This window comes from Meriones unguiculatus, chromosome 16, assembly GCF_030254825.1.
Source record: "Meriones unguiculatus strain TT.TT164.6M chromosome 16, Bangor_MerUng_6.1, whole genome shotgun sequence".
Classification (NCBI taxonomy): domain Eukaryota; kingdom Metazoa; phylum Chordata; class Mammalia; order Rodentia; family Muridae; genus Meriones; species Meriones unguiculatus.
This window is the reverse complement of record NC_083363.1, coordinates 26,851,577-26,912,524: the sequence shown is the minus strand read 5'-3', so window position 1 is coordinate 26,912,524 and position 60,948 is coordinate 26,851,577. Positions and strand designations below refer to the sequence as shown.

The following is a 60,948-nucleotide window of genomic DNA, read 5'->3' as shown; positions in this document are numbered from 1 at the left end:
AGAAACTGTGGCCAGATTTTCTTTTAGACACCTGAGCCTGACTGGCTTAGTAACACGAGAGTTTTCATCTTTTTTCCAGCCCGGTGAAAGACCCTGGAGCCCATCTTTGCTGTCTACCCTTTGAATAGACAGCAGGGACAGCTCAGGGTTTTGCTTCCTTGGATTGCAACTCCTGAGAGATGGGCTGGCTTGCGCAGCCCTGCGCTGCGGCTTCGCTGACTTGGCTGCCCTGATCCAGCGCTCTGCTTTGCAATCTACCTCCTCTGTTTTTTTTTTTTTAAAGCCAGGTATGATGATGTCAAACGTGATGCTGATGCTACAGTTACCGACTCAGCCCCCGCTGGCGCAGCCTCTCTGATTCTCTCTCCCTCCGCGTCCAGCGCTGGGCTTTTTCTGACATGTGCATCTGTTAACCAGGTCACATTTCATTTCAGCCACGACCCAGTCTCCGTCAGTCACTGGAGTCAGACAGCAGGAGGAGGGCTGAGGAGGATCGCAGCCTTCGCCAGCAGCGCGGCGCGGTGGAGGGAAGGACATCAAATCCTGCAGAAGTCGAGACTCCCAACCCCCACCCAGGTCCAAGCACACACCACGATGAACGCTCCGGGCTACGGGCGGCTGGCGCTGCTGCTGCTGCTGCTCGCTATGGTCGCCTTGGCTGAGGGCGACGCCAAGGGGCTCAAGGAGGGCGAGACCCCCGGCAATTTCATGGAGGACGAGCAATGGCTGTCGTCCATCTCGCAGTACAGCGGCAAGATTAAGCATTGGAACCGCTTCCGAGACGTGAGCAGCGGGCAGGGCCGGGCGTGGGTTCTGGGAAGGGAGGCAGGGAGTAGAAACCCCTTGTGCACTGGGAGCCGCCGCCGCGTGTTGGGGCCAGAGCCTCTCGGGCCTGCCAGGCTAACTGCGCCAAGAGTAAACAACACCGAGAGTCCGAGCCCCGCGCCCCTCCGGTGTTCCGGTAGCCACTGGCATTGGGACCTTCAATTCCGCAGCCTCCGGGGGAGTCCCAGGCGAGGACATGCTGCGGGGGCGCACGCTCACGACGGGATCTGCCCGCTGGCGTGGTGCGGAGCAGGGGTGCGGGATGTTGGGACCCAGGCCCGGGCTGCTCCTGGCCCCTCCTTGCCATCAGTCCAGGCGCTAGGCCCCTGCGGGGTGGATGCTACAGACTGCACACACTGGCTTTGGCAGAGGGAGCAGGTCTGGGTGGGGCCGGCAGGGAAGGTAGCGGCTGCACGGGTGTCCTTCTCCACCTTGGGCTTCGGAAGAAGGGGACGGAAGGCTCAAGGACTGAGCGGTAGCCAGGACTTTGAGTTTGGGGAAGGGTTTCCCCAACCTTCATAAGAGATAGTGGAAGGCGTGTCCATTATTGGGGTGGAGGGAGAGAATGGCACAGTTAAAATGCCCGAAGCTCTCCCAGGGTGGTCGCCAGAGCCATATGTGCAACATTTTCCTGGACCAAGCTTGGCGGTGGAGTATGGCTAGCAACCCAGGAGACCCATCCTTAGTTTGGTGGGCGTGAGAAGCAGAAGCGAGAGCCCTAGGAGCTGGATTGGGGGTCCCTGGCGGACGCCTGCCACAACCAGATTCACTTGGGCCGAGCTTTGCGGGTGGGGGTGGGGATGAGGCTGCGGACTGGCCGGCGCTGCAGCTCTGTTTACCAGCACCTGTAGATCAGCAAGGGAATAGGAGGCCGGTGCCCTCCCGCAGGGCGGCGGTGCGCAGATGGTGGCGTGGGCAGGGGTGAGGAAGGGAGGGCGTGGCTGCGCCCCGAGTGCCTCGGAAGGCGATGGGGGTGGAGGAGAATGGGCCCGGAGATGTAGAGCGCTCCTCGATCTGGCGCTAGCTGACGCCCTGACCTCGGAGAGCCTCTTCTACATTTGCCTTTTTATTCCTCATTCCCCAGATTCTCTCTTAGAATGCTCAAACTTCGAGCATTCTCAGGTTTTTAGATTTTTTTTCTATTCAACAGTTTTATTCTGTTTCAGAATAAACAAAGCTTGTTTCAATATTGTAAGGTGCACTGCTGGTACAGTGCACTGCTGGTACAATGCACCTTGTTACTTAGAGAACAGATGCCAGTCAGTGACCCAGAGGGCTGGGGAAAAGCATGAACGCAAAACGCATGCTGTCAGAGCATGTATGTACAGTTTTTCTTTTTGAAACCGGCCTGGGGTAACTGTCTAGACATTTTTTTTTTTTAAACACACATTAGGCAACCAGCCACACTATGGGAAGAGGCAGATGTTCGGGTGTTTGGGAGGGGGGTTAGTTTTGTTCTTTCTTTTCAAAATCAAACTGACATGATTTCATTCGTAAAGGGAAGGAACAACCACTGGCATTCAGGTCCTGGGACCATGTAGTGGGTGCTTGATCTCCACTTTTCCCCACCAAAAGCCTTTCTTCCCCAGGCACCTGCAGGCCCAGCCCAGATTAGCGCAGACTCCAGGCACTATCTGCAGTCCAGCAAATGAGGGGGCAGCAGCAAGCTGGTCTTTCCGGAAGGAATCCATGTGTCACTCGTCCAGGCCTCCCTCTGATTCTCTGTTTGGTCTGCCGGGGACTGGTGAAGGTCAGAGGGAAAAAGTGACGCTTAATCAGAACAGTGAGGGTTTAAAAAGAAAAGGTTCTTTTCCCTTCTATTCATCCACCTGCTTCCAGCAGCCAACACAGTGGATACCAATAAATACTTGACTGAATTGACCCCCATCTCAGGGCTGCCCACATATCTTCTTGTGTTGGTGCAGTCGCCACCCCGTCAGAAGAAAGGCACCGCATTAAAACTGCAGAGCCAGCCCCTGCTCGATTCGTAGAGAACATGTAAAACATACATTGGTGGTGGATGCGGGGGAGTGATTTGTGCTTTGAAAATGTCGGTTTTCCCTAAAGCCCCATTTTGGGGAGCCCTTGCTGCAGGAGGATGGGGTCAGAGAGAGAAGTAGGACAAAGACTGGAAGGCTTGGCCTTGGGGAATCCTCTGGCAGCTTCTATTGAAGGGCAGAATGGAAACTTCTGTCTCAGACACCCTGCCTTGCTTAGCGATGCCACAATGAGAATGGTGCCTCCTGGAGTGGTATGGTGCACAGAATCAATCTAAGGATTCTGCCAGTGTTGCACACATTTCCCATCTCACCCTAAGAGCTGTGGGCCTCCGGTCAGACACAGTAGCACTTATATTCATCTCTGTTGAATATACATCTTCTGAAAAATATGAAAACATGAAAAAGGAAGGTTTTTTTTTTTTTTGAGTCCCTAAGGGACCGCCAGGTTGAGCTTGACTCTGGTTCATAGGTGATCACAGATGGCACAGGGCCACCAGTCTGTAGGAGAGAGAGAGGCAAGCAAGAGGGTAGGCTGTGCTCAGGGAGCAGATTCCAGGGTAACATGGATGAGGGGCTGTGTCATCAAACTGTTGGTAGATGAGTGGGGAAGATGGAGGAGATCACGTCAGAGGGGTCAGAGAAGGGAGAGGCTCTAGGTACATGGGATGTGGGATTGGCTGGGTGAGGTCCACCTTCAGTTTACCATTCTCTCTAGGATTATCAGAGGCAAGCTTTGCCAGCAGAGAAGTCCTCCCCTATAGTGGGTGCAAGGCTCTCACATCCTGGGCCTGTAGGTCTTCTCTAATGCCTGCTACTGTTGTCCCAGGGAAGAACAGATTCATGATGGAGTGGCTAGGAGTCTAGTGGGCTATGCCTGGCTCCAGGGCTCCCAAGTTCCCTGCCTCGGGCAGTGAGTTCTGCTCTTCACTGATCTTATATCTAGATTTATTCCCTGCCAAGCTGTGTCAGACTTGTCTATGGGCCTTGCTTGAGAAGAAAAAGCCATTACACTGCATCTTTAGAGTGGGCTCCAAAGAGCTTGTCTGGGAAGAACTGACTGTTTTCTTTCTTCTTGGCTCTTCTCTGCTTTGCACTCCACTTGTATTAAATTTTAATTATGTTTGTGAGAGGAGGCACCCAGAGACACACTGTTAACCCATGTGGAGTTGGTGATGGCAGTGAACCTTCCCAGGATGCATTGTGTCTTGTATGGTCAAAGAAACCAAGACACAGAGACCTTATTTGGGGATCCACATTTAGGAAGGGGCAGGGCTGGGATTTCGTTGTCATTTTGTTCCTTTGAGACAGGCTCATGCATCCCAGATGAGGATCACAAGCATGTATTACTGTGCGCTGTTTCTCCAGTGCTGAGAACTGAACACCAGGCAAGCACTCTACCAACCAAGCTGCATCCCCAGCCCCAGAACTTGGACTTGAATCTAGATCATGTAATTCAGCTTTGTTTTCAGGATATCTGACATTCCTCATCTTTACTGAATCAGGGAGGAATGGTCAACTCTAACAAAACCAGTGTCCTCTGGCTAGTGTCGGATCAGCTTCCGAGACTGTCCTGGGAAGGAGGAGCATTTCCTTGGAAGGATGACAAAGACCCAGTATCTTCAGCAGCCTGCCACCAGCCTATTTTCTACCCTAGCCTAGTAATATCCAAAGAGGTATAGGGAGTACAGAGTTCTAGGACAGCCTGGCCTGGGTTCAAGTTCTTTCCACAGCATATAGCAAGCATGGCTCATCAGCCCTTTGAGCTTCAGCTTCTGATTGAAAAGCTACTTCGGATTGCCCAGGAAGAAGGCTATCCCCTGCAGCCTTCCTCTTCCATAAGGAACACATCAGATGGAATATTGTCTTTAGTGCTGGCCTACAACGTGCCTCATTCTTCATGGCAAGGATGGTACAGTGGCTTGATTAAATCCATCATCTGCTGTAGATCTGGGTATGTGCACCCAGGCCTTCATGGTGATCCCAGAGGTTACAGCACAGGGGGTGGGGTTGCTACTGCTGGCTGTGTGCTAGTCTTTTGTCTTTGTGCATGCCAATAGGCTGGTAACATGGAAAAGTGGCAGAGGGGTTCCCAGATGACTGTCCTCTACTACTCTCAACCTCTAAGCCATCGTGAGTGTAGGGACAATCAGTGCATGTGTTGTGAGGGGGTGTGGGTTTGTGAGGATCCAAAAGTGGGTCAGCTGGGATTCTACAATTTTGAGTTGGGAGCAGGCCAGGTCCTTCATTGGCCTTCTCCTCCACACTGGTTTCTGACTCTTCTTCCACCAGAGGATTAGCATCTCCAGACAGGTTAGTATGGTGATGGATGTGAGGAGCCTGGAAGGGAGGGATTGTAAGAGGCTTGCTGCTCAATGGAGCTACAGATGCTTCTCTTGTCTCCCAGCAGTTCTCAGAGGACAGACAGCCCATGTTACCGTACTCTCCATTAGGTCAGAACTGTCTGAGGAATGGGAGAGCTCTGTCCTGCCTTAGGTCCCAAGGGCCCAGGCAGAGTGCTTTGTTTTTCTTCCTATTGGGAAGACAGATTAGCTGTGTGAGCCTGAGGCAACTCTGTTGCCTTTCTCAACCTTGCTCCTTCTCATTGGTTTAATGTACAGACATTAATGAAAATGACCCAATAAATCCTGAGCATTCTGAGACCCTAGAAAAGGGGAACAAGAGCATTCCCTGCCCCACCCCCTCCCTGACTGGATGGAAAGTCTTCCAGTTCAAGGAAAGGCTTTTCTTTTCCTCCCCAGGAAGGCTCTATGACAGAACAGTAGGTTTTCTGGCACCTCAGCCCACAGCAGCTATCTCCATTATTTCTCTCTATGCAGTTCTGGCTGTCCTGGAACTCACTATGTAGACCAGGCTGCCCTTGAACTCACAGAGATCCTCCTGCTTCTGCCTTCTGAGTTCTGTGATTAAAGGTGTGTGCCACCACCGCCCGGCTCCCTTTGTTATTTCTTATCTGCTGCAGGTGCCGTAGATGGGTGGACTTTACACAACAGGGCTTTACCTCTTATAGACAAGAAGCCAGAAAGTCGATGTTCAAGATGCAGGTCCGTACTGTCTGACAAGGGCTTCCCTACTTTGGTTCCGGCCTTCTGGCTGTGTCCTCATGAAACTGAGCACCAGTGTTTTCCTCTTCTTTAAACATTGTTCATGTTATCTTATGTGTACAGTTGGTTTTGCCTGCATGTATGTACCATGTGTGTGCCTGGAACTGGAGTTACAGACAACCATGAGCTCTCATGGAGGTGTTGGAAAAGGAATCTTGGTCCTCTAGAATTACAGCTAGTGTGCTCTCCCTCTCTCTGAACCCTTTTCTTCTTTTCTTATATGGACTCTGGCCTTATCATAAGTGTTCTAGCCTAATGATCTCATCTAAGCTTAGTTACTTCCTAAGGTTGTCACCACCTAATACCACCCTCACACTGGAGTTTAGGACCTCTGTATTGAGTTTGGGGTGGGGCGGAACCCAGGCATGCAGCCTGTAACAATATCTTCCTGTCTCTTCTGGGGGCCATGTGGATGGTATTACGGCTGTGGATAGGGGAGACCTCTAGGTGTTGGCCTAGGCCTGGATATAAAGCTTAGGTAAAATTTTTTTTTTTTTTAAGTCAGGCTGTCATATATTCTAGGTTGGATCCAGGCTCATCAAAGTTGAACTGGTGCTCCTGCCCCACACTTCTCAAGGGCCCTCCTGCTGAAGCAGCTAATGTATTTGTCACTTTTCTCCTGTAATCATAAGCCCATTTGGGGCATGATCTGGAGATAGATTGTCTTATGTGATTCACCCCCAGTACTGTTCAGAGTGTCATGGGTGCTCCACAGAAATGTTCATACAGTGGAAAGTGACAACGAGGATGGGTCTCACCACTTCCCACAATCCTTTAAACCCTTGCTGGACATAGTACCATGAGTTCAGGCCATGAAGGGAAAGGGTTCTTGGGGAGGAGGGCATCATGTTCTGGCCTTGTCTAAAGCACTGGCAGGGGCATTGGTACAGACATACTTTAACCCTGGGCCAGACTCTTGGCATGTAGGGAGCAATGAGAAGCATATTTTTACCTTTGGAGGAAATTCTTGAGATTGCGGGGGGGTCAGCATCTCCCAGATGCCTGTCTCCATCTGTTTGCCCAGGCCTCACACAGTGGACACAGCCCTATGAGAGAGAAGCAGGTGTTTAATGATGCCCCTGTCCCAGCCAGCCCTCCCTTTCACTGAGACAGAGTTTGTGCCAGGCAGCCTCACCTCTCCCTTCCTCAACCCTTTTTCTGGCTGTGGTTGTTTCTTGGAAGAGAGAGAAGTTACCCTATAAGGCACCCCCAACTCCGGGCTTTCCCCAAGGGTGAGGCACATTCTAGCACCAGTTACATGGGTTCTGGAACAAGGTGAAATGATTGTCAGACACCAGGCCTGTTGGAGCTTAGGTGAGACCTGGCTCACTGACATTTTTAGAGATTCTTAGCTGGGTGGTGGTGGTGAGCACCTTTGATCTCAGCATTCAGGAGGCAGAGGAAGGTGAATCTCTGTGAGTTTGTGGCCAGCCTGGTCTTTGTAGAGTTCAGAACAGCCAAGGCTACACAGAGAAATCCTGTCTTGAAAAATCCAAAATTAGAGATTCTTGATCTATTAAGAAAAAAAAAAAAAAAACAGCCAACAGAATTACAGAAGCCAAGTCTCATGATGGATGTCCGTCCTGTAAATGTGCTGTGACAGTTTCCTCACTGAGCAATGATGGCAGAAGTCTATATTTGTGGCCTCTTGTCGCCACACTGTCCCCATGCTGTCAGGAGCACACAGAGAAGCTGGGCTAGTTTCTGTCCCACATGTTCCCAAGCCTTCCATTACAGTTCTGAGTATTGCAGAGAATAGTGAGGGATCATCCCTGGTTTTACAGATAAGGAAGTAGAGTTTGTGCAGGGTAGGGGACTCTTGCCTGGCATCCAGTGGTAAGGCCAAGCAGGAGTGCAGCACCCTGACTCCATGATGGTCATGGGGTAAGGGGTCAGTTTCCTCATCACACTGTTGCAGAGAGAGGGTGGGTCTCACATCTCACCTAAAGTCAGCAGTTCTGTTGGGCTCCCTGCCTCCTCCCCTGCCCCCAGCAAATGGAAGTGATTGGGTTAACTCAAGCTGTGAAGTGAGCTGGTGATTTGGGTGCTAATTAAACCGTCAGGAGGTAAACAGCCTCCAAAATACCCAGCATGTGCCCCTAAGCCCACTAAGCCTGCACACATCATGGCTTCCCCAGCTTGGTGCAGTGGGCCTGTCTCCATGGCAACTGAGCTGAGCTGCAGAGATCAAAGCAGGAGATGGGTAAACTCCAAACCTGCAGACCAAGGGGTGGGTGAAGTGGAGGGATTTCTGGAAAGAGACTGGAGAAGGGAGCCCTCCCCCCACCCCACAAAAAATCTTCCTCTGCAATGCCAGACCCTCTCTTTTGACTTCAGGACTCCCTGAAGTATGTTGACATGGTAGGAAAAACTACTGTATCCTGGATTTCCCGATTCCACTGAACCTAGGACTCTTTTTTTTTATCAGTTAACATTTATGGTGTGCTGGTTGGGGACTCGGGTTATTGGGGGGGGCAGTATTCTGTCATACAATTACTGTGGGATCCTTTATTAGTCACTTAATAGCACTGAGCTTCAGTGGAGAAATGAAGATAGCAACAGTAAGTTTAGTGAGTAGACTGCACTTAGCATAATGTTTCCCCAGTGGTACTTGCTGCAAAGGCGTTAGCTGTTGTATCTGGCATTATTCCTGTGCACTGGGTGCTGGGCAATGAAGTTGAATTTCATATGGCATCTTCCCTTGAGGAATTGGCTGTGTAAATACGGCAGAGGGAAGCAGAAACAGTGACATTGCTGGGTGTCACCAGAGCGACACTAGAGTCTCCAAGGTGGGATAAACAGGCAAGGGTGAGGCTGGGGGGAGATAACTCGTGATCATGTGTGCTAAGTGGAGAAGGCAGCCATTCAAAGCTGTGGCCTGCTGAGAGATCCCCGTGTGGACATTGGACTAGGTGCCCAGGCACAGATGAAAAGATGAACCTTTTTCTGGGGGGTATCGTGGAACCAAGAGAGTATTTCTAAATGTAACATTTACAGTGATTCCCTCTCCCCCTTTCCTGTAAAAGCAATATATGTTCATTGCAAGGAAATTTGAATAGGAGAGGAGAGCAAAAAGATGTCAAATGCTTTCTGCATCTCTACCCTGCAGTGGAAATACTTTGTTAACACTGATAGAAATATTTTTTTCTCTTATCTTATCTGGTCTGTCTGTCTGTCTGTCTATATATCTACCCATCTACCCTTCTAAATAAATGAGTGCAAACTGCTCAAGTAGTAAATAGGGCACATGATCAGAAAAAAGGGCCACTAAGTACTGGCCTAGGGAAAATGAATGTAAAGCCAACAGGGAGTTATGCAGGGATTTAAGGCCTGCTGTCTAGAAGGACTGGTGTGGACCAGAGAGGGTGGTAGGGGAGGCAGAGGAGGTGGGGAAGGACATTCTTGGCCTTAAGCTTTAAGCAGCCATTTTGTACTGAGTCCCAAGGGTTCTAAAGTGGGTTTCAACTGAAGTATATGAGTGGGCTCCAAAGCACTCAGTGTGTACTCCAGAGTGGGAAGATCATAGAAGATTATAGATCACCTCAGGCCCTGCCCACTCCAGTGGTGCAGTGGGTGGGTGTTGGGGGCAAAGATCTTGATGACCAAGGGCAGCCAATTCACACCTGCTCCCCAAATCCCAGGCAACCTCAGCATCCTCTGTGCTTGAAATGGGGTCTCAATACATAGCCCAGGCTGGTCTTGAGCTGGATATCCTCTTCCTCATTTCCTGAGTGCTAGAATTGTAGGCATGCAACACCATGTGTTCTCTCTCCTACTTCACAACTATATCCCCTCCCTCTTCCCAGGAAACGATGGGAGGCAGCAGAAGACTCCCCCCGCAACCCCCAAAGGCTGGTACCTATTTCTACCCCAGCTCTGATAATGCTGGCAGGCCTTAGCTTTTTGGCGATTCTCAGCCTACTTCCTATCCTTGGTAAAGGAGGCTCTGGGCAGAGGACACCTTCACCCTGAGGTGCTGCTGGAGAAGGACTAGAACTGAGCTGCCATCCTTTGCCCTCTCCCACAAACAAAAAGAAAAGAAAAGAAAGAAAGAAAGAAAGAAAGAAAGAAAGAAAGAAAGAAAAAAGAAAAAAAAAGAAAAGAGGCAAAGTGGTAGGAGTGGGATTTATCCTATGACCTCCAGAGCAAGCCTTGTGCATTTGGGTTCTGTTGCCCTTTCTCCTGTCTGATCCTGAGCCCAAGGGCTGGGAGATACTTAGCTGCTTGGGTATGTTGTGGTGTCCAGGGTGAGGAGAGCCAAGCATTAGCAGAGAGGCCAGATGGGAGAGACAGAGAGCAAGTGAGGCAGGCAGAGGTATCCTAAGAGCTAGACCCTCCCTCCCAGGAAGTCTGTCTATCTCTGGGCTCTCTCTCCTCTTTTACCCATCTCTTAATACCTTCCCTATCTATGGAAGAGACAGAAAGGCTGCACTGAGTGTGAAAACTGGAGGATGTTCACAGAAATGGGGTCTGCTACTTCATTTCTGGATACTATCTGGCACTGGCAGATGATGGCCTTAACTGCCCCTGGGCTCATGTGTTGCATATCTGTATGCTTATGTACATGTCAATACAAGTGAGGAGGATGTATATGCATACATGGCTGCACAAATACTACACACACACACACAAACACAAAATACATGCCAGTAGCATACAGGTATGCACCTAGGTAGGCCTGAATGCATGGCCCATTTATTTTAACCATTACCTACTTGGCTTTGACCTGGAAGCCTTCATCCCTGATGTCTCATTGCCTGCCAGTTTCCAGATGAGGCCTCCAGTGCCCTCATGGGCTTCATTGTGTGCCCTTGTTGTTCCCCCTGGGGCACCCTCTAATACCAGCACCCCATGCCTTCTCCTGGGCATAACAGCTAAACACCAGGCCCATGCTACCCTGACTCTTTCACATCTCTGACTCGGGTATGGCAAAGGTCAGGATGGGTTGCAGGTAGCTATGTGTGGTTTCTCCTCAGTGTCCCATGCAGAAAAGGCTGGTGGCAAGTTCTCAGGAATAATTATCCCAGAAGCTGTTCCTACCCACCTGGCAGAGTTTCTTCCAGGTATCCTGGAAACTGATGACCTCAAAGGGCAAAGGGAGGAAGCTAAGAGTATTGGCACTTTTGTGCAAGAGAGGTGGGCCTATGGGAAGGTTTCTCCCTCTGGCCAGGTTAGGGTCCATGGGCCATGGAATGGAAGAGTGGGGAGGTTTCCAAGGGCTTCCAGTCTCAGAGACCCTGTGCTGTAGTGGGAAGACTGAGCTATCCTGGACATCAGAGATCTGGTTCAGTGAAGGTGTGATCTGAATCAAGTAATTGTCCATCCCTGAGTGTTCTAGCTTCTTCTACTCATGAAGGGCTAGCTCACATGACCCATAAGGTCCAGGTTCCCTGGACCATGATAATCAGGGACTTCATTACCATTGGCACTGCTGTCTCCTTCCCAGTGTGAATGAATGGTCTGAGTTCTGTCGACAGGAAGGAATCCCACTTTCTTACAGCTTGAGAGAGAGGGCTCTTCCTCACACCTCCCTCACAGGGTGGGCAGCAGGGTGACAGCGGGGTGCCTGCCAAAGAAGGGACTGCATCAGGAGAAACTGGTGCTGTTTCCCAGATACCCAGGGCAGAGGCATGAGAGACACAGTTTCTAGGAAGTACAGTCATCTGCTTTGGTGGTGGGGCTAGGGTTGGGCTAGGGTTTGTTGCCCTTTCAAAACCATGGGAATTTCTTACAGCTTCTGGATTTCCTGTGCAGAAGACATGGTAGTAGCCTCCAATTGGTGTTGCTGGGGATTGGGCCTATAGACTTGTGTCACAGCTAAAGAAGGCCAGGGATGCCCTAGGACTCATGGTATGAGGGTGGGCCTCACAGCCAACTCCTGTCTTTCTCCTTTTTTTTCCTGCTCATTTCCTGCGGATTCCATGGTGGCCTGTCTCCAGGAAGTAGAAGTGAGTACAATTCAGGCCACATCCTGTTTTATCCTCTTTTGCCAGTACCAGTATGGGATGGGGAGAGGTCCTGTGTGGGAGAGACTGGAAAGAGTTCTAGGATATCAAGAGTGGGGAGGCTATGGGCAGTGCCTGGATGGGCAGCTGTCGTTGCCATGTAGAAATAGTGGCTCAGGCCTCTCCCATCCTGTTCCCTGTAGTAGTTGAGCCCTAGCCCTGAGACGTAACCAGGACCTTTCCTTTCTCCCACTCCTCTGTCCCTTCCTAGGATGACTACATCAAGAGCTGGGAGGACAATCAGCAAGGAGATGAAGGTAACTTGTCCCTCCCAGGTGTGTGAGGGAGGAGACTGACACCCATGAGAACAGAAGAGAAATGGCTCTGCTGTAAGGCTCTTTAAACAGCCAGGCACCTTGAGCACAGGACTTGAAATATTACCAAGGGCTGCCGGAGAGAGGGACCTTTGAGGTATGCAGTTGGGATGTGGATCCTGGGTCTTCCTAGGTGATCAGTGTCCCCACCTTCTGTCCCCACAGCCCTGGACACCACCAAGGACCCCTGCCAGAAGATGAAATGCAGTCGTCACAAGGTGTGCATTGCCCAAGGCTACCAGCAGGCTATGTGCATCAGCCGCAAGAAACTAGAGCACAGGTGAGTAACAGGAGCCAGGAGCCTCAGAAAGGGCTATTTTCATCAGGAGGTGGGGCTCCATGATCCCCTCCTTTCATACTAGGCACCTCCTGTTGCAAAACACACTTTAGTGGCTCAGAACAAGAACACATGATCACACTGTTTCAGAGCAGTAGCTCTTAACCTTCCTAACACTGTGAATCTTTAATACAATTTCTCCTGTTGTGGTAACTGGACCCCCACCATAAAATTATTTTTGTTGCTTCTTTGTAACTGTAATTTTTCTACTGTAATGAATCATGATTGTAAATATCTGTATTTTCCAATGGTTTTAAGCGACTCCTGTGAAAAAGGTCATTTGACTCAAAAGGGGCCAGGACCCACAGCTCGAGAACTGATGTTTCAGAAGGTCAGGACTTCAGGATTGGTTCTATTGGTTTGGTTGGGTCTGGCTCAGAGTCTGTGGTAATAGAGGATGACACAGAGGACTCCCTCTGAGGTCTTTATGTTCACCAGCAAGCAGGGGTTTAGGTGGACAAGAAGATATGGCCTCCATGAGAAAAAGAATCAGGGATGAAATCCTGCCTTGAGAGAGATTTTTTTTTTTGTGTGTGTGTGTGTGTGGATTGATTGATGTCTGAGGATAAAGGAAATGATATTTGTGAAGACTCAAACTTCAGAATTATGTGGAAATACAGGAAAAGCTAGGGTTGGAGTGTCCTTGTTCCCACTTGTTCCCTGGCTGTTGGAGATGTGAGTTCCTAGTCACCAGAAGGCCCCATAGGGACATTTGGGGACTCTCAGTCTTACCTCATAGCAACTGGCTTTCCATAAATAAGTAGAAACAGGGATAGTAGGAGGGGGAGAGGGAGAAAGGGAGACAGACAGACAGAGACAGCCTCATCTTATCAAATACTCTTGAGACCTAGGGAACTACAGCTCCTCTCCGACCTGGGTGCCCTGTGTGTCTAAGACAGATAGGTTAGACCACACAACCAGAGCCTCCTGTTCTGATATGTGGCGATTTCACAAAATTTGAAGACTGTAGTTTCTGAGGCCTGTGGAGGAGGAGGCATTGACATTTGAGGTTTTTATGCCACCTCTCCCATTTTGCAAATGTTAATGAATAACTAACTCTATTGAAAAACATGCTACTACCTGGGTGGTTGATCCCTCTTACAAACAGACCTGACTTTGCTCCTAGGAAAAGGCCAAGGGAGGGCCCATGTCCTGCCCAGTTTGTCCATTCTTAGGAGCTGGGTTTGATGCGGCAGTGGGAGAGTTGGGGGGTTGGTGAGAATGGGTAGCATGGGTGAGTAATCTACTGTAGACCAATGGACCTTTCTTGTCAGAAAGGGTCTCCTGGACCTTCTGCCAGCTCTCTTATTTTTACCTCTAACTTCACATCTTCCCCCATCCATTCTCATAGGATCAAGCAGCCTTCTCTGAAACTTCATGGAAGCAAAGACTCCATCTGCAAGCCTTGTCATATGGCCCAGCTCATTTCAGTCTGTGGCTCTGATGGCCACACCTACAGCTCAGTGGTGAGGAGCCTTGGTCCTTTGTGAGGTGGAGGTGGGGTGTACCCAAATGCCACAGGGAACAGAGGGACCACTGACTGACAACACCCTGAAGAGTTCCTAGGATTGATGAGTTCAGTCAGTGTGTTCAATGCAGCCCTTCAGCCCTGGCAGGGCAATCTGACCATGGACAGGTGGAACGCTGGGAAGACACACACACACACACACAAAAACGTAGCTAATGCAGGTAATTCAAATGCAGTCAGTAAGGGTAAGTCTCACAAAAGTATTAAGAGCCCTGGAGGAAGCACATGAGGTCAGTTGCCTGAGAGAAGAAAGGACTTCTATGTTCCTGTCTTGTTGCTCACCAGCCAGCAGAGGGTGATGTGGGCAGCACCCTTGCAACCCCATTAGAAGATGTAGGGAAGAAGTCTTGGGAGGGAACAGATTTCTACCTTGTGAAATTTTGAGAGGACAGATGATATTTGTGAGAGCATTTTGCAAACTTAAGAGTTCTAGAGAAGAATAGGTAATGGTTAGTAACATTTCTAGAAGTAAGAAGCTGGGGCTGCTTGGCTAGGGTTGAGTTGAGTAGACCTCATTTTTTGTTTGTTTTTGTTTTTGGGTCAGGTTGGTGTTAGAACTCATTCTCCATACTTCTTTTTTTGTCATTGAATTAGGGATTCTCAGTTAAACTGAAAGTCCAGTGATATTAGTGATAGGGCTAGTTTTCTTAAGTAGCCAGATTTTTCTGGAGGAATTTCCTATTTCTGCCTTCCGAGGCTAGAGTTACAGATGGAGGCCCATGCCTACCTGGTATTGACGTGATTTCTGAGGATCCAAACTCAGGTCCCCATGTTTGTCCAGCAAGCACTTTAACCACTGGCTATCTCCCCAGCCCTGGGGAGACCTTTTTGGTTGGCATAAGATGTGGATATAAGAGTTCCTTGCTGAGGTTGAAGTTGCTGAGTGGACGTGGTCACAGGGTGGGGTTGGGAAGAAAGTGAGGCGAGAATGAACAATGAGTATGCTGAGAGTACATGTATGAACCAGGGAGCTTACAAAGAAGATAGAAAGAGACAGGAGTGAGGAAGAAGAGGGAAACAAGAAAAAAGAAGGAGTAGATGGGGAGGAGGGGAGAAGATGTGTCCCACATGAGAGGACAAGGTATCTTGTGGGCAGGAAGCTGTCAGTAAAGGTCCAGGCTGTTTGGCTTCCACCTCAAGCCTTGATGTTCTCCAACAAGTATAAAAACCCATGATTGTTCTTTCCGGAGTGACAGAAATTCTCAGGGCCCCTGGCTGCAGGACCTATAGCTAACCCCCCATCACCTAGCCTGAGCTCTCTCCTGCAGTGTAAGCTGGAGCAGCAGGCGTGCCTGAGCAGCAAGCAGCTGGCAGTGAGGTGTGAGGGCCCCTGTCCTTGTCCTACGGAACAGGCTACTACGTCTACCACTGATGGCAAGTCAGGTAACCATAGTGTCTAACCATAGCTAGGCCCAGGATGTTGGGCCTAGTCAGGAAACCTGGACACCCTTCAGGACAGTAGGATAGTTTGCAGAGTGGGAAGGCACTGCTGGCCCTAACAGGAGAAGGAATTGGACCCATTGTGGTTTGGGATCCTGGTAGCTTATAACAGGAAGCTGGGGTTTCATCCCTTTTCTCTTCCCTGGGTGTTGGGGAAGTGGGAGAGAAGAGGGTATTCCTTTACAAGGAGCCTGGCTAGACTCTGCCCTATAGGAAAATAGGGCAAGAACAAGGGGTGGGGGTAGGAGAGTAGAAGAGAGAAAGCCCTTCCCCCTTCCTGCTTCTGCTTCCCTTAACATTGCCCAGTCTCCAGGTCTGCTGCTTTACCTTAACCATCCTCAAAAATCTGTTCTGTTCTGCACTACAGAGACCTGCACAGGGCAAGACCTGGCTGACCTGGGAGATAGGCTCCGAGACTGGTTCCAGCTCCTTCGTGAGAACTCCAAGCAGAATGGCTCAGCCAGCAGTGCAGCCAGCCCTGCAGGTAGCATGGGGGAACCAATGCTTTGCCTGGGGTGGTTGGGATTGGGAGAAAGGTGTCACAGGGCCAGCCTACCCCTGCCAGATCCTGAGCCTATGATGTGAACCCCCAACGAGATGTGAACCTGGAAAAAGGGAGGTCGGTTGGTTTCAGCCATGATATGATAGAACTTAGGGCCTCCAGGGAGTAGCCAAGGAAAAGAGAAGAAACGCTGTTTTCTGGGCCTGAGAATATAGCTAGGGAGAGTATCGCCAAGCATGCTTGCAAGCCCTGGGTCTGATCCCCAGTACCAAGGAAACTTACTCAGAAGGGCTTATAAAATGGGCTTTATGTGGTTCAGGTCCAACACTGGAAGTGGGTGGGTAGAGGCAAAGGCTGTTCTTTATTTTCTGTGCCTCAAGTTTAGGCTTCAGGTTAATCTGACTCTGGACAGAAGCCTGGCTGGGGCTGAGAAATATGTAAAGAGATGGATGAACAGACAACAGAGCATACTTGAATTCCAGTCTCCTCTCTAGGGTTAGACAAGAGCCTGGGGACCAGTTGCAAGGATTCCATTGGTTGGATGTTCTCTAAGCTGGACACCAGTGGAGACCTCTTCCTGGACCAGACAGAACTGGCTGCCATCAACCTGGACAAATACGAGGTCTGCATCCGCCCCTTCTTCAACTCCTGCGATACCTACAAAGATGGTCGCGTCTCAACTGCTGAGTGGTGTTTCTGCTTCTGGAGGGAAAGTGAGTATTACCCATGGCTCTCTGGCACTGGCTTCCTTCCTGCGGGGCTCAGTTTCTCTTCAGGAGTCATAATATTTGCCTTTTGGTCACAAGCTTAGAGCCATCCCATCCCACCTCCTTGCTCTATCTATCTGGCTTCTCTCATCAATTAGAACCCAGGGCTGCCAACACTTAGCTCTCTCCTTGGGCAGGCTTCCAGGTGGATTGGACTGTGTGGATTCTGAAGCTTGTGTGTTTTGGGTACCTTTACATAAGAGGATGAAAAAATAAATAAGTATGGGGGCTAGGGAGCTTGTTCTGTGGTAAAGCATTTGCCCTGATGACCTGAGTTTTAGCCCCAGAACTTTACATAAAGGTAGAAGGAGAGAACTGTCTCCACAAAGGTGTCCTCTGACCTTCACATGCTTGATGTGGTATGGTGGCTCATGCCTGCCTTCATGAATACATAAACACACACAAACATATATACACATATGTCATACACACATGATAAACACACATACACACACAATATGAGAATCTGAGAGGGGATGGTGCAAGAGATTGTACAATGAGAGTCTTGGAGTTGAAGACAAATTAGCTTTTCAGTGGTTCCCCTTCTGATGGACACATCTTTGCCCCAAACAAGTGATTATGTAACTTATTATTAGCCCTCCACACATGAAGACTTTTTTTTTTTTTTTTTTTGAGACAGGATTTTATACATCCCAGGCTGTTCTGGAACTCACCATGTAGCTGAAACTGACCTTTCCTATAATTCCCACTGCTGGGATTACAGGCATGCAACACCACACCCATGTTTTACTTTTGTTTGTATTTCTTTCATCTTTTTGAGATGGGGTATCATTTAGGCCAAGGTGGCTTATAAGCCACTCTGTATCCCAGGGTGGCCTTGGGCTTGTGATCTTTTTGTTTGCCTCAGCCTCCTGAGTGCTGGGATTACAGCCATGCATGACCACACCTGCTGCATGACATCTGTATGCTGTATATGCTCAGAGTCAGAGCTAGATGTGTGCTTAGAAGTCATTTGGCCAAGAGGAAAATGATGGGGAAACTAAGGTCCCAACCAAGCTGCCTGGCCAGCAGCTGGGGTAGGCCCAGTGCTTGCCTCCCCAACCACTGTATGGTCAAAGTGAGAAGCATCTGCAACTACAGGCTGAGGCTTGGCTAGGGCTCTACTGTATGCTGCTCTGGGGTCTCTAACAAGTGGCGACATCTTTGAGAGTTATGTCTGAACTGAGAGGTAAAAATACCTAATTCAGAGGCTGTGGTGAGCACAAATGGAAGTGGGTGCACAGCACTGTGGGACGCACGCATCCCTCTGTGATGTGAGGTCCACAAGCAGTCTTTCTGTCCTCTGTGCTGACTGGCCTGCCTGCTCCCAGTGCTGCTCCAACATGCCCCACTCCCCAGGCTCTTCATGTCCATCCCTTCTGCATGCAAAGCAAAACTCTGGTTTGAAAGGTCAAGGTCTCTCTGAGGTCTCTGACACTAGCTATTTTCAGGCCTGGGAGTTAAGTCAAACATCCTTTTAACTTTCTATTTCCCTGTGGTTTCTCAGCCTGTGGTGTCTGCCTGTCCCTACCTTCTCTTTTCTTCTGAATTTTGTTTTTGTTTTGTTTGGTTTGGTTTAAGACAAGGTCTCACTATCTGGTTCTTGTTATCCTAGAACTGTCTATGTAGACCAGGATGGCCTCAAATTCATAGCTATCTACCTGCATCTTCCTCCAGAGTGCAGTGCTTACAGGTGTGAACCACCATGCCTAGCTCTCTTTTGAAGTTTTTAACTCATCCTATGAGGGCCAACATCCCTAAAGAATCCTGGGGCTCTTGGGATCCTTAGCCTGTCTTAAGCTATAGTGGCCTCCCCTACCTAGACACTGAGTATCACCACCCAAAAGAGCCCTACACTTGTTTGAGGACCTTCGTGGGATCAATGCATACCACCACCCCCCCAGTGGCTTGATGTGGGAGACCAATTGTCTTATTTTGCAGAGCCCCCACAAAGGGTTCTAAGTCTGGGGGACTCAGTGTGCTTTTAGCACCGTGGGCCAACCCTGAAGCTGCTTCTCTTTATAGAGCCCCCCTGCCTGGCAGAGTTGGAGCGTACACAGATCCAAGAGGCAGCCAAAAAGAAACAAGGTAAGGCAGACTGCAGAGGAGTAGACCAAGGGTGCTGCCCTGAGCTCCTTTGAGGCCCAGAGATTCCAACTGCCCTGCTTTCTGGCATATGATGAACCTAGAGGAGACTGTGGCCTACAACTGCACAGGAAAATACCCTTCTTGGTTCATTGGCTTGTTGGACACTAGTCTCCTCAGCTGCCCCTTAAGGAGTGTGTTTAAGTACTTTATGGCTATCCAGGCCAGGGCTGGAGAATCCTGCACTTAAATTCATTGCAACAGATATGTGTCTAAGGCTAGAGTGGGGTTCCTCCATGGGAGATGCTCACTCACATTATAAACTATAAACGAACACCTTGGAGAGACAAGATAGCAGCCCAACCTAGGTCAGAACTGATGGGCAAGGCAGACAAGGTTCTTGGCCCTGTAAACATTTGGAAAGACTAGCCATGGGAACAGTCAACATGCAGATCAAAACATCAAGAAAATTCCCAACTCAGACTGCTGTGTAGGGACAAGGACCCATGCATCTGCAGGGTGATGTTGAGGGTACAGCAATCCTGAGAGGTGGGCACATAGCACAGGCCTTGTAGTATATTGAGAGAGACAAGACCAGCACACTGAATGAGCACCCAGCCCCCAAAGCACCTATGAGGCTATGCTGACTGGGCCCACTGGCCTATAGCCCTGAGGAAGCAACTCTTTCATCTATCTTCCCAGGCAGGCCCCTGTGTCGTAGGCTCCCCACTGTAAGGTATCCAGTGCTACCCTGGTTGTCTGTGTGGCTCTTATTCTTCAACTAAACCATCTCAGAAGATGCCAAGGGGATAGTTTGGAGACCTGAGAGAGAGAGATTGGTGGGCTCTGAAGAAGGAAGAGAAACCCCACATTGTTAGAGGAAGACAAGCCAAGAGTAGGATCAAGCTTTCTAATATGATGAGGCCAGAATGTCCAACAAGATGAAGGCCATGAGACCCAGGAAACAGCAGCAGTTGATGGTGCCCTTGAAGCAGTCTGATCATGTGGTTTAGGGACATTGCGGAAGGAAGGTCTGTGTGTTCAGTCAGTAGTGCTGGAAGAAACAAGCCTTGAGTGTCTTTTCTTGAGGGGTGGGTATGAGTACCAGGCTGGCCAGGTTCTGAGGCTATCTGGACCCCTGCTCACACACAAGACTCCAGAGCCCACACTCAGGGCTCCTGCTCTAACCTTCAGGTGTCTTCATTCCGAGCTGTGATGAGGACGGCTACTACCGGAAGATGCAGTGTGACCAGAGGAGTGGCGACTGCTGGTGCGTGGACCAGCTGGGCCTGGAGCTGACTGGCACACGCATGCATGGGAACCCTGACTGTGGTAAGAGCTGGTGGCACTGGAAGCCTCCTAATGACTTGCACCTGGGTTCATGTTTGTGGGGTAGGCCTCCAGGCCGAGAAAGTAGATACAGTGTGAAGGTTCCTTATCAGCCTTTCTCTTGTTCCCCCAACAGATGACATCGTGGGTTTCTCAGGGGACTTTGGAAGTGGTGTCGGCTGGGAGGATGAGGAAGAAAAGGAGACAGAGGAGGCAGGAGAGGAAGCCGAGGAGGAGGAGGGTGAGGTGGGTGAGGCGGATGATGGAGGCTACATTTGGTAGATGGCCCTCAAGGGCCTTGGCAGGCCAGGGCGCCGAAGGCCAGAAAGACAGGCCAGAAGAGACCTGGACAACAGCAGGCAACTTAGCAAATGGATCCAGAAGTCAGTGTGAAGGACCCTGGCTCCAATGAGGAGGACTGGAGAATGTGGTATGTGTGACTGGTATGTTTGTGTGTGTGTGTGTGTGTGTGTGTGTGTGTGCTCATATGTGTTGGTTGTGTCATGTGCTGACAGATGTGTCCTTGATTCATGCTGCTCCTGGCAGTAAGTCACCCAAAGTCTCCTTTCTCCTTGTAGTTATTTTCTTTTCCTTCTGTTGATTTTAAAATGCACGCACATGTACATGCAAATTGGCCAAAAATCAATGAAACGAGATGTCCCTGATCCTGTCCCGCAGCCCCAAAACCTGGTGTTCTGATCCTGCTCTATCAGCCCTACCTTCACCTGTCTTTCTTTCTCCTTTTGAGGCCAAAGAGAAGGAGGGCAGGAAGCTGAAAGCTGAGTATCCTCCTTAAATTGGGTTGATTTGCTATGAAAGCCCTGCCCACAACTGTCTGGTGATGATGAGACAGGACTCTGTACACAGCAAGACTTGCCCTTCTGCTGATGTCTGAAGAGCTAGTTGCAGATGTGTCTAACCATGGTCCTTGGGCTGCACATGGTTAATGCTGACTATCCATGTAGCCCAACACAAAACTGTAAACTTACCTAAGACATAGATTTGTTTTTATTTGATAACTCAGTTGAAGAGGAATTTTTGAGTGTCAGCTTTACAGATGACAGTGCTCTGCCACAATGTGAAAAGGTTGGACATACTTAATAGATTTTCTCTTAACCTATTCCTGAGTAGCCAGAGATAGCCCAGGAGAAAGGCAGGAGAGGGTAACCCAGTCAGGATCTGTGGCCTCATGGGGATCGAGGCTGTTTTCTTAGCAAAAAGGGGCTGTTATTTTGCTGCTGAGATTTGGAGCAGCCTGTCATGAGGACTTGCTGCTGCTACCTCTGCCCCCTGGTGAGGGGGCCCCTGTCCTAAGGAGCTGAGGATCAGAAAACAGCATATGTGTGCCCACCTCCTCCTTGACCCTCTAGGAACCAGTCCTCAAAAAGCATGTCCCTGAGATCCTGCCACTTCCTATTCCTTAGATAGTCCTGGAGGAGAGGCCTCAGAGCCACAGTGCTCTCAACCATGGGGTTTCCTCTGTCTTAAGGGTCCCCAAGACAGCTCTAGCAGAACCGTGCCCCAAACTCCATTTAAAGCCCTACAACATATGTGAATAGAGAACAGTGCATCAGCGGGACCACACTGGGCAGCTAGGCCCTGAGGTCATGCCCCCAAATCACCAAGCCCAGTGGGAGGTCCTTTTACCCAGATGCCCTATGGGGTTTTGTGTGTTTATTGCTTCCTACTTCTCCCTCTCAAAGGAAATTTCTTAATATGTTTGATGAAGAATTTTTTACTTGGACCTGGACCTCTGATAACTTTTGGTACATGCACGTGAAAGAGAGAGAGAGAGAGAGAGAGAGAGAGAGAGAGAGAGAGAGAGAGAGAGAGAAAACACCTGAGGGTCATTCTGATGGCTGGCTGGGGAGAGTGAGAAGGGCCCCCTGTGTGATGGGAGGCTAGCCACATACTGGGTCCTTGTATTGAGGCTTTCAGAACAAGGCCCCAGTCTGGTTCCCCACCTCCCCCCACACTGCCCAGCATCTTGGGGCACTGGCTGGATACATCCACTGAGTGTCATTTGGACTTTAGGGGAAGCACCTAATCCTTCCCATTCCTTTTTGCCACCCTGGAATGGCTACCTTCTTTGTCATTTCCTGGGGGAAATGCCACTAAGCTCTATAAAGTGCTTCTCATTCCACAAGAAAGTTCTGACACTCCAGGTGTTGCCTGGTCCCATCCCCTTCCTCCTCCCTTCCTCTTCAGGCCTCTGCAACTTTCTCTGGTTCCTGGCTCAGTCACATCATCCCTCTGCATTCCAGAAGCAGCCCCTTCTCCTTTTCCTCTTCTTTCTCCTCCTCCTCCAGCTGGAGTTACTTGAAACTTTCTGCTCTCTCTAGGATGGAGTCTGATTTTTCCTCTACCCCAGCTGGATTTCCAGAATGTCCCTGGGTAGCTGCAAAGGATTTTAGGCTCTCTGGAATGAGGGGGTGGAGTTCTTTCACTCTGTTCGCTGGGGACCAGACTCTGTGTGTTCCTGTATCTGACTTTGTAAATATGTCTTAGGAAGAAAGCAGAAGGTGTTGAACTGTGGCAGGCATGCAGGGGTCCAGGAGCTTGTCCCTCCCTAAATCCCCCCCAGCCTGTGGCTTCTCATCCCACTGAGACTGAGTCCTACAAAGGTAGGCAGAGCAGCTGTTCCTGGTGGGGCTGGAGGTCCCCAAGTACCTCCTGGTCAAGAAAGCTTCAGGTTTCTTCAGGAGCAAGGTCACAAGTTAGATCATTCTCAGTCCTGTGGTTTCATCCTTGTATAAGCTGCCTACCTATTTTCCTGCTTTCACACCCTTGCTGTGGGCCAGGGAATTAGGGCTGTGCTGGAAAGTGTTCAACCAAATTGCAGCAGCACCATGTCTTGCTGGGACCTGGAGCTGCTCTGCTCTCCTCTTTGGCCTGTGGGTGCTGGGAGGGATGGTGCAAGTTGGGGCAGGTTGGGGTTGGATGAAATAAATGTGCCTTGAGAGACCACTCAGAGGTCCCAGGAGTAATGGGGATAAGACTTACCTGGGAGCTCTGGATGGAGGCAAAGTTGGTGAGAGAGACATGGAACATCTTGACTCCCCCCCAACCCCCAGTATCCCATAGGGGTTTCAACCACATGGGATAGGTGGGCACAGGTCCTTCCTTACTCCCCCCCCCAGCTGGTTTGGCTTGGCACATATTTGGCCTTTCTTGAGCTTTTATCTGCTTCCAGTTTCACTTCTGGGTGGGGAGGTCTTTTGGTATCATTTTACCAAAGCCTGAGCCTACTGCTCTTGCAGAAAACCAGGGGCCCATCTTGGAAACCTGGGTCATCATGGGCCTTCCGACTTGCAGTTCTTCCAGGGAAGGGCCCCGGAATGCAAAGCGAGTCCCAGGCAGAGCAACCCGTTTCACAGCCCGTGTCCCACTTAAGCTGTCTAATGTGCAATAACTGAGCTTAGAGTTAAACATTGTGGTCAAGTGCTTGGGTTCTGTCTGTAGATTTAAGTGCTGACATTGTATCTCTCAGTAATTTTAGATGTCTTTTAAAAAGCTGAACAAGTGTTAGACCCATGTGTGCATTGATGGGCCCTTAAGCGTCCCGTGGGTTGTCCCACTTTCTCCCTTCCCCTCATGACCTGCCTCCACCTGGGGCCCCTCACCTTGCTGTGGTCTTTATCTGCCTATTACTCAGCCTAAGGAAACAAATTCACTCTACACATGCATAAAGGAAAATAATTGTTATTTTTAAGAAAGTGGAAAATAAAAACTTTATAAACACCACCTTCTGAAACATGTCTGGTTATTCTGTCTCTTAGTGTTTTCATAAAAATCGACCTTTGCAAATGAGACCCTACAGTCCAGACTATCTCAGTCAGCTCTGTGCTCTGACCACTGCAAGAGAGACCTGATTCAGCCACAGGGGATCAGGCACAGCTTTGAAATGCTTAGCATTACTGCAAAGTGTCTTACATCTAAATTAGCCTCTCTACCAGTAAGCATCCCCCAGTGTCTTGGCTACAAAGCAGAAATAAAACTGTGTGTGTATTAACACATTATGGACCTTTCCCTTTAAATGACATTTATTTATGTACTTCTTTGTGTGTGTGTGTATGTGTGTGTGCAGTGAACCATGTGTGGTAATCAGAAGACAACTTGAGGAAGCTGGTTCCGTCCTAGCAAGTGTGCATCCTGAAGATCACTCTGGATGTCAGGTTTGGTGATAGGAGCTTTTGTACCCACAAAAGGGTCTGCTGGCCCTTCCCCATTTTTAAAATCACTTAATAAGGGTCTGGGAGATGGCTCAGTGAGTAAAATCAGACCCGAGTCTGATCCCTGAGACCTGTATGGCAGAAGGAGACACTTGACTCTTGCACATTATCCTCTGATCTTGACAAACACACATGCTGTGGCACATACAATACCCTCACCCTCATTTACACGAAAGAAATGGAAATATAAAAAAATAAAATGACTTAATAGGTGATATTGTCCATTATGGATCTCCTCTGTTGATTTAATATTGTCCTGATTTTTGGACACATGCTGTTTTGGACACTGTTTCTGCTCTCTTAATATAAATAATACCATTATGGGCTTTGGGGCCCATCTTGGGTTATTTTCCTAGCTCAGATTCCCAGAAATGGAATGGCCATGTGATGGATGGTCGCTTTGTTTTGTTTTCTTCCTTAAATGCAGGCTGATCTGGAACTCTATATGTCAAACTGGCCTTGAACTCATGGCAAGTCTCTTTTTTTTTTCAGGGATTATTTTTATTAAATATGTACAACTTTCTGCGTCACAGACATATCAGACTTGGATACATTGGTACCCCTGCTCCCTGCATGCCATCACTAGCTTGCTTCTCAATTTTTATCTGCTAGTTTTAGAGACTGAGTGAGTTTTCTTGCACTCTTTGACTTTGTTCCTGCCCTTCTAACATAACTTGTACACAGGAGTCCCTTCTAGGGCTCCTGAGTTAGCCTCTGAACTGTTGGTCTCAGACTGCTCAGGGATTCAGGATCAGGCTTTCCAAGTCATCCGGTGACTTGACCTAATTCTTTTTTTTTTTTTTCAATGCAGTTTATTCAGGAACCTTGAACAATCATCTGACCCTGGGTAAAGCCAGCCCACTTTAAATAGCCTCTGGGTAGCCAACCTCAGCATGCCACGTGGGCAATGCAGATAGGTCCACATACATGGAAGCAAGCCAGATCCTCGGCCTTAGCCAAATGTGGAGTTGTTCGTGACAGAGAGCACTCACCATCGGGAAGGTGGAAGGCGGAAACCAGCTCCATCTTTCAGGCGCGGCATTACGCAGCTCTCTACAGTTCCCCCTTTTTGTTTTAGACGCACCAGGCAAGAGTAGAGGTCTGATCTCTGATATTAGAAATAAATTGGGACTTTGTACTGATGTTCATTTAGGTGTCATCCACCCAAAGAGCATCAGACCCGTCTGATACCTTTTTCTCGGAGGCGGGACCTGGGGCATCAACCCGCATGCAATCAGACATGCTCTTCTCTGGGTCCAAAGCGGCTGACCCTGAGTGCAGTGCTTAGCCTCGCATCCTGAGTGTAACATTTTGGCTTTTTATGGTATCCAGCCATGCTTGGGGAGAATGTCCTGCTTCAATGGCTGTAAAGGCCTGAATGGTCATGGCTGCATTACGCTGTTGTGAGACTCTAATCTTGCATATATACCACAGGCAAACCAAGGTGACCAACACCAGAAGGCCTGCTAACGCACCCATGCCCGCCCATTCCTTCAGATGATTCATGGCTGCAGCAATCCATGATGATAATCCTGTGGCTAGTCCTGCGTCCACTCTGGTAGAATTTACCATGACAATGGCCACTCTCAGCTGCTCCATCGTAGTATCGAATTCTCCAGTCCAATTACCTAAAATATAGCTAGACAATTGTTTAGACAGATTTGCAGCACAGGGAAAAATCTCATGTTGTATGCTAGTAACTCAAAGTCCAGCATACTTTCATTGACAGCCAAGTTGAGTGATTTGCCATAGGGTATCAATTTGCTCCTGCACGAGGTCAATCCTCTGATTGAACACCATCAAACCTCCTTTTAGTTGAGCATTAATTCCTTTTTGTACATCTAAGGCATGAGCTACATTGGCTAAAGGGTTATTCAGGGTCTGAGCAGTCTGCCCAGTATGACTCATGGCTAATGCTGCGGTGGTAGCTCCAACAGCCACCAGTGAGATGGCAGTAGCAATGGCAGCTGTAATTCCAAGATCCCTTTTCTGTCTGAAGAGAGTCATAGCGTGAGGGGCATCAACGGGCACAGGCACCCAGCGAGGCATGCGAGTAACCAGCTAGTAAATTTACTAGCATTGCAGCATTGGGCAAAAAAGCAAGTATCATTACCACAATTACTGGGCTCTATCTGGCTAATAATGAATAAAAATGGGGGATATAAACAAACAGGTGTGGGCTTATAGGAAATATTATGAGAAGCCTTAACCCTCTCGTTGGAACATCCTGCATCAGTTCTAGAACTAGCAGTGGTGGTGTCCGAGGTCTGAGTAGGTTCAGGAGACTATTGCCCCCAGGGGCGAGACGTGCTCCATGTAAATTGACTAACTCCATGTTTTCCTCCACTTTTGAAAGTCATTTAAGGTTCTTAAATTATTTTTTTCCCTTTTTTTTAAATTTTTCATCAATTACACTTTATTCATTCTGTATCCCCCCATAAGCCCCTCCCTCCCCTCCCAATCCCACCCTCCCTCCTCCCTCTGCATGCATGCCACTCCCCAAGTCCACTGATAGGGGAGGTTCTCCTCTCCTTTCTCCTCTCCTTTCTGTCAGTTACATCAAAAGTGGCTGCATTGTCCTCTACTATGGCCTGGTAAGGCTGCTCCCCCTCAGGAGGAGGTGACTAAAGAGCAGGCCAGTCAGTTCATGTCAGAGGCAGTCCCTCTTCACATTACTATGTAACCCAATTGGACTCTGAACTGCCCTGGGCTACATCTGTGCAGGGGTTCTGGGTTATCTCCATGAATAGTCGTTGGTTGGAGTATGAGTTTCTGGGAAGTTCCCTGTGTTCAAATTTTCTTGTTCTGTTGCTCTCCTTGTGGAGACCCTGTCCTCTCCAGCTCTTACTATTTCCCAGTTCTTACATAAAATTCCATTCACTCTGCCCAACAGTTGCCCATCAGGCTTAGCATCTGCTTTGATAGTCTGTAGGGCAGAGGCTTTCAGAGGCCCTCTGTGGAAGTATCCTAGGTTGTTTCTTGTTTTCTTCTTCTTCTGATGTCCATCCTCTTTGCCTTTCCGGATGGGGATTGGACATTTTAGTTAGGGTCCTCTCTCTTGCTTAGTTTCTTTAGATGCACAGGTTTGAGTGGGTTTGTCCTATGTTGTATGTCTATATGAGTGAGTATATACCATGTGTGTCTTTTTGCTTCTGGGACAACTCACTCAGGATGATCCTTTCCAGATCCCACCATTTACCTGCAAATTTCATGATTTTCTTATTTTTCATTGCTGAGTAATATTCCATTGTATAGATGTACCACATTTTCTGCATCCATTCTTCAGTTGAGGGGCATCTGGGTTGTTTCCAGCTTCTGGCTATTACAAATAAAGCTGCTACAAACATGGTTGAGCAAATTTCCTTTTTGTGTGCTTGAGCCTCTTTTGGATATATGCCTAGGAGTGGTATGGCTGGATCTTGGGGAAGCACCATTCCTAGTTGTCTGAGAAAACGCCAGATTGATTTCCAGAGTGGTTGTACCAGTTTACATTCCCACCAGCAGTGGAGAAGGGTTCCTCTTTCTCCACAACCTCTCCAGCATGTGTTGTCACTTGAGTTTTTGATCTTGGCCATTCTCATGGGTGTAAGGTGAAATCTCAGGGTTGTTTTGATTTGCATTTCCCTAATGGCTAGTGAGGTTGAGCATTTCTTTAAGTGCTTCTCTGCCATTTGGTATTCCTCTACAGAGAATTCTCTGTTTAGCTCTCTTCCCCATTTTTTAAGTGGGTTACTTGGTTTGCTGCTTTTCAGCTTGTTTAGTTCTTTATATATACTTGATATGAGTCCTCTGTCAGATAAAGGGTTGGTGAAGATTCTTTCCCAATCTGTAGGAGGTCGCTTTGTTTTGATGACAGTGTCCTTTGCTTTGCAGAAGCTTTTCAGTTTCATGAGGTCCCATTTATTGATTGTTGCTCTTAGAGCCTGTGCTGTTGGAGTTCTGTTCAGGAAGTTTTCCCCTGTACCAATGAGTTCTAGGGTATTCCCCACTTTTATTTCAAGCCGATTTAATGTGTCTGGTTTTATGTTGAGGTCTTTGATCCACTTGGACTTCAGTTTTGTGCAGGGTGATAAGTATGGATCTATTTTCATTTTTCTACATGTATACATCCAGTTGGACCAGCACCATTTGTTGAAGATGCTACCTTTTTTCCATTGTATGGTTTTGGCATCTTTGTCAAATATCAGGTGTCCATAAGTGTGTGGGTTTATTTCTGGGTCCTCTGTTCGGTTCCATTGATCCACCATTCTGTTTCTATGCCAGTACCATGCAGTTTTTAAAACTTTTGCTCTATAGTACAACTTAAGATCAGGGATGGAGATACCTCCAGAAGATCTTTTATTGTAGAGGCTTGTTTTAGCAATTCTGGGTTTCTTGTTATTCCATATGAAGTTGAGAATTTTTCTTTCCAGGTCTGTAAAGAATTGTGTTGGTAATTTGATGGGAATTGCATTGAATCTGTAGATTGCTTTTGGTAAGATGGCCATTTTTACTATGTTAATCCTACCAAGCCATGAGCATGGGAGATCTTTCCATCTTCTCACATCTTCTTCTAGGTCTTTCTTCAGAGATTTGAAATTTTTTTCATACAAGTCTTTGACTTCCTTGCTTAGGGTTACTCCGAGGTACCTTATGTCATTTGTGGCTATTGTGAAGGGTGTTGTTTTCCCTAATTTCTTTATCAGCCCTTTTGTCTTTTGTATACAGGAGGGGTACTGATTTTTTTGAGTTAATTTTGTATCCGGCCACTTTGCTGAAGGTGTTTATCAGTTGTAGGAGTTCCCTGGTAGAGTTTTTGGGGTCACTCACGTATACTATCATATCATCTGCAAATAGTGATAATTTGACTTCTTCCTTTCCAATCTGTTTCCCCTTGATCTCCTTCAACTGTCTTATTGCTCTAGCAAGGACTTCCAGCACTATGTTGAAGAGATATGGAGAGAGTGGGCAGCCTTGTCTTGTCCCTGATTTCAGTGGGATTGCTTTAAGTTTCTCTCTGTTCAGTTTGATGTTGGCTATAGGTTTGCTGTATATCCCATTTACTATGTTTAGATATGTGCCTTGTATCCCTGATCTCTCCAATACTTTAAACATGAATAGATGTTGGATTTTGTCAAAGGCTTTTTTCAGCAACTAGGGAGATTATCATGTGGTTTTTTTTTCTTTCAATTTGTTAATATGGTGGATCACATTGATGGATTTTCGTATATTGAACCACCCCTGCATATCTGGGATGAAGCCTACTTGGTCATGATATCTTTGGTGGATGATATCTTTGATGTGTTCTTGTATTCGGTTTGTGAGTATTTTGTTGAGTATTTTTGCATCAATGTTCATAAGGGAGATTGGCCAGAAAGTCTCTTTCTTTGTTGAGTTTTTGTGAGGTTTAGGTACCAAGGTGACTGTGGCTTCATAGAATGAGTTTGGTAATGTTCCTTCTGTTTCTATTTTGTGGAATAGTTTGAAGAGAATTGGTGTTAGCTCTTCTTTGAAGGTCTGGTAGAATTCTGCGCTGAAACCATCAGGTCCTGGGCTTTTTTTGGATGGGAGACTTTCGATGACTGCTTCTATTTCCTTGGGGGATCTAGGACTATTTAATTGATTTACCTGGTCCTGATTTAGCTTTGGTAAGTGGAATGGATCAAGAAAATTGTCCATTTCATTTAAATTTTCAAATTTTGTTCCGTACAGAATTTTGAAGTAAGTCCTAATGATTGCTTGGATTTCCTCAGTGTCTGTAGTTATGTCCCCCTTTTCATTTCTGATTTTGTTGATTTGGATGGTGTCTCGCTGCCTTTTAGTTAGCTTGGCTAAGGGTTTGTCTATCTTGTTGATTTTCTCAAAGAACCAGCTCTTGGTTTCATTGATTCTTTGAATTGTTTTATTTGTTTCTAATTGATTGATTTCAGCCCTGAGTTTGATTATTTCCAGCCGTCTGCTCCTTCTTGGTGTGTCTGTTTCTTCTTTTTCTAGGGTTTTTAAGTGAGCCATTAAGTTGTTTGAATGCGCTGTCTCAAATTTCTTCTTGAAGGCACTTAATGCTATGAACTTTCCTCTTAGCACTGCTTTCATTGTGTCCCACAAGTTTGGGTATGTTGTGTCTTCATTTTCATTGAGTTCTAGGAAGATTTTAATTTCTTTCTTTCTTTCTTCCCTGACCCAGCTGTCTTTTAGTAGCAAGTTGTTCAGTTTCCATGTGTGTGTAGGTTTTTTGCTATTTCTGTTGTTACTGAGGTCCAGCTTTATTCCATGGTGATCAGACAGGATACAAGGGATTATTTCAATCTTCCTGTATTTGTTGAGGATTGCTTTGTGACCAACTATGTGGTCTATTTTGGAGAAGGTTCCATGAGGTGCTGAGAAGAAGGTGAATTCTTTTGTGTTTGGGTGTAAGGTTCTGTAAATGTCTGTTAGGTCCATTTGATTCATGACCTCTGTTAGAGATATTGTTTCTTTGTTTAATTTCTGTTTTATTGACCTGTCCTTTGTTGAGAGTGGGGTGTTGAAGTCTCCCACTATTAGTGTGCGGGGATCTATATGTGGTTTAAGTTTTATCAATGTTTCTTTAACAAATGTGGGTGCCCTTGTATTTGGGGCATAGATGTTCAGGATTGTGATGTCTTCTTGGTGGAATTTTCCCTTGATGAGTATGAAGTGTCCTTCCCCATCTCTTTTGATTAATTTTGGTTGAAAGACTATTTTATCAGATATTAGAATGGCTACTCCTGCTTGCTTCTTGTGTCCATTTGCTTGAAAAGCCGTCTTCCATCCCTTTACCCTCAGGTAATGTCTATCTTTGTGACTTAGGTGTGTTTCTTGTATACAACAGATTGCTGGGTTTTGTTTACGCATCCATTCTGTTAGTCTGTGTGTTTTTATTGGAGAATTAAGTCCATTGATATTGAGAGAGAGTAATGACCAGTGGCTGTTAGATCCTTTGAATTTGATGTTGGCTATGGTCATACGGTTGTGTGCTTGGTTGCTTTTTGTTTTACTGTAGTGGGGTTATTTATTTCCTGTGTTTTCTTGAATGTAGCTAGCTTTCTTGGGTTGTATTTTCCCTTCCAGTGTCTTTTGTAATGCTGGATTTGTTTGTAGGTATTGTTGAAATTTGTTTTTGTCATTGAATATCTTGTTTTCTCCATCTATGAGGACTGAGAGTTTTGCAGGGTATAGTAGCCTGGGCTGACATCTGTGTTCTCTTAGGGTCTGCATGATATCCGTCCAGGCCCTTCTGGCTTTCATAGTTGAAAAGTCAGGTGTGATTCTAATGGGTTTGCCATTATATGTTACTTGGCCTTTTTCTCTTGCAGCTTTTAGTATTTTTTCTTTGTTCTGTATACTTACAGTTTTGATTATTATGTGGCGGGAGGATTTTCTTTTCTGGTCTAATTTATTGGGTGTTCTATAGGCCTCTTGTTTTCTTATTGGCCTCTCCTTTAAGTTGGGGAAATTTTCTTCAATGATTTTGTTGAAAATATTTTCTGGGTCTTGGTGTAGGGAATCTTCTTTTTCCTCTATTCCTATTATTCTTAGGTTTTGTCTTTTTATGTTGTCTTGAATTTCTTGGATGGTCTGTGTCAGGAATTTTTTAGATTTATCATTTTCTTTGACAGATACATCTATTTCTTCCTTTGTATCTTCCACACCTGAGATTCTTTCTTCCATTTCTTGTAGCCTATTGGTTATGCTAACCTCTGTAGTTCCTGCTTTCTTCCCTAAGTTCTTTCTCTCCACAATTTCTTCCATTTGTGGTTTTTTTTTAATTTTTCCAATTCTATCTTCAGGTCTTGAGCAATTTTGTTGGTTTCCTTCCCCTGTCTGACTGTATTTTCATGTTTTTCCATCAATTCCTTCAGCTGTTTGTTTGAACAATCCACTGTTTGTTTTATTTCATTCAGTGATTTAAGCATTTCCTCTCTAAAGGCCACATACTTTTTGGCTTCAGCTTCTTCTATTTCTTTTCGTATTTTATTTGTTTCCTCTGTTATCATCTTCTTGAGCATAGATGTTAGGTCGTCTCCTTGAATTTCATTTATGCTGGGTTGTCTAGGGCTATTTGCCCCTGGGTAACTGGGTTCTGGAGATGCCATAATACTCTGGCTTTTGTTGGTTGAACTTTTACGCTGTCCTCTACCCATTGGGCTATCTTAGTTGTTTGAATTTAGTTTCTGGTTGTTCCTGGACTCTTGTAGTGGAGAGAATCCCTTTGGCAGGAAGATGTTTTTTCCTGAAGGAAGCCTTCCCATCTTTTTGGGTATAGTCCCTGGATGTCTGGTGTTTTTCAGGAGTTGCTACAGCTCACCTCAGGCCTAGAGACCTGGGTGGTAACTGTGGTCCTGATTAGTCAAGAGGGCTCTCCTCTCACTGGGAGAAGTCCTGGGGGCAGCTGCCCTCCTTCTGGGTTTCTTGCTGTAAATTTAGTGATCAGCTGCGGTAATCTGTGTACTGGTGTCTTGGGGCACTCAGTTCTGTCTGTTTGAAATCTGCAGTCTGCTAGACTTTCCCTAGGTGACCCCAGCAGCACGGTTTCTTCCTTCTCTGTGGGGTCCTCTCCGGACAGGGGTTCCCAGTCCCTGTTGTACTGGGGTGCACAGCTTGTCTGTACCGCTGAGCTGAGCGCAAAGCTCTCTGCGTGCGGCAGGAGCTCGGCTGTGATGGCGGAGGGGACCTTCTGGGGAGAGACTGGGTGACCTGTGATCAGACCCACAACCCTGCTTCCCCGTGGGGTCCCCCCGTGACTGGGACTCCCAGTCTCAGGTACACGGATCAGCCTGGGAAAGTGGCTGGGACCCGCTCGCTTGCGGCTCCAGCCCGGAGACCCAAAGCCTGCGTTACCCGGGATTTCTTCTGGGTTCTGGCTGGGTATCCGTGAGTGGACCCGACCGATTCCCACGCCATGGGAGCCTCCCCTCACCTGGGAAACACGATCGATGTAGTTTCAGGACCCCGAGTTCAGTCTCCTGGTCTCTGCACAGAAAGTGCTGTCCTGCTCCTCAGACGCGCTGTTTTCCCGGCGCCGCCATCTTGGCTCCCCTCCGGCAAGTCTCTTGTCTCAGCCTGTGAGTGCTGAAAGCACAGGCACCACCAACACACTCAGCTTGCTTTCTAAATCACATAATATGAAAGCTGCCATATAAACTTTCCAATGTTTTCAAACATCGCAATAACCTAGTTCTAGACCTTTCCTCATAGTTGTAAGCTGGGGGTGAAACCCAAGATGTTGTCTGAGTTAAACATGTAGTCCCAATGATCTTAAGCCACAAGGCAACTCCCTTACACCAAACAGCTTTTTTTAGGAAGGCTGAGCTGTCAGAGGCAGTCGTGTCAGCAGGATATGCTGTATGGGGTCCTTTTGTGCTGATCAGCATACAAGTATTGATTTCACAGGTCTTGTCCAGTTGGTAAGACAGACACTCATTATTTTTATTTCTTGCCAGATCTAGAGACTGTTATTCTGAGACTCTGCTCACAGGCCTCACTGCTCTGGTTTCAATGAGAGTCCTCTGAGTGCCAATGTGTTGAAGGTTTAGGCGTTAGAGTACAAGTGGCAGAACCTTTAGGAGATGGAGCCTAGTGGGAAGCAGCAGGTCATTTGGGGACATGTCCTTGAAGGGAATTATGGGATGTTGCCCCCCCGCCTTTGCTTCTGGGCCAAGTGAACAGCTCACCCCATCATGGGCTCCTTCCACAATGGTTATTTTTCTCATTGCTGGGACAATATACCTGACAAAGCCAACACAGGAAAGAAGAGGGCTTATTTTGGCTCATGGTTAGAATATAACAGTCTGTTTTGACAGCAGTGGGGAAGGAGTGTGAGGCAGTGCATCCCAAGACAGAAAACAGAAAAACATAAATGAGGGTGTTCAACTCATTCCACTCTCTTTTTTCCTTTCAATTTGGTCCAAGACCCCAGCTCATGGGAATGTGCAGCCCATACTCAGTATGACTCTTCTTCCCATTATTAGTCTGGAAAACTTTACTGATTAACCCAGAGGTGTGTCTCAAGGAAAGTTTGGCTTTTGGTCACAAGCTGGAGATTGCCTCTCTGCAGTAGCTTCCAATGACCTTGTTCTCTCTTTTCTTTCTCATTCATATAGCTCAGGCTAGCCTTAAATTGTCAGTGTAGCCAAGGATGACCTTGAACTTCTTATCTTTGTGCTTTGTGTTGTGATTATAGCCATGAGCCATGTACAGTTTTATGCTGTACTGAAGATCAAATTCATGGCTTCCTGCATGCTAGAACAAGCACTACTAACTGAACTCAAATTTATTCTTTCCAATAGAATCTTCCTGAAAGTTATTGTTGCCAAAGCCAAAGCCATACCCTCTCTCTCTCTCTCTCTCTCTCTCTCTCTCTCTCTCTCTCTCTCTCTCTCTTTTAAATAGGATATCACTATGTAGACCAGGCTGGGCTCAAACTTGTGATCCTCCTGTCTCCATCTCCTGTTCTAGAACTATCTGAGGGTACCACACCTGCTTCCTCCCCTTCAGTTGGTTTTTTTTTTTGGAAATAAAAGTTTCAACACATTTATGTGTTCCTGAAAACTTACTTGGTGATAACAAACTAATCTTGGGATTTGTTTTGGCCATTTATCTAAGTAAGTCATGTCAATACTTTGGCAAAGTGACTTATTTATGCTTCCTGAGTTCCTGAGTTTATTCCTCTAAAGGGACCTTAACTAGAAGACATGGTTCTCTGAGGTAGGAAGTGTAGGGCTGAAACACCACTGAGGTTTGGTGCATTCCCTCTCTGACTGCATTTTCTCCACCTTTACCCTCCCAGTGCCAGGGTTCATATGCTCCTCAGAAAGTGCCAGAGTTCAGCTGTAAGCTGGAGGGTCCCATCTTCTTTTGCTTCAGTGGCTTCTTGATCAGCAAGGACTGGGTTTGCAAGGACCATTAACCAGGACCAACTGGTTGTAAGTGACAGAAACTGAGATCATTCTGACCTGGACAGTATGGAGGAGATTTCTAGCTGAGTCTGCAGTTGACAAAGATTGGTATTGAACCCTAAAAGAACCCTTTGACCCTAATTAGCCAGGAGAAGTAAAGGGGTCTGGGCTCCCTCTCCTCAATAACCTTTTCTCTTTCTTACTTAAGGTTAGGGGTTGGCAGAAGGGAAGTAGAGGCTTGAACACCCCAAATTAAAGTAGAGTTTTAAAAAAGAACACCACCTGTGGTTTTCTACTAAAGGCCTCTGGACCTGCTTTTGTTGCCTGGTGGGCAGAATGCTGAGATTGGCATGTCTAGGTTATGCCAATCTATGCAGCCTAATCATAGGTCTGTGACCTGAGGAGGGGACTCAGGGATTTCTTCTGGAAAGATTCAGGACCAAGAGCCCTTGGAATAAGAGGAGAGTGGGGTAAAGCGTAGTTTGGAGAACTTTTTCTGAGATGGCAAAGCCACAGTTAGTGTGAAACTCAGGAATTTTAGAGATTGAGCCTTTCACATCTTAAAGCTAACCTCTTGAGCCCACCCAGCCACACACCTCTGTTTCAAGCTTCTTGCTCAATGCTTAGTTATGCAGAAATAGAAGGAACCATAGCCCATACCTTTCCACTTCTGGGTCTTCCACATTCTATGATAAGGACCATGCTGAGACCCTACTTGGTCCTGCTATTTTTCATCATCTCCATCCTTTAAGGTCCAGGATGGGTGCTGCCTCCTCTCTGAATCACTCCTGGATCCCCACCCAGCAGGGATGGCAGACTCTAACACTGGTGGTGTCCTCAATTGGCTCAGAGGAAAGAACTTTCCAGCAATGAGACTCATCCAGATAGGAGGGAGAGGTTGTGAGCACTCCATCCTGGAGGCCAAAGATCAATAGCCCATTTGGGGGATTGTAGGAAGGGTAGGACCTCTTAGGATTATATACTAGATTCTAAGATGGTGGCAACAAATGACCACAAACATGGAGTCAGACCACAGAAATGAGTTCTGCTGGGTTCTGGAGGTCAGAGTTCTGAGGGAGACTCCAGCTGGCAATATTCTTGGCTTGTAGATGAATTGCTACAGCATTCTGCTGTTTTCATATGGCATTCTCTTTGTCTTGATGTCCTGCCTCTAAGAAGGCACTTGGCTGTGGAGTTAAGTCCACCCAACATCCAGGATGACTTTTTGGGATTTTTAGCCAATTGATTACACTTGCTAAGACATAAAGGTTTACAGGAAGACACAATGTAGGGTTGTGTGAAAAGTAAATTGAACACAAGCAAAGTGGCTACAGAGAAGTCTAGCCAGACAGTATGACTAGAAAATGAGACCTGGCCTAAATATTTCTGCCAAAAGCCAGCAGAGATCACTCAAACATTGTGCTAAACAAGGCTCCAGCAATGAGGGCACACCTAGCTAGTAAGAGGTTTTTCAAGTTCCAAGTTGGGAGGTGAGAAAGGGTGGGCAAGAAGGAGACTAAAGACAAAGATGTTTCTGTCCTCCCTTCTCTCCTCTCTCTTTCCTTCTTTTTAAAAATGTGTTTTGAGATAGGTCTCAGGAAGCCCAAGTGTAGCTGAGAACAACTTTGTACTTTTAATCTTCCTAAGGCAGAGGCAGGAGGATCATAAGTTTGAGGCTTGTTTGGGCTACATAAGGAGATCTTTTCTGAAACAAACAAACAAACAATACTGGGAGCACACTATCACAAATTGTATTATCTTTGTAACAGACAAAGACCACTACAGAAACCCACAACTAATTAAAATAAAGACTCGTGGAACTCAGTACCAGTGGATACATCTACAAAACACTTCCACATCTAAGGCTCAGGGAAAGTTACAGACGAGGGAACAAATATTATAAGAGCCAGAAGATCAGGGACTTTACTGTGATATTGTATCTACTAGTAACATCAGAAGCTATACCCATAAAGTCTTACATGACCAAACATGACCCAAAGGACAAATCCAGTGAACATACTAAACAGGATGGGGAAGAGCCCAGGAGGCCTAAACCCTACATTCAGAACTATAAGCAACTGAGGAGAGCTGGGGGTGGAAGAGGTGGTTTTCCCCAGGGAAGAGCACACTGCTTGGTTGTCCAGTGTTAAATGGTCAACCCTGAAAACATACAGTCAAGTAACATTATATGGACTGAACAGATTATATTTAGGAATATGTAGGTTTATACATATATGCATACAATAACATTTAGGAAAAAAGAGTCTATAAATTGAAGGAAAATGGGGAGGGACACATGGGAGGGTTGGAGGCAGGAAAGGAAAGGGAGAAATGTTGTAGTTAAATTATAATCTCAAATAAAAAACCAGTTATAACTCAGACTAGGGCCTGAGGATAGTTCAATAGGTAAACACCTAAGGGCATGAAGCCGTGGATTCCAACCCCAGATTAAGCAAAACCTGGCATGGAAGTACATGTCTGTAATCGCACTACTCTGGAGACAGGGGCAGGAGAATTAGGAGCTCAAGGCCATCCTCAGTATCAAGAGGCTGTGAAAAAGCAATATTTCAAGTTAATTATTATTATGAGCCATGATCTAGGTAAAAACTAAGGTAAAGGAGGAGTCCAGGCTGTAAAGGACCTGTATTGAAATTCTGGGTCCCAGGAGCTGAGGATGTAGTTGAGAAGATAGAGGGCTGTCTAGGAAGTGTGAAGGTCTGGGTTCAACCCTTGGTACCACATAAAGAAGGTATGGTATGAGCCAATCCTGGGAAGATAGAGGCAGAACGATCAGGAAGTCAAGGTCAAGGTCTGCCTACAAAGTAAATTTCAAGGCTGGGTTACATGAGATCCTTTCTAAAACACACACACACACACACACACACACACACACACACACACATGTGCACACATGCATTCACAAAGGAATGCATGCACAAATGAACACTCTTTGCACACACAATTCTGTGTGTCTATCCTACTGTCCTACTGTCCCAAGTGCCATCTGCAAGGAAAGGAATCTTTTCATCATCTTGGGCAGACAGTCACATTCATCAGATGAATTGCGTTCATGTTATTCAGCCCGTTTCATTAGGGGAGCGTTAGAGTTAGAATGAGGGTTAGGGTTACCAATAGGGTTAGAATTAGGGTTCACGTTTGGATTTGGTTGCCTAAGCATTTGCAAGCAAGTCAATATATGGTGGCTTAGCACAAACAATAAATTACTTTATAACTAAATGAAATACACTTGCTTCAGGGGTTTTTGTAACCTGCGAATTTAGCTAATTAGAGGAATTGTTGAGCAATTCTTATTTGGAAGCGTAGTCTAGAATACAGTACATTTACCTCTCCCTAAACTTGTTCAAGGCATTGACTACATGGCATCTTTGCAGAGAAACAGTGAAGTATTTAACTAAACCTGATGACACTTTCCAAACATTTGTTTAAAAAATATTCATACATCAATAAGCTTGTTAGCATTAGAAGAGTTATACAAACATTTCTATGTAAAAGCACAGTGAGAAAATAAAATAATAATAATAAAAAGCACAGTGAATGCTACTGTCCTTCTGCCTAAGCTTGTCAAAGCAATTAAGCAAATTGCCTCTTTTTGAGAAAATAAACTCCTTGATACCAAACCCACAAGAAGATACCTAACATTTCTCTAAGGTGTTTTCATACATCTATTAACTTGTCAGTATTGGCACACTTGTAGATACACTCATTTGTATAAACACATGGAATCATGTGGTACTGTTACTTCTGCCTATGCTTCTTCCAGCAATTGACCACGTGGACATTTTACAGAAAGCAAAGAATGCCTTTGTAACAAAAGCTTAATACACGTACCAAAATTTCCTCATGGTGTTTGAATCATAATGAATACATCAGTGAATGTATCGAGCAGGTGTGAAATCACTCCCGTGTGAAAGCACAGCAAATACAGCCTGTTTCATTAGGGTAGAGTTAGCTGGAGAATTTGGGTAAGGGTTAGGTTTGTTCTACGGTTACGGTCAAGATTAAAGTTCAAATTTGCCTTTGCAAGAAATTAATTGTAAAGAGGCTTTGCACAAACAATAAATTGCATTTAAATTGGAATTCTACTTAGCCCAAAAATACTGCTCTGTGCTCCCCTCTACTTATCTTGGAAACACTACTCTGTGTTCATCTCTACTCAGCTTGGAAACATGGCTCTGTGCTCCTCTCCATTCATCTCAGAAATGCTTCTCTATGGTTTTCGTCACTCAGATTACAAACACTGCACTGTGCTCTCCACTTAGCTCGAAAACATTGCTCTGTGCTCTTCTGTGCTTAGCTCGGAAAGGCTGCTCTGTGCTTTTGTTCACTCAGCTCGGGATCACTGCTCTGTGTTCTTCTCTACTTAGCTCAGAATCATTGTTCTGTGCTCTTCTCCAAGTAGCTCCTTAACACCGCTCTGTGCTTCTCTCTACTTAGCTGGGAAACACTGCTCTGTGCCTTTGTGCACTCAGCTTGGAAACGGTGCTCTTCTCCACTCAGCTTGGAAACACTGCTCTGTGCTCTTCTGCACTCAGCTCAGATATGCTACTCTGTTCTCTTGTGCACTTAGCTCAGAAACACTGCTCTGTGCTCATGTTCATTCAGCTCAGAAACACGGCTCTGTGCACTAGAGAGAAACTTAGAGCATTAGGCACAATGGTCCTAGGAGCTGAGAGAAGGGACTATCGGGCCTAGTTCTCAGCCAAAGCTTGCTGTGCTCTTCTCTACTTAGTTCAGTAACACTGCTCTGTGCTCCTCTCTACTTATCTCAGTATCACTGTTCTGGGCTCTTTACAAGTTCAACAGGTCATGCTGCTCTGTGCTCTTCTCTACTTAGCCGGGCAACACATCTCTGTGCTCAACTCTACTTAGATCAGAAACACTGCTTTGTGCTCTAAGCTACTTAGTCTCATAACACTGCTCTGTACTCATGTGTACTTAGCTCAGTAACACTGCTCTGTGATCTTCTCTACTCACCCAGGAAACACTGCTATGTACTCTTTTTCTACTTAGCTCTGTAACAATGCACTGTTCTCTACCCTACTTAACCAGGAAACGAAGCTTTGTGCTCTTCTCTACTTAGCCCAGCAATACTGCTCTGTACACATGTATTCTTAGTTCGATAACATTTCTCTGTGTTCTTTTGTACTCAGCCAGGTAACACTTCTCTGTTCTCTTCTCTACTTAGATCTGAAACTCTGCTCTGTACTCTTCTCCATGTAGCCAGGAAACATTGCTCTGTGCTCTCCTCTACTTGACCCTGTAAAATGGCTCTATGCTCTTCTTTACTTTGCAAGGTAATACAGCTCTATTCTCTTCTCTATTTAGCCAGGGAACATTGATCTGTACCCTTCTCTGCTTAGCTCTGCAACATTGTCCTGTGATCTTCTCTACTTCTCCAGGTAACACTGCTTGGTGCTTTTCTGTACTTAGCCTGGTTACAATGCACACTGCTCTACTCTACTCTACTTAATCAGGAAATAAAGCTCTGTGCTCTTCTCTACTTAGCTTGGAAACACTTCTTTGTGCTCTTCTCAGTCGGGTAATACTGCTCTGTACTCATGTGTACTTAGCTCAATGACAATGCTCTGTGTTCTTCTCTGCTTAGACAGGAAACACTGCTCTGTGCTCTTCTTTACTTAGACAGGAAACACTGTTCTATGCTCTTCTTTACTTAGCCTGGTAACACTCCTTAGTGCTGTTTTCTGCTTAGCCAGGAAAGACGGCTCTATGCTTTTCTTTACTTAGCTCAGTAACATTACTCATCTCTGCTTAGCCTCTTAACATTGCTCTGTGCTCATCTCTACTTAGCCTGGTAACAGTGCTCTGTTCTCATCTCCACTTAGCCCAGTAACCCTGCTCTGTGCTATTCTCTACATTTCTCAACAACACAGTTCTGTGCTCTTTACAAGTTATCCAGGAACCACTGCTCTGTGTTTGTCTATACTTAGCTCTGTAACACTGCTCTGTGCTCTTCTCTCCATAGCCAGAACATTACTCTATCTTCTTCTCTGCTTAGCTTGGTAACACTGCTCCGTGCTCTTCTCCACTTAGCCAGGAGACACTGCTTTGTTCTCTTCTCTGCTTATAGGAAACATTGCTCTGTGATCTTCTATACTTAGCTCAGAAACACTTTTGTGTGCTCTTCACTATTTAGCCCGGTAGCATTGCTCTGGGCTCTTCTCTAATTAGCCAGAAAACACTGCTCTGTGTTCTTCTCTGCTTAGCCTGGTAACATTGCACTCTGCTTTTCTCCACTTAATCAGGAAGCACTGCACCATGCTCTTCTCTACCAAGCAGAGAAATACTTCTTTGTGGTCTTCATACCTTAGCTAGGTTAACTGCTCTGTGTTCATGCAGACATAGCTCGATAAACTGCTCTGTGCTCTTTTCTTCTTAGTCAGGAAACACTGCTCTCTGCTCCTCTCTAGTTAGCTTGGTAATACTTTTCTGTGATCTTCCTTACTTAGCCAGGAAATACTACTCTGTGCTCCTCTCTACTTAGCCAAGAAACATTGCTCTGTACTCTTCTCTACTTAGCTCGGAAACACTGCTGTGTGCTCTTCTTGACACAGCCCAGTAACATGCTCTGTTCATCTAGTCTTAGCTCAGCAACACTTCTCTGCTGAGCCAGAAACTGCTCTGTGTTGTTCTCTACTTAGCCCTGTATACATTTCTGTGCTCATCTCTGCTTAGCCCAGTAACACTGCCCTCTGTTCTTCACTAGTGCACTCTGCTTGTCTCTACCTAACCAGGAAACACTGGACTCTGCTCTTCTCTACTGAGCTCAGAAACACTGCTCTGTGCTCTTCACAACTTAGCCAGGAAAAACTGCTCTATGTTCATGTATACATAGCTTGGTAACACTACTTTGTACTCTTCTCTACTTAACTTGGTAACACTGTTCTATTTTCTGCTTAGCCTGGAAACACTGCTCTCTGCTCTTCTGTACTTAGCCCAGTAACAGTGCTCTGTGCTCTTCTCTACTTATCTTGGAAACATTGCTCTGTGCTTTTCTCCACTCAGCTTGGTAACACTGCTCTGCACTCTTCTCTACTTTGCCAGGAAACAGTGCTCTGTGCTCATCTCCACTTATCTCAGAAACACTCTCTGCTCTTTACTCTTTAGCCTAGTAACACTGCCTTGTGCTCTTCTCTACTTAGCCAGGAAACAAGATCTTTGCTGTTTTCTACTTAGCATGGTAACACTGTTCTGTGATCTTTTCTACTTAGATAGCAAACATTGCTCTGTGTTGTTCTCTGCTTAGCTTGGTAACAAAGCTCTGTGTTGTTCTCTGCTTAGCTCAGTAACAAAGCTCTGTGTTCTCCACTTAGCCAGGAAACATTGCTCTGTGCTCTTCTCTGCTTAGCTTGGTAGCAATGTTCTGTTATCTTTTCCACTTAGCCCAGTTACACAGCTCTGTGTTCATCTATACCTAGCTAGATAATACTGCTCTGTATTCCTCTTTATGTTGTCAGGAAACAGTGCTCTGTGCTCATGTCCACTTAGCTTGGAAACACTCTCTGCTCTTCAGTATTTAGCCCAGTAACACTGCTCTGTGCTCTTCTCTATTTAGTGTTGGTATAATATTTTTGTGGAATATACCCTTGTTCATTCTAATGCTTATTTCTCTACCCAACTGTTCGGTTTCAATCTGGACATTGCATTGTGATGCTTATTCTAAGCATCATCTGTCTCAAGTTTGTGTAAACTTGCCACCATTTGTTCTCTGTGTTGTCAATAAAACAACCAGCCATTGCTGTGCAATTGGGAGAATAGGGTGAGACATCCTGGTCTGGAGGGGAGGAGAAGGAAGCAAGTAATAAGAGGAGAGCAGAGATCAGCAGGGCAGGACTTGAAACCATGAGGATGGATGAACCAGACCTAAGATATGACCTAGGTCATAGTGTAATGGGTGAAATCTGAATAGTAGGAAACTATGCGGGCTTGGAGGTTTAGGATGGAGGAGCTATTGCCCAAAATTGTGCTCTCAGTTAATTAAATAAATCCTAGCTTGTGTGGTGATTTAGTATAGGTATATAGCTGGTTTAGGAATAACCATTGATTAACTAAAAGATAAATCAATAATACATATTAATAACCCACAACAAATGGCTCCTAAATAATCTAAGTATCCACATCCTTTAAATCATACTTTAACATAATTTGGTGGGGGGGAATAAGCTCCAAGTGATACAACCCAAACTTAAAACCTAAAAACACAATTAGTGTTTCTTTAAGAGAGACTCTTAAACAGGTCCAGGAGCAAAAGACAGCTTACTGTGGGCAGACCTGAGACTAAACAACAAAACTGGCTACCACTACAGTCTAACAGGAGGAGTACGCAAGCATGCCTTCCTTATATTGTGGCTGGCTCACAGCAACAAAGCAGCCATGGCTGGAAAAAAAAAGAAACTGGAGGCAGACAGACCTTTAGACAGAACTTGGCTTAAAACTGCATCTAAAAAAATGCCATAGATAAAATTGGTTTACAGTTTAGTTTCATCCTGAATGTCTCACACAATTTCAGAACTGTTTAATGCTTGTGAGAAATTATATGTTTGCAGAGCAAAAGGACTGGAAACTAGAGACTCTGGATCAAACCTGACAAAATCCATCCTTCCAGCATACTGAGACTTTGACATATCTATTCTAGAATCTTGCATGTCCCAGCACTCTGCTTGTTCCTGCCTCATCTGCTTCAATTGCTGTTTCTCATCAAACATTGCTCCCAAGAGAGCTTCAAAGAAAGCTACTAACTTCAATTAGTCCAGCAGTTTAGACTGTTCCAAATAGGACTTGTAGTAAGCCTGAAATTTCTGAACATTCAAAGACTGGACCACAAATGTTATTGCTTGTTTAATTAACCATTTTCTCCCCAGTTTTCTCTGGGCCCCCTAACAGGATTTCTATGTGCTCAAAATGTCAGCTAGAAAAATTAATGAGAACAATGTCCAATTTTCCTTAAGGGGCTTGGATAGGTTTTTTTATTGTTTTCTGTGCCTATGAATGTTTATTGTCATTGGGGGATGGTTATAAATAATTAACGGTCTTATTCAGAGAGAAAACATGGTTAGACTCAGGGATTTCCCTCTTTTTTTTTAAAAAAAGATTTATTTATTTATTATGTATACAATTTTGTCTGCATATATACACCTGCATGCCAGAAAGAAGACACCGGGTCTTATAGTCAGTTTGAGCCACCAAGTGGTTGCTGGGAATTGAACTCATGACCTCTGGAAGAGCAGCCAGTGATCTTAACCTCTGAGCCATCTCTCCAGCTAGAATTTTCCCCTGTCCTTTTTCTTTTCTCTATCTTTCTTTTTTATATAAGGAGAAATGGGTAGAAAAGAAAAAAAGGGGAATACAGGGATATCTTATAGAAAAAAATAAGATAAAAAGTAGATTATTGAATCTAGTCAACTTAAGGTTTTATTTCTTATTTTCAAATAAGGTTAATTTTAACTCTGGTATAGGATTTTATATATTGATGCAAAAATAAGTCTATTTTTAATACATTGGTAAATTTTAGTATATTGATACAAATTCAAGGTTACTTCCAATACTTTTAAACTGCTATTACAAACTGTTTAGGGTATTAGGTAATGCAAGTTAAATCAACTCATAGTCATGTCAGACACTAGTCTAATATATTTCTGGAGTATATATCCTAGGTTTAAAAGATAGATATGATTTTGTAGACATCAATTACATAAAGATAGGTAGTCTTCAAAAACTTCAGAGACCTACAGAATATGGCATTTTAAAATGTCTTTATTATTTTAAAGATTCTTTGACCGTGAGATAGGTCATCTTCTGGCAGCATCCCACTACCTCAAAGAAAGTGATGAGCATCGAAGAACCTCCATATGGAGATCACTTCAAGTGTGGCAAATGAGCCAACTGGGCAAAAAAAAAAAAAAAGCCCTCATTTCATGACAGATAGAATTGTGCCAAAAATGGGCAAGCGTAAATGCAGGATAAGTCAACTGCTGAACTCTGCCAAGACAGGGTAAGCAAGTCCTAAATAGTTCCTGCTTCACATATATGTCTGCCAAATATACTGAGCCAGAAGGCTAGATGATGCTCCAATGTTATAGTTATGGGTGACTGTTCAGGCAGCAGCCTGTCTCTGTCAATTTTTTTTGGAAGCTGCTAGCATGCACTTCCTATTCACTCCAGTAATTTTATTCCTTCTCAAGTTTCTGGTGGAGTTGAAGACCAAATAGTTACAGTTCCACAATTAAGCTTAAGTTGTTTAGAATTTAAGAAAATGTTTTCATATAGTTAATATCAATAAGGATAAAAGTTAATTTAGGTATAGAACTCCAAACTTGTCAAGATAGGATAGATAATCAAATACTTTCTCCTAAGTTGCCAAATGCACGTGAGCTAGACATTGGACATGTAAATCTTACCTAATAGTTTTCATAACTTTTTAAATTATTATTGTATTGAAAGAAAAGGAGCCTTTTATTGGACTTGAAGGGGGAAACGTTGGAATAATGTTCTTGTGAAATGTACACAATTTACCCTTGTTCATTCAAATGTTGATTTCTCTACCCCACTATCTGGTTTCAATCTAGAGATTGTATTGTGATGTTTATTCTAAGCATCACCTGTCTCAAGTTTGTGTAAACATGCCACCATTTGTTCTCTATATTGTCAATAAAACAACCAGCCAAAGTGCTGAGCAATGGAGAAAATAGGGTGGGACATCCTGGTCTGGAGGGGAGGAGAAGGAAGCAAGTGGGAGGAGAGGAGAGCAGAGATTGGCAGGAGAGGATTTCAAACCACTAGGAGAGATGAACCGGACCTGAGTTATGACTAAAAGCAAGTATAATGGGTAAAATCTGAATGGGAGGAAACTTTGCGGGCTTGGAGGTTTAGGATGGAGTAACTATTGCCCAAAATTGTGCTTTCAGTTAATAAAGCCTAGTCTCTGTGTGGTGACTTGGGTATACAGCTGGTTTAGGAATAACTAGCCATAAATAAAAGATATACCAAAACTTTGACCTCCGGCAACAGTTTTGAAAGTGCATTCATGTTTAGTTATACAATAGTGCACTGACATGTTCATAGATGTATGAAAACACCTTAGAGAAAAGTTAGGTTCTTGTAGTTTATTTTTTCTCTCAAAGATGCCACTTGGTTAACTGCTTTAATAAGCTTAGGCACAAGTAAACGTACTGTAGCATGCACTGTGCTTTTACATAGAAATGTTTTTACCACTCTCCTAATGCTAACAAGGTTATTGATAAATGATTATTTATTAAAAAATGTTTGGAGAGTGCAATCATGTTTAGTTATAAAAGTGTTCACTGTTTCTCTGCAAAGATGCCATGTGGTCAATGGCTGAGCAGGTTTAGGAAGAGGTCAATGTACTATATTCCAGACTTTGCTTAAAAATAAGAATGTTTCAACAATTCATCTGAAAAACCAAGTTTTATGGATGTACGAAAACTCCTGTAGCAGCAAGTGTATTTCATGTTGTTATAAATGAGCAATATGAGTGTGCTAAGCCACCATATGCTGAATTGCTTGCACTCTAACCCTAACCTTAACCCTAACTCTAAAGCTTACCCTAACAATCCTAACCTCAATTCTAACATTAACATTAACCCTGTAACGCTAATGCTACACCTAGCTCTCTAAATCTAACCCTCTAACCCTTTGCTTAACCCTAACCTTATCCCTAACCTTAACCCTAATCTTAACATTAACCCAAACCCTAATCCTAACCCAACAGTAACCCTAACCCTCCACCATAACCATAACCATAACCCTAAACCTAACCCTTACCCTAACCCTTAACAATCCTAACCCTAACCTTAACCTTAATCCTAATTCTAAACCTAAATCCCAACCCTAACCCTAACCTAACCCTAACACCATCTCTAACACTCACCCTAACTTTTACACTCACCCTAACCCTAACTCTAACCTTAATCTTAACCCAAAACTTAACCCTAATCCTTACAATAACCCTAATTGCTAACCTTAAAATTCATTCTAATTTTAACATGACCCTAATGAAATGGGCTGTATTCACTCTGCTTCCACACAGTAATGTTTTCAAACATGCAAGACATCTAACAAGTTCACTAATGTATCCTGACTCCATAAAGAAATGTTTTGTGTGCATACTGAGTTTTGGTTCAAAGGCATTCTTTGCTTTCTGCAAAGATTAAATGTGATTCATTGCTAGAAAACCCTAGGCAGAAATAACAATACCATGAGCTTGCACATATGATTGTTTCTACAAGTGATTAAACAAATGTTTTTAAAGTGCATTCCTGTTATACAGTAGAGCACTTATATGTTCACAGATATATGAAAGCACATTAAAGAAAACTTAGGTATCTTCTTGGAGTTTGTAATTTCTCACAAAGATGTCATTTGTTAACTGCATTAACAAGCTTCAGCAGTAGTTACCTTACTGTAACAATCACTGTGCTTTTCCATAGAAATGTTTGTACAACTCTCCTAATGCTACCAAGGTTATTCATACACGAACATGTATTCAACACAGTTTGGAAAGTGCAACCATGATTACTCTTAAAAGTGTTCACTATTTCCCTGCAAAGAAGTCATTTGGTCAAGGGCTGAGCAAGTTTATGAAGAAGTCAATGAACTGTATTCAAGACTATGTTTCCAAATAAGAATGTTTCAATGATTCCTCTGATATACCAATTTTGCAGATGTACGAAAACTCCTGAAGCAAGTGTATTTCATATTGCTATAAATGAACTATTTGTGCTAAGCCACCATATGTTCAATTGCTTGCAAATGCTTGGGTAACAAAATGTGAACATGAGCCCTAACCCTAACCCTAACCCCAAACCAGCCATAACCGTAACCCTGACTCCAACACAAATCCTTACCCTAACCTTAACTCTGAACCTAACCCCAACCTCAACCCTAACACTAACCATAAACCTAACACTAACCTAACCCTAACCCCAACCTTAACCCTAACCCTAATCCCAACCAAAACCCTAACCCTATCCCTAACTCTAAACCTAACCTTAAACCTAAGCTAAATCTAACCCTAACACTATCTCTTTCCCTAACACTCACCCTAGCATTTAAACTTACCCTAACTCTAACCCTAACCTTAACACTAAACCTAAACCTAGCACTAATCCTGACACTCACCCTAACCCTAACACTATCTCTTTCCTTAACACCCTAACCTTTACACCAACCCTAACCTTATTGCTAACCCTAAGGCTCATTCTAATTCTAATGTGACCCAAATGAAATGGGCTGTATTCACTCTGCTTTCACACAAGCATGATTTCATACATTCAAGGCATCCAACAAGTTCACTGATGTATCCTGACTCCATAAAAAAGTGTTTTGTGTGCTTACTGAGTTTTGGTACAAAGGTGCTCTTTGCTTTCTGCAGAGATTCAGCATGATTCATTGCTAGAAAACCGTAGGCAGAAATAACAAAATGACTGTATTCCATGTGCTTGCACATACAATTGTTTGTACAAGTGATTAAACAAATGTTTGGAAAGTTCATTCATGTTTAGTTATACAATAGTGCACTGACGTGTTCATAGATGTATGAAAACACCTTAAAGAAAACTTAGTTATCTTCTTGGAGTTTATTGTTTCTGGCAAAGATGACATTTGGTTAACTGCTTTTACAAGCTTAGGCAGAAGTAAACATATTGTAGCATTCACTGTGTTTTCCCATAGAAATGTTTGTAAAACTTTCCTAATGCTAACAGAGTTATTGATGTATGAATATTTATTAAACAAATGTTTGAAAAGTGCAATAATGATTAGTTTTAAAAGTGTTCACTGTTTCCCTGCAAAGACACCATTTGGTCAATGGCTGAGCAAATTTAGGAAGAGGTCAATGTACTGTATTTTAGACTATGCTTCCAAATAAGAATGTTTAAACAATTCCTATAATAAACCATGTTTTTGCATGTACAAAAACTCCCAAAGCAAGTGTATTTTACATTGTTATAAATGAACTATTTGTTCGTGCTAAGCCATCATATGTTGAATTGCTTGCAAACTTAGGCAACCAAATGTGAATATGAACCTTAAACCTAACCCCAACCCTAACCCTGACCCTAACCCTTAAATCCTAATCCTAATCCAAAACCTAACCTTAACCTAACCCTAACCCCAACCCTTACCCTAACCCTAACCCTAACCGAACCCTAACCCTAATTGTAACCCTAACCCCAACCACAACCCTCACCCTAACTCCAACCCTAATCATAACCCTAACCTAACCCTAACCCCAAAATAACCCTAACCCTAATACCAACCCTAAACATAACCCTAACCCTGACCCCAATCCTAATTCCAACCCTAAACCTAAACCTAACTCTAATCCTATAGCTAACCATAACCCTCATTCTAATGTGACCTGAATAAAATGGGCTGCATTCACTCTGCTTTCACACAGAGATTTCATACATGCAGGACATATAACAAGTTCACTGATGTATCCAGACACCATCTAGAAATGTTTTGTGTGCATACTGAGCTTTGGTACAAAGGTGTTCTTTGCTTTCTGCAAAGATTCAACATGATTTGCCAGAGCTTGCCGACAGAGTAGAACAGTTTTTGAGTGGGCAGTGAGGATTGAAAGAAAAATTAATAAACCAACACACTATACATGGGATCTGTTTGAGATGGTAGCAAGTAGAACTGTCACACACTGGTCTATTCCGATAATGCCTTTTTATAGAGAAAACACCTTGATACATGAAGAAGTCAAACTTGTTTACTACCTGTCTGTGTGATCCTCACACAAACAAAAGGAAGTGAACTTGGCAAAAACATCCTGCCTATCACTTCCTCCAGGTGAAGGCCAGGGTGGAAACATGTTTTTCATTGAGAGCTCAATAACTAAGCAGCATGACAAACAAGCAGCACTCCACAGTGATTCATTGCTAGAAAACCGTAGGCAGAAGTAACAATACCCCCATATTTCATGTTGCTTGCACATACGATCGTCTCTACAAGTGATTAAATAAATGTTTGGAAAATGCATTCATGTTTAGTTATACAATAGTGCACTGACATGTTCATAGATGTATGAAAACACCTTAGAGAAAAGTTAGATATCTACTTGGAGTTTATTGTTTCTTGCAAAGAAGCCATTTGGTTAATTGATTTAACAAGATTTGGCAGAAGTAAATGCACTATAGCATTCACTGTGCTTTTCCATAGAAATGTTTGAGCAACTCTCCTAATGCTAACAAGGTTATTGATGTCTGAATATTTATTTAACAAATGTTTGGAAAGTGCAATCATGTTTAGTTATAAAAGTGTTCAGTGTTTCTCTGCAAAGACACAATATGGTCAATGACTGAGCAAGTTTAGGAAGAGGTCAATGTAGTGTATTCTAGTCTACGCTTCCAAATAAGAATATTGTGGAGGGCGGGGCAAGATGGCGGCGCCAGGAGGACTCTCATTCTGAGAAGCAGGAGCAGGATCAGCACAGTGACCAGCAATCACAACTCGTGGCCATAAAACACAGTCATTGTGTTTCCCAGGTGAGAGGATACCCCACGGTGGGGGATTCAATCAGCTTTTAACTCACCCGGCTAAACCGCAGAAGAGATCCCGGTTCCGCCAGCCGCTTGGCTACTGGCCACCAGCCCCAGACCCAGCCAAGAGCCACAAGCCAGTGTCTCTGGTCATGGTCCCAGACTGAACCATGTGCACCACACTATCAGAGACTGGAATTTTCAGTCGAGAGATAACCCCACGGTACAGGAAACGATTGGGACAGACCTTAGGTCACCCAGATATCCCCTGGAAAAGACTCGGGTTCCACGGGCGCCCCAGGAGCCAGCCCGGATCCAGAGCCGGGGACCCAGGCTCCCGCACAGAGCCCTGCCTGCCTGCGCGCCTGATTCGCTGCCTGAGATAGAACTGTGGGCACCAGGGCACCAGTGAATGAGTTTCACTGTCGGGTGCAAACACACAGGGAGGGAAACGGCTGGTCTGATCTCAGAGCACTCAGCCGACACCCCCACCCCGAAAAGGTCTGAGGAAAATTACCCAGTTTAGGCAGACACCCAGGCTCCCAAAGGCTGGGAAGGCAGACACAGGCAGTTTCTGTGCACCAGACAGCTGGCGGAGTCTGAGCCGCCATCATGCAGCTGTGCTCCAGACACAGGCAGTTTCTGCGGCCAGCCAGCTGGCAGAGACTGAGCAGTGCGTACCAGGGCAACAAAAAGAGTCTGGGAGTCCCTGTCTCCAGAAAATCCACAAGGAAGGAAGGAAACTGTACTGATTTAAATCACCCAATCCTTCCCTGGAAAAAGACTAGCAAAGACCGGCGGGGCCGAGCCACCATCACTCAGCTGTGCTCCAGACACAGGCACAAACAGTGGCTGCGTGCCAGATGTCCAACTGGGTCACAGCAGCTGATCATTAAATTTACAGCAAGAAACCCAGAAACAGGGCAGCTGTCCTCAGGACTTCCCTGGGTGAGAGGAGAACCCTCTCGACTAACAAAGACCACAGTTACCACTTAGGTCTCTAACCCTGAGGTGAGCAGCAGCAACTCCTGAAAAAAATGCCAGCCATCCAGGGACTATACCCAAAAAGCTGAGAAGACATCCTTCAGGAAAAACCAGCTTTCTGCAAAGGGGATTCTCTCCACCACAGGATCCCCAGGAACCACCAGAAAATAACCCCAAACACCTAAGAGAGCACAATGGGTAGAGGCCAGCGTAAAAGCTCAAGCAACAAAAGACAGAGCAATATGGCATCTCCAGAACCCAGTTACCCAGGGGCAAGTAGCCCTGGACACCCCAGCATAACTGAAATCCAAGAAGATGACCTAACAACTATGCTCATGAAAATGATAACAGAGGAAGCAAATAAGATATGTAAAGACATAGAGGAAGATAAACTCAAACAGAATATTGCCATCCGTAAAGGAATAGAGGAAGCTGCAGCCAAACAGTTTTATGGCCTTTAGAAAGGAAATGCTTAAAGTGCTGAATGAAATAAAAGAAACAGAGTTGAAGGAACTAAAAGAAAAACAGGAAAGTACAATCAGACAGGTGAAGGAAGTAAACAAAACAACTCAAGACCTGAAGATAGAATTGGAAAAATTAAAGAAAACGCAAATGGAGGAAATAATGGAGAGGAAGAATCTAGGGAAGAAAACAGGAACTACAGAGGTAAGCATAACCAACAGACTACAAGAGATGGAAGAAAGAATCTCAGGTGTAGAAGATACAATGGAAGAAATCAATGTATCTGTCAAAGAAAATGTTAAATCCAAAAAATTCCTGACACAGACCGTCCAAGAAATGCAAGACAATATGAAAAGAAAAAACCTAAGAATAATAGGTATAGAGAAAAAAGAAGACTCCCTTCTCCAAGGCCCAGAAAATATTTTCAACAAAATCATTGAAGAAAATTTCCCCAAGTTAATGGAGAGGCCAATAAAAATACATGAGGCCTACAGAACACCCAACAAATTTGACCAGAAAAGAAAATCCTCCCGCCACATAATAATCAAAACAGTAAGTATACAGAACAAAGAAAAAATACTAAAAGCTGCAAGGGAAAAGGCCAAGTAACATATAATGGCAAACCCATTAGAATCACACCTGACTTTTCAACAGAGACTATGAAAGCCAGAAGGGCCTGGACAGATATCATGCAGACCCTAAGAGAACACAGATGTCAGCTCAGGCTACTATACCCTGCAAAACTTTCAGTCCTCATAGATGGAGAAAACAAGATATTCAATGACAAAAACAAATTTCAACAATACCTACAAACAAATCCAGCATTACAGAAGACACTGGAAGGGAAAATACAACCCCCCAAAATTAGCTTCTTTCAAGAAAACACAGGAAATAATTAACCTTACTACAGTAAAACAAAAAGCAACCAAGCACACAACCTGATGATCACAGCCAACATCAAAATCAAGGGATCTAACAGCCACTGGTCATTAATCTCTCTCAACATCAATGGACTCAACTCTTCAATAAAAAGACACAGATTAACAGAATGAATATGTAAACAAAACCCAGCAATCTGTTGCATACAAGAAACACACCTAAGACACAAAGATAGATATTACCTGAGGGTAAAGGGTTGGAAGACGACTTTCCAAGCAAACGGACCCAAGAAGCAAGCAGGAGTAGTCATTCTAATATCTGATAAAGTAGACTTTCAACCAAAATTAATAAAAAGAGATGAGGAAGGATACTTCATACTCATCAAAGGAAAATTCCACCAGGGAGACATCACAATCCTGAACATCTATGCCCCAAATACAAGGGCACCCACATTTGTGAAAGAAACATTGATAAAATTTAAACCACATATAGATCCCCACATTAATAGTGGGAGACTTCAACACCCCACTCTCAACAAAACAGAAATTAAACAAAGAAACAATGTCTCTGACAGAGGTCATGAATCAAATGGACCTAACAGACATTTACAGAACTTTACACCCAAACACAAAAGAATTTACCTTCTTCTCAGCACCTCATGGAACCTTCTCCAAAATAGACCATATAGTTGGTCACAAAGCAAGCCTCAACAGATACAAAAAGATTGAAATAATCCCTTGTATCTTGTCTGATCACCATGGAATAAAGCTGGACCTCAACGATAACAGAAATAGCAAAAAGCCTACACACACATGGAAACTGAACAACTTGTTACTAAATGACAGCTGGGTCAGGGAAGAAATAAAGAAAGAAATCAAAGTCTTTCTAGAAATCAATGAAAATGAAGCCACAACATACCCAGACTTGTGGGACACAATGAAAGCAGTGCTAAGAGGAAAGTTCATAGCAATAAGTGCCTTCAAGAAGAAATTCGAGACAGCTCATTCAAGCAACTTAATGGCTCACTTAAAAACCCTAGAAAAAGAAGAAGCAAACACACCAAGAAGGAGCAGACGGCTGGAAATAAACTCAGGGCTGAAATCAATCAATTGGAAACAAATAAAACAATTCAAAGAATCAATGAAACCAAGAGGTGGTTCTTTGAGAAAAGCAACAAGATCGACAAACCCTTAGCCAAGCTAACTAAAAGGCAAAGAGACACCACCCAAATCAACAAAATCAGAAATGAAAAGGGGGACATAACTACAGACACTGAGGAAATCCAAACAATCATTAGGACTTACTTCAAAAGTCTATATGCCACAAAATTTGAAAATCTAAATGAAATGGACAATTTTCTTGATTGATTTGACTTACCAAAGCTGAACAGGACCAGGTAAATCAACTAAATAATCCTATATCCCCCAAAGAAATAGAAGCAGTCATCAAAATTCTCCCATCCAAAAAAGGCCCAGGACCAGATGGCTTCAGCGCAGCATTCTACCAGACCTTCAAAGAAGAGCTAACACCAATTCTCTTCAAACTATTCCACAAAATAGAAACAGAAGGAACATTACCAAACTCATTCTATGAAGCCACAGTCACCTTGGTACCTAAACCTCACAAAGACTCAACAAAGAAAGAGAATTTCCGGCCAATCTCCCTTATGAACATTGATGCAAAAATACTTAACAAAATACTTGCAAACCGAATCCAAGAACACATCAAAGATATTATTCACTATGACCACGTAGGCTTCATCCCAGGTATGCAGGGGTGGTTCAATATACAGAAATCCATCAATGTGATCCACCATATTAACAAATTGAAAGAAAAAAAACCACATGATAATCTCCCTAGATGCTGAAAAAGCATTTGACAAAATCCAACATCCATTCATGTTTAAAGTATTGGAGAGATCAGGGATACAAGGCACATATCTAAACATAGTAAAGGCGATATACAGCAAGCCTATAGCCAACATCAAACTAAACGGAGAGAAACTTAAAGCAATCCCACTATATCCAGTATATATATATATATATATATATATATATATATTTACTCATATCCAGTATATATAAACCCAGATGCCTTTATCTGACAGAGGATTCATATCCAGTAATATAAAGAACTAAACAAGCTGAAAAGCAGCAAACCAAGTAATCCACTTAAAAAATGGGGAACAGAGCTAAGCAGAGAATTCTCAATAGAGCAATGTCGAATGGCAGAGAAGCACTTAAAGAAATGCTCAACCTCACTAGTCATTAGGGAAATGCAAATCAAAACAACCCTGAGATTTCACCTTACACCCATGAGAATGGCCAAGATCAAAAACTCAAGTGACAACACATGCTGGAGAGGTTGTGGAGAAAGGGGAACCCTTCTCCACTGCTGGTGGGAATGTAAACTTGTACAACCACTCTGGAAATCAATCTGGCGCTTTCTCAGACAACTAGGAATAGCGCTTCCTCAAGATCCAGCCATACCACTCCTAGGCATATATCCAAAGGAGGTTCAAGTACACAAAAAGGAAATTTGCTCATCCATGTTTGTAGCAGCTTTATTTGTAATAGCCAGAACCTGGAAACAACCCAGATGTCCCTCAACTGAAGAATGGATGCAGAAATTGTGGTACATCTATACAATAGAGTATTACTCAGCAATGAAAAATAAGGAAATAATGACATTTGCAGGTAAGTGGTGGGATCTGGAAAGGATCATCCTGAGTGAGTTGTCCCAGAAGCAAAAAGACACACATGGCATATACTCACTCATATAAATATACAACATAGAATAAACCCACTATAATCTGTACATCTAAAAAAACTAAGCAAAAGAGAGGACCCTAACTAAAATGTTCAATCCCCATCCTGAAAGGCAAAGAGGATGGACATCAGAAGAAGAAGAAAACAGGAAACAACCTAGGAACCTGCCACAGAGGTTCTCTGAAAGCCTCTGCCCTGCAGACTGTCAAAGATGCTGAGCCTGATGGCCAATTGTCGGGCAGAGTGAATGCAATTTAATGTAAAAAGTGGGAAATAGTAAGAGCTGGAGAGGACAGGAACTCCACAAGGAGAGCAACAGAACAAGATAATTTGAACACAGGGAACTTCCCAGAGACTCATACTCCAACCAAGGACTATTCATGGAGATAACCTAGAACCCCTGCACAGATGTAGCCCATGGCAGTTCAGTGTCCAAGTGGGTTACCTAGTAATGGGAAGAGGGACTGCCTCTGACATAATCTGATTGGCCTGCTCTTTGATCACCTCCCCCTGAGAGGGGAGCAGCCTTACCAGGCCACAGTAGAGGACAATGCAGCCACTTTTGATGAGAACTGATAGACTAAGATCAGAAAGGAGAGGAGAACCTCCCCTATTAGTGGACTTGGGGAGGGGCATGCATGCAGAAATGGGAGGGAGGGTGGGATCGGGAGGGGAGGAGGGAGGGGTTTATGGGGGGTACAAAATGAATAAAGTGTAATTAATAAAAAAAGAATATTGCAATGATTCTTTTGATAAACCATGTTTGCAGATGTAAGAAAACTCCTGAAGCAAGTGTATGTCAAATTGTTATAAATGAACTATATGTCTGTCCTAAGCCACAATATGTTGAATTACTTGCAAATGCATAGGCAACCAAATGTGAATCCTATCACTATCCTAAACCCTAACCCCAAATCTAACTGTAACCATAACCCTAACAAAAACCCTAACCTAACACTTACTTACCCTAACCCTAAACACAACCCCAACATGAACCCTAACCCTAACCCCAACCCTAACCCTAAACATAATGCTAAACTCAACCCTAACACAAATCCCAACCCTAACCCTAACCATAACCTTAAATCTAACCCTAACCCAAACCTCAATCCTAACCCTAACCCCAACCCTAACCTAACCCTATCCTAACATTAACTCTAACCACCCTAACCCTCAACCTAACCCCAACTCTAACCTTTACCATAACCTTAACCTTACACTATCTCTTTCCCTAATCCTCACCCTAACCTTTGCACTCACTGTAACCTAACCCTGACCTTAACACTAAACTCTACCCTAATCCTAACCCCAAAACTAACCCTAACCCTTAACCTAAGCTCAACCCCAACACTAGTCCTAACCCTAACTCTAACCCTAACCTTAATCCAACAGTAACCCTAACCCTTTAACTGTAACCACAACCACAAACATAACCCTAAACCTAACCCAAAACCTAACACTAATCCTAAAACTACTCTAACACTAACCCTAATCATAAACTTATCCTTAACCCTAAACCATAACTCTATCCCTAATTCTAACCCTGACCCTAAACCTAACCCTATTGCTAACCCTAACCCTCAATTTTATACTAACAAGCCCTAAATGAAATAGGCTGTATTCACTCTGCTTTCACACAGGAGTTATTTCACACATGCATTACATCTAACAACTTTACTGATGTATTCATATATCATATACAATTGTTTTATGTGAGTTTTGAATTTTTGTTAGAAATGTGTTCAAAGTGTTTTGTTGGTATAATGTTCTTTTAAAATGTATATGCCTTACCCTTGTTAATTCAAATGCTGATTTCCCCACCCCCAACTCTCTGATTTCAATCTGGATATTGCATTGTGATACTCACTATAAGCATCCTGTCTCAACTCTTGTGTAAACAGGACACAAATAAAGCAACTAGATACAATGTTGTGCAATGGGAGGAGCCAGAGGACAGGAAAGAGGGGAGGAACTAGAGAACAGGAAGGGGCGAGAAGGAGGAGGAGCTCGAGGAGAGGAGAGCATGAGGAGAGCAGAGCGGGAGGAGAGAGCTTGGAGGACTTGGAGCATGAACCAGACCTAAGATTTCACAAAAAGCAAGTATAATGTGGGAAATCTAAATGTTAGGAAACTGAGGGCTTGGAGGTTTAGGAGGGAGTAAATATTGCCCAGCATTGTGTTCTAGGTTAACTAAAGACCCAGTCTCTGTGTGGTGATTTGGTTTTACAGCTGCTGAGGATTAACAGCAGCGTTACTAGAAGATAAAACAATAGTAAATATTAATAACCGACTACAACAGTGTTTCATTGCTAGAAAACCATAGGAAGATGTAACAGTACCATAGTAATCCATTTGCTTACACATATGATTGTTTCTACAAGTGTTTAAACAAATGTTTGGAAAGTGCATTCATGTCTAGTTACACAAGAGTGCACTGCTTTTTTTCTAAAGAAACCATATGATTAGTGGCTTCAACAAGTTTAGGGAGAATATTCTGTATTCCAGGCTATTTTCTAGTAATGTTTCAGTAATTCCTCTAATAAAGAAAGTACATAGATATAGGAAAACCCTTTTAGCATGTGCTTAATAAGTGCATTTGATTTCATTTTAATGGAATTTGTCATTTGTGCAGTTTCTTTACGTTAAATTTTTTACAAACCCCTAGGCAGCCAAATATGAACACTAACCCTTACTTTAATTCTAATCTCAACCCTAACCCTAATGAAACCAGCTGTGTTCGTTGTGCTTTCACACATGAGTGATTGCTAGAAAAAGCTTTGGCAGAAGTTACAGTACTACATTATTCCATGTGCTTACCACAAATGATTATACCTACAATGGCTCCAATACTATCATGTTCATAGCTGTATGAAAACACCTTAAAAGTAAAGTTAGGTATCTTCTTGGAGTTCATTGTTTCTCGCAGACTCCATTTGGTAAACTGCTTTAACAGGCTTAGGCAGAAGTAAACATACGCTGACATTCACTGTGCTTTTACATAGAAATGTTTGTTCAACTCTTCGAATGCTAACAAGGTTGGTGATGAATTTTTATTTATTAAACAAATGTTTGGAAAGTGCAATCATGTTTAGTTATGAAAATGTTCACTGTTTCTCTGCAAAGAAATCATTAGGAGAATGGTTTGAGCAAGTTTACGAAGAGGACAATATACTGTGTTCTAGACTACAGTTCTAAATAAGAATGTTTCAACAATTCCTAAGATGAACCAAGTTTCGGATGTACTAAAACTCCTGAGGCAAATGTATTTCATATTGTTATAAATGAACTATTTGTTTATGCTAAGCCGCCATATGTTGAATTGTTTGCAAATTCTTAGGCAATCAAATATAAACATGAACCCTAACCTTAACCCTAATCCTAACCCTAACAGTAACACTAACCTTTACACTAGCCCTAACCCTAAACTTTACCCTAACCCTATTGCTAACCCTAACCCTCATTTTAATTCCAACATGACCCAAAGGAAATGGGCTGTATTCACTCTGCTTTTACACAGCAGTGATTTCATACATGCAAGACATTTAACAAGTTCACTGATGTATCCAGACTCCATAAACAAATGTTTTGAGTGCATACTGAGTTTTGGTTCAAAGGAGTTCTTTGTTTTCTACAAAGTTTCAACTTGGTTCATTGCTAGAAAACCATTGGCAGAAGTAACAATACCATTGCATTCCATGTGCTTGCACATATGATTGTTTCTACAAGTGAATTACTTGCAACTCTTAGGCAACCAAATGTGAACATAAACTCTAACCCTTATGCCATCCCTAAACCTAACCCTAACCTAAACCTAACCCAACCTTAACCCTACCCCTAACCCTAATTCTAACCCTAACACCAACCCTAATCATAAGCTTAACCCTAATCTTAACCCCTTCCCTAAACATAACCCTAACCCCAACTGTAATCCTAACCCTAACCCTAAAAATAACCCTAATTCAAACCCTAACCCCAACCCTAACCTTAACATTAATGCCAACTCTAACCATAAACATAATGCCAAACAAAAGCTTTATCCTAACCAGAACCCTAATCCAAATTGTAACAATAACACCAACCCCAACTCAAAACCTACACCTACCCCTAACCATAACCTAACCATACCCTAACATTAACCTAACCCTAAACCATATCCTAATCCTAACCCTAAACCTAACCCTTATACTACCCCTAACAATAGCCCTAACGCATCCTTAAACCTAACTCTAACCCAACCCTAACCTAACCATAACCCTAACCATAATCGTAATCTTAATCCCACACAAAACCCTAAACCTAACACTATCTCCACCCCTAAACATAACCTTAACCCTAACCCCAACCCTAACACTAATCCTGGGATTACTGAATTCTAGACTTTGCTTCGAAATAAGAATGTTTCAAAAGAAAATGTTTTAAGGATTCCTCTGTTTGTGGATGTATGAAAACTCCTGAAGCAAGTGTATTTCTTTCATATTATTAAAATGAATACTATTTGTTTGTGCTAAGCCACCAGATGTTGAATTGTTTGTAAACATTTAGGCAAACAAATGTGAATGTGAACCCTAACCCTAATCTAAATTTAACCCTATCTATAACTGTAACCCTAAACTTAACCCTCAATCTAACCATAGCCCTAACCTGAACCCTATAAACATAACCATAATCCTATCCTTAGCCCTAACCCTAACACGAACCAGAACCCTAACATTTTAACCCTAACCCTAAAGCTAACCCTAGCCTTAAAGCCAACACTAGACCTAACACTAAAACTAATCTTATAACCCAAACCCTATACTTAAATTAACCCTCTAAACCTCTAACTCTAACTTTAAACTTATCCTTAACACTAATCTGAACCATAACCCTTACTCTAACTCTAACCATAAACCCAAACCCAGACCTAACCCTAAATCTTACCATAACCCT

The 60,948-nt window shown here is 44.3% G+C and overlaps 1 protein-coding gene across 1 annotated transcript; it reads left to right on the top strand.

The window, feature by feature from the left end:
- The first annotated feature begins 299 nt into the window (after window positions 1-299).
- Window positions 300-23,998, top strand: Spock2 (SPARC (osteonectin), cwcv and kazal like domains proteoglycan 2). Its single transcript, XM_021643469.2, has 11 exons — window positions 300-783; window positions 11,887-11,895; window positions 12,164-12,209; window positions 12,432-12,546; window positions 13,955-14,069; window positions 15,400-15,514; window positions 15,939-16,055; window positions 16,568-16,786; window positions 18,866-18,928; window positions 20,120-20,257; window positions 20,391-23,998. The coding sequence occupies exons 1-11, from the start codon at window positions 595-597 to the stop codon at window positions 20,534-20,536; spliced, it is 1,272 nt and encodes a 423-aa protein (XP_021499144.1). The 5' UTR covers window positions 300-594; the 3' UTR covers window positions 20,537-23,998.
- Window positions 23,999-60,948: the final 36,950 nt, after the last annotated feature.

Excerpts from the sequence above, each read along its gene's own strand:
- Spock2 (XM_021643469.2), top strand. The coding sequence starts at position 595 with ATGAACGCTCCGGGCTACGGGCGGCTGGCGCTGCTGCTGCTGCTGCTC. Across the intron at positions 15,515-15,938 it reads TACCACTGATGGCAAGTCAG|AGACCTGCACAGGGCAAGAC; the intron begins GTAACCATAGTG and ends TCTGCACTACAG. Across the intron at positions 20,258-20,390 it reads GCATGGGAACCCTGACTGTG|ATGACATCGTGGGTTTCTCA; the intron begins GTAAGAGCTGGT and ends TTCCCCCAACAG.